This window comes from Ambystoma mexicanum, chromosome 3p, assembly GCF_040938575.1.
Source record: "Ambystoma mexicanum isolate Mex_15411 chromosome 3p, UKY_AmexF1_1, whole genome shotgun sequence".
NCBI lineage: Eukaryota > Metazoa > Chordata > Amphibia > Caudata > Ambystomatidae > Ambystoma > Ambystoma mexicanum.
In genome coordinates, this window is record NC_090925.1 from 230,628,809 (window position 1) to 230,700,897 (window position 72,089).

Below are 72,089 nucleotides of genomic sequence, written 5' to 3' on the forward strand. Positions count from 1 at the left end.
AGGGGAATTGTGTTCCTAGGCATGGGGTTGGCACGTTTTGTTCAGCAATGAGCCTTTCCAAGGGCTGATGTGGTGGGTTATTGTTTGCCTGTTACTGCCCCAGAGACTCAGTATACCACCCTGTGAATATTCAGAATGTCGAAATGAGCCACATGACTACATAGCCCAAGATACTTTGTATACAATACCAGCAATAAAAGAGACTGGGCCTCATCACAAGTTTGCTGGTCCAGAAACAAGTGTGCCGGTAAGCCTACCGGCACCGTTGTTTCAGACAGGCAAACTACGAGGTCTGACCCTGGTGGGCATAATGGCACCTGCTAGCAGACTTTGACGGAAGCACTGGCACTGTTTCGCCTATGGGACTCAAATGGGAATGGGAGTAACAATTGCTTCCCCTGACTTACCGGACTCCCAGACTGTAATGTAAGTCAGGTGGCAGTAATTCATCACATGTCTGGCGACAGCCTGCCAGTTTTACCGGCATGACTACCGCCGGACTCATAATGAGGCCCACTGACTTTTCTGGGCAAACAATGGTAAAAAAAACAATGTTTGTGAACCGCAGGGAACTGCAGACTTTGGGAACTTCAGCAGCAGTGATTACCAGAGAGAAGACCAACAGAATGAATTAGAGCTAATTGGAGCTATCAAGTTATTAGCTAAACTGAACTCCCTGTTAATATTTCTGCAGCAGGAGCATTAGGTGGGAATCGAGCAACAACCAATAAAAAGCGGAAGTTCAAACAGTAATGAGACATAACCTACCTGGAGCAAGTCCTAAAATCAATACCCCTCCCCTTTTGATTCAAGGGGATGTGATAAACCAGATGGAGAGCATGTCGCTAATTTAATTTTCACTACTGTGATCTAATTTCATGTAATCGGCCCACACAATGGGGTGCCTGGTGGTGGAGCGATGGTGGTGGAGCGATGGATTGTGAGTAAGCATCTATTTGACCAGTGATTGGTTGTCACATTTATAATAATCTGCGAAGTACCTCGCAAATATCTCATCTTTGACAATGGTCTGATTGTCCACTAAAATGGTGGCAATCTTATTGTTTTGTTTCCTGACTTTGAGTTATGAGGCGGGTTGTGCACCCGCCTTGTTGCCCCGCCAACAAATGTGCGCTGTATTTTAACAGAATGTGCAACACTCAGTATGTGCTCTGTTTATTATGTTCCATTTTAGCATTGACGAGTGTGTGTAATTTATCTATGCTAGGGAATTTCAAGTATTCTGTTTCCATTCCTTTTATGGTCCTAAGAGATTTCTCAACCACCTTCTTTACCACTCTATTCCTCCATGCTACAAAAATGATTATATGGCCACGCAGGGCTTCTTTATAAGCATTGCAAATCAGGCCCAGAAACATTTCTCCCCTGTCCAGAATCAAGCTCCTAAACTCTGCTGAGCTCAGCAGATCGGTGTTAAGCCACCATTTTGTTGAGTTGTTTGTTAAATAATTCCAATCCAAGGTCATTGTCAGCCGGACATGAACTGAGATCACGAGACGAGATATATCAGCTTTGCACACCTGTTCATAAGGCTCCTGCTCAAGACGAGATAATTTACCCAAGAGTGTGAGTAGTGTATGGGAGAGGCAAAATGTGTATTCCATGGCCTGAGGGTTGCATAACATCCACACATCAACTAGCTTATTACCCTTCACGAATTGCTCAAAGTTCTTGTGCATTTTGGATGGGTTGAAACTGGATTGGGACTTCCTCTCCATTATTAGGTCTATCACAAGGTTACGATCTTCCACCTATTATTAGCAAAGGAGAACCTATGGATTGGACCATTTTTGAAGCTCCTTCCAAAATACTAAATTGGCTCATAAATATTTAGGATTGTAGGGTGTTTATTTTTCACTCATGTATTTGGTCAAAACTCACCTTCCTAAGGTGTCAGGCGTGGATTCTAGGACTGGATGTTTAGTTTTTTTGTGAAATAAAATAGCTCCACCCCCTCATGACCATTTGCCTCAGAGAGCTTAATATGTTACACCCATTGCAATCTCACCCTGGCCATCTCCTGTGCTGAGAGGTGTGTATCTTGATTGAGAGAAATGTGGGCGTACAATTTCCTTAAATGTTTGAGGACCCCTTGTCTTTTAATAGATGATCACAGACCCTTGATGTTCCATGTGACTATATTAATCATTTATGATTTGGTTTAGGGGATTACCAAAGTGAATAGATAATGGCATGTGTTTCGCACAAACAGAGACCCCCAAACCTTAGAACACTCTAGTCGATTGTGAGGGAAAAATTGCTCTTGATGTATTGGGCTGGAAATGGAAACGATTATTTAGAGCAAATTACTTGTTCCTCATGAATCCCTGAGATAAAAGGGGCAGCAGTTAGGATAAGAACAGGTAAAATGGAGTAGCTTGCCAGATATACCTTATAGAAAACAATCGGAAATGCCATCACATTGGCTGCCTTGATGGTCCCAACGCTAGGGGGGTGGTTGGACTCATAAATCTAAGTATCCCAGAGGACCTGCACCAGACTCAGACCAAAACAAAGGAATCAAAACATTTAGGTGGAGACCCAATGGCCTACCCGGTGCCAGATCCAAAGTCCAAGTTGGTATTTTGAAGGATGAGGAACTACTAACGGCATAAACAGTAGTGTTGGCGATTACAGACCAGAGAGGTGCAAGAGGACTATCGATGCCAGTCAGGTCTTAATCATCTGGTTTCATATTTCAACAGAGAGGGGATCTTGGGTTTTAAAGAGAATCTAGATTAATCTCTCACCGAGCGTGGGCTGTTGGACGTGGTGGCAGTGTCTAAAGAGCCAGATAGGGGTCTGTGTTGAGAAGAATTCTGCTACTAGATTCAGGCAAGCCTGCTGTCTAGATTTGGCATGGGCCCATTGGAACTGTGTTAAAATTCCGAAAAGATTGAGGTCCAAAATTGAGAAGCCGACTTGCTCACATTTTGAACTTAGAGCTTTTCTGATTCTAACGTTTTGCCTCCTGCTTCCCATTAAGTCTATGTGGGGACCCACCACAACCTCTAAGCCCATAATGTTGAACTAACTGAGCAGTGGACACCCCCCAAAAGCTGCTCATCTAGTTTGGTATTTTCGTTCTCATTATTTTGTGTCATGCAGAATGTGCAATAAAAGTGGATTCAGCAATTTTTTTTTTTTTGTTTTTTTCATGCGATACCGTCCCCTTAGCCTCCCGTCCTGTATGTTGTGAATCAATGAGGCTTCCTGTCCCTCCTTATCAGGGGAGGTAGTTTACATGGTTTCTTTGGAGTGTGATTGTATGAATCAATATAGATCCTCCACCTCCTCGAAAAAAGTCAACACTCTGCTGCGACTGGTAATCTTCATTCTCAATGGCGCAAATAGGCCATATAGAAATCCCATTTAGTGTAATTTAGGGTAAAAGTCCAGGAACGGGTTCCTCTTCTCCATTGTGTGTTTATAAAAGTCAGCGACTATGTAGATTGGGTACCCTTCAAAGGATATTATGCCAAAGTGATTCTTTAGAGCCTCCAGTCCCAGTACTTTAGAACCTCCAGTACCATGATCAACTGTGAGTAGCGCAGAAACAAAGTAATAAGCAGTCTGTGTTTGGCTCACTGTAGTTTTGTTTGGTATCTGAGGAGAGAAAATAGATCTCTAGAAATGACGGAATCCATTTTGTCCAGCCATTTCACGGGATCTGACCCATCAGTTCACTCAGGTATTCTGAAATGTTTCAGAATATTGCACCTGTTTCTGCCTTCCAGTTATCTGATACCAGTCTTTAGTTCACATAGTCTACCCTGGAGGTGTTTCATACCTTCCATTATGTCCTCCAATGATGATATCCTTTCTTCTGCAGCAGTCAGCCATTAAATTGACTCACATCATAGCAGAGCGATATCACCTGATTTTGCATTTCCTCTGTACGTTTATCAACTGCTGATATTGTTTGGTGGATAATGGATAGAACGTCCAGAACTGCAGTTAAGTGCTGGTTATTGTCCGCATACAAAGATGCTGGCATTTCTTGACATCTTGGAGCAGTTGGGGGTACTTTGCTACCTCCCTAATAAAAAGATTTGTTTAGCCCATAATAGGATGAGATGCAGGGGAACCCTGTTCATTTGATAAATAGCATCTTTAGTTTCAGTGCAATAACTGGAATATGCAAAGATTCAGGTGATTTTCATTTGCATTGCAAGATGTGGGCACTATTCCAATTTGGCCAATGCTATTGGCACTAGTGTATTCTGGTGATTTAAAGATAGAAAAGGTACTGATCTTTATCTGTTAGTGTGGCCTGTGTCTTTACTGTGAAATTGACATCAAAGCAAGAAAGCAGCCTGTGAGGATGCCACACACTGCAGACTGCCATCTGGAGTCACTCCGAGATTTTGCATCCCCATAGAATTGTTTACCAGCATGCTCCCTCTCATTGACGGTCAAGCCCGTCCCTCGCAGATTGCGCCACCACCGGGCAGCAGCCTCGATGCTTGTCACCACATAGAGGGCTTTGGTGACTCCCCGTTTGTCCCATACATATGTCCTCGCTCCTCAATATTTCACCATCACCTCAGTAAGTGAAGAAACGTTTTGGTGCTTCCCAATGTATTAAATTTACAAAGTATGTGGATTTGGGGCTTAGAGGTCTGGCTTCAAGTGGAGATCTTGTGGGCGGTCCACCTCACCAAACCCCACCCCCGCCATGAAACGTGTATGTGTTCCTACCTCTCTCTCTCTGTTTTTCAAGCATTTGATGCTTTATTTGCCATGCTGCATGTAGGCGTCCCTCTCCCTTGCCTTTGGTTTGCTTGTGGAAGGACTTTGTAATCTTCAACAACCCCCAATATGTGAGAGTGACCTGTCCAGGTCCCTGGTCAACTTGTCCTTTCAAGATCTCCAGTCCAGTATTGCTGGTAGGAGTATGCTTCCCAAAATGTAGGTAGCCTTCTTCCAGGCACTCCATCGTTTCAGTCACCTCCCTCCAAAGTGTTTCCTCTGCCAGTCGGGGAGCATGATGCAACACATGCTGCTTCTCTGGGACATGCTCTCCATCTGGTTTATCACATCCCCTTGAATCAAAAGGGGAGGGGTATTGATTTTAGGACTTGCTCCAGGTAGGTTATGTCTCATTACTGTTTGAACTTCCGCTTTTGATTGGTTGTTGCTCGATTCCCACCTAATGCTCCTGCTGCAGTAATATTAACAGGGAGTTCAGTTTAGCTAATAACTTGATAGCTCCAATTAGCTCTAATTCATTCTGTTGGTCTTCTCTCTGGTAATCACTGCTGCTGAAGTTCCCAAAGTCTGCAGTTCCCTGCGGTTCACAAACATTGTTTTGTTTTACCATTGTTTGCCCAGAAAAGTCAGTGGGCCTCATTATGAATCCGGCGGTAGTCATGCCGATAAAACTGGCAGGCTGCCGCCAGACATGTGATGAATTACTGCCGCCTGACTTACATTACAGTCTGGGAGTCCGGTAAGTCAAGGGGCAGCAATTGTTACTCCCCATTCCCATTTGAGTCCCATAGGCGAAACAGTGCCAGTGCTTCCGTCAAAGTCTGCTAGCAGGTGCCATTATGCCCACCAGGGTCAGACCTCGTAGTTTGCCTGTCTGAAACAACGGTGCCGGTAGGCTTACCGGCACCCTTGTTTCTGGACCAGCAAACTTGTGATGAGGCCCAGTCTCTTTTATTGCTGGTATTGTATACAAAGTATCTTGGGCTATGTAGTCATGTGGCTCATTTCGACATTCTGAATATTCACAGGGTGGTATACTGAGTTTCTGGGGCAGTAACTGGCAAACAATAACCCACCACATCAGCCCTTGGAAAGGCTCATTGCTGAACAAAACATGCCAACCCCATGCCTAGGAACACAATTCCCCTACAGATCAACAGCAGTAAGTCAGGGAACACACCACCGCAAGCATTGGAGCCCTATGTCACAAAAGAGCAGGTGCAACATGTGCCATTTACTGTTTCATTCTTTCATTTTGTCATTCATATTTGGCAAGTGCAAACTGCTGAAGAAAGATGAATGGCTAGAATGTGCCTTATTCTATCTTCTGGCTTGTCTCCATACTATGTTGCATAGCTTTATCATGGTCAGAGGAAGTGTTAGAAATTGACTTTGCCTGTTGAATAAATCTGCCTTTTGTATTGTTTCCTTTTAGATGGTTACATGTATTTCCCTTTCTAATGGAATTCAGTGACCATAAAGCACGCATAGTGAGAACAACAACATCCAGGACCCAAGTAAGGCAGGAAACCTTGATTGCAATAATTGACCAATGAGCCACATACGTGAAAACTGCTGTGGCACATAAAAGTGCAAAGCACTGCACTTGTGGATTAAACGGATTTCTTAATGACTGCCCAGCAAGTTCATATCATACTTTTAACATAGTACTATCAAGGTTTGATGAGACACAATGTAGTGAAACGTGGAGATGTGAGCCTGAAAATGTGAAGGAGTTAATTTTCTTTGGTACATCCTTGTGAATATTATATTAGTGTCATGATTAAACAATGCAGGCATACAGAAGAAAGCACATTGTAACAATTGCTGTTTTATTAAAGAAATACTGTTGCTTTCAACTTACTTATGTTGTGAGAAGAAAGTAATACAGCTGCATAAACACACACAAGGAGGGATATGCACAAGACCTAAATGACATGGAATGTATCACCCGGGTGGTGCAGTGATCTCACTTGCTCCACAACCTCTGACAGCAGTGTCCCCAGACATTCCCACTGTTGCCTCTCTCCCCCCTCTGTACATCTCTGATCCTGCTCACTCTGCTCACCTCCCTCAGAGAACTCAATTGACCCCTCCCTGTTATTTATAATTTCTATAGGAAACATGAGAATACCATTTTAAGATGGATACCTGTAATATTATAATCCACCTTCTGTTTTCAGCTACTTCATTGTCTGGACTGAATGTGGATCCCCTATGTTCAGCTGCATGATGAGGCAAGTGTCCTGCCTGCATTTCAGGGCCAGTGCTGGATGGGCATGAAAGGCCCACCCACACATAGCCTTGGACTAGCCATTCCCGCCCTTGATACCTCCACCGTTTTCTCACCCTTTTTACAGCCCCTGCCATCGTGTTCCCTGCCTTCCTTCTGTTGTCAGAGAGTTAGGCAGACAGCCATCACCCCAAGGAATTGATAAGGATTTTTTTTTTGTTTCATTATTAGCATTTGGCTTATTACAAACCTTTTAGCAATCAATGGCATAGACAAGTTTCACTTCATAAAAACTCTGTAACAAAAAAATAATAATAATTATCGTTGCATATGACATCATCAAATCGATTAAAATCACAATTTAATTCCCAATATTTAATTCTAGCAGCAAGTATCACATCCTTAAACAATTCCAGCAAAAAAATGTATAAAAGTCACTAATACCAGGGGAGTAGTATCCCCACTTATTAAAATAACCCAACATTTCACCTGGGGATAAAGTGCCAAGAAAACTTCCACAATCCATGGTTCTCAAAGACATTAATTGTGCACAAAATAGCAGAATATGCTTTAATGATTCTATCTCATTCCTTTTGTTACAATATCTACAGGTTACTTCTTTCTCTCCAACTCCTGCACGCAAAGCTAAAACTTCTTTGCTGAATATAAGTTCAGGCGCAATCTCAAAAACTAGCTTCTATAATAGCTGTTAGGGAATTGACACAAATATTTAGACACCAAGATATACAGTTTTGTTTCATGATTGAAGTGGTATTAGAGTTTAAACTTGTGTTCCTCTTCCTGTGTTTGAATCCAGTCCATCTTCCACAGTTTTACCTTCACGCTTTTGGGATTCACGACCAAGTCGTCCTCTGTTTTAATTTAGCTAACAGACCTCTGCAAGCCATCCTCCATTCAACTAAAATACCTTCTCTGTCACTAGCTAGAGCACGTTTCCATATTTGGAGGATAGGAGGCACATTTCCCAATTTTCACTTCTGAAACAAGGACAGACTTTTCTAACACATCATGGCGCATAAAGACAACCGGCCTAGTTTGTATCTTGCAACCTGGATTGGTGTAGACCTGGATAAAACAAGGATCTTCTTCCCAAAAATTCTCTCCATAATCGATCTTAAATCATAAGATAGGACTAGTGAAACTTCCGCTCCATAGGTCAATACTGCAACTGCCTTTAATTAGTACTGGGAGTGTAGAAAAACTGCCATATATCCGTTGTCGCCAAGGTTTTTATTTTTTTTTTTTTATTTTTTAATCTCAAGGCCTATTCACTCGGTGCATCAACCATCCACAAATTGACACAAATGCCCAGGTATGTGAAAGTTTCCACTTGCTCCATGGGGTCCTTCTTTAAGTGTCATGTAAGGGACCCTTTTTCCTCAAGAAGCACAATTGGAATATGAGCACTTTAGATATTTCAGCGTTAATCTCCAGGCCATTTTTTAACATACTCGTGTGTAGACCAATGGCCATCTGATCCAAAAGGACCAGCTCATCGGCATACAGCATCCACTTTAATGCAATAACCTCACTGTGTGGTGGAAAACATCTTGCCTGACTCAGAGTGTCTTCCTGGTCTGAGATGAAACAAATTAAATAGCACTGTGCTAGTGGACAGCCCTGTTTAAGGGTTTTAAATGTACGTATCTCTCCCGAGGGACAACCTGCTGAGTTTAGTCTCACTGTCAGTGAAGTCGAGAAATATAAAGCTTTTATTGCCCCAAGCAGGTCTTTCGGACAGGACCAGCTAAATCCTATACCTCTGGGGTTAATGCAGGCAGCAGGTTTTTTGAAGCCATGATACATGTCATCCCCAAACTGGGATGAGACCCCCATTGGTCAAAAACTGTAGACCCATCTCTCTGATAAACACAGAGGCAAACGCTTAGCAAACACTATGGTAATTCACCTGGAATCTCTAATGCCCAAACTAATAGGTACAGACCAAAGAGGCTTCACAAAGGCCAGGCTTTCGTCTGTGAGTACACATCTGCTGTGGGATGTTATTGACATGGCTCTAGAAGTAAATACGCCTTGGACAGCAATTATTTTAGACACTGAGAAGGCATTCAACTGGGTGGACTGGTCATTCCTTTATCATCAGCATCCCAACCCTTCTATCTCGATTAACGGGAGGCTCTCACCATACTTTGACCTGCATTGTGGCACAAAACAGGGATCCCTATTATTCCCTCTCTTATTCATACAATCCTGGATGACCATGTTAACCAATAACTCATTGCCTTGGTTAATATGCATACATTCAAAGGTCTTAATGACTGAAGTGGTGTCTTGAGGAAAGGACTTTGTACATCGGCTGAGGTGTTTAAAAAATAAATCCACAAATGTACCAAATGGTTCAAGTACTGACCACAGCCTGCCACTATCGGTCTACCTGTTGGGTCATTTAGATGTTCATAGAACAGGTCTCTATATATCCTTAGTGGGATCTTTTTTAGGAGACTATAATGTTCCCTGTCATTAAGGAGATTCAAGACAATTTTTTCATATTGTGTAGATTTCATCACAACAATACCCCTACCTTAGTCTGCAGGTTTAATTACTAAATCACTGTTATTGCTCAAGGATTGTAGAGCAGATCTTTTCATGTTGCAAAGGTTGTGTGGTATTCCTGTTCTAGTATTTTGTAAAGCCATCAGCTCCATGATCAGGCATTTTTCAAATGTAATGATCTCTGTGGGTACCTGGTGTTCTTGAGGCATACAGTTAGAGTTTGGGAGAAAGCCTGTAATTGCCATCTCAGTGTTGGCTTTTGGTTCCTAGAAAAATGCTTCAAATCAAAATGTTCTAAGTAACTGTCTAACTTTAATCTCAGAACCAAAGCAATTGGTGGGATAAGAGGTTACATATGGGAGTCCATTATTAAGAATGGAAATGTGTTCATGGAAAAGTTCTACACATTAGATGTTAAAAATGTCAACCAAGATCTCATTTATCGTCAGTATGTTCTCATGGTTTACACATTTCCGGTGCTTCCTGGTTTGGGAATTCTTGAGAGAAAACGTCTCTGTGTCTGCCTTGTGATTCTCCTCTCTATAAAAAGGCATAGGGCAATGGGAAGGTGGGTCATCTCTCATGTCAGTTATATCTTCCTGTAGTGAGTCACTGCTAGAAGTATCCAAGAGTAAAACCCATCTACATTTTGAAAATGGTTCATTCCTTTAGGTGAGGTGTCCTCTTCTTTGTTCCAAATGAGGGCTTCCTGGTAGTTCTCTTCTAGGTATGGGTAGATTGCCTCAGCTTTGAAGTCACATAATTTATTTGTTAGCTTATTTGTTTTCTCTCTCGCTTCAATTTCATTTGGCCAAATTCGACATACACCAGGTATGTTTAAATGTATTGTGATTAACCCCCAAAATAATAAGGGATGACCCTCCCAGGGCTTTCAATTCTAACTGAGCACTCATTTAGGTTTAGTTCCTGAATTCAAGGGTCTACCACAGTTTATAAGTAACATGGCATACCCCAGCAGCCTGCCATTGCAATCACCCTGTCTGGGTAGCCATTTGAATCTAGTGTTGAGCTTTAGTAAAAGACATGCTTTGTTTAGGTTTCCCTTAAAATAGATATTACAAATTCAGCGAAAGCATGTTTTTAAAGGGGTAATATGGGTGCAATATGAAACAACAACAACACATGCGAGTGCCTGCTATCATACCTAAACCATAACTTCACCTCTACTATCGTAAAACATCCATAACCTGCCATTGCCACGCACTGCTCTTGACAACAGAAATTCCAAAAAAGCACCATGCTTATTGTGGGAATTATAACATGTCCTTGTTTAATGTTTACTGTCTCCTTTACATCAATGGCATATTAAGACACTGGCACTGTATAATGAGACCACAGCTTCTAGGGTTTCTGGAATGATCAATGCTGACTCTTCTCCAAGGCTCTGGCGCTGAAAACGCAGCGTGGTGCTATACACATGAGGATTGTGTATCGCATACTGACATGTGGATCCGTGCCATCTGCCGCAGTGGGAGAAAGGGGACTGGTATCACAAGGTTACCTCTGGGTTTGGACATTTCAGGAAGGTTCTCGTCAAGTGACTTAATGCAGCATGTGCAGAAATGAAAATGAGGGACTAAATGAAAAAGCAGTGAGGGACCAGGTGAAACTCACTCCCAAAGAAGGAGAAAGCATCTCCCAACACTGGGTGACCTCCAAGGATGAATTACCTCAAAGACATACGACGTACATGTATCTGCTTCAATTGTTTTGTGAACGAGCGTGAGTTGGGGGGGTGGGGGGGAGTGGATGGATCGTTGCTGCTGGAAATCTAGTTGATGACATGCTTCTGGTTTTCCATTGAATTGCAATGAAATACACTTGCTACTCTTCAAAATTGTGTGGAGGGTCTTATACAATGGAAACCCACGTCCAAGATAATTGAGCAACACAACGGATCTAAATGAAAAGTGCCTCAAACTGCTAATGGTTTGTTTAAATGTAAAGAATCCATCCCAGTAACTTTAAAAATAATGAACATTGGCAAAGACAATCGTGTTGGTGTTTGTAGTTGTCTATTCAATTTCATATTTACAAGCCTGAATATAGTGGTGGAAGAAGTGACCATGTGGAGTTGGAAGGCATGGCAGAATTGTCGAGGAAGCAATGAGACGGCAGGGATGAGACAAACTAACAGGGTGAGGGAAAGGAATACCTGGGTGAGGGGAGGGATGCTTGTGCTGGGGAAGTGAATGATAGGGCAAGGAGAAGGAACGACAGGGCACGGGGAAGGAATGACAGCACAGGGGATGAGAGCCCATGGGGGAAGACACAATGCAATATATTGATTCCAGGTCAGCAGCATTACTCGGGAGCATTGGACACAATGTGTATGATGCTTGCACCCACATTACATATATGCAGTCACTGCCACTATAAATATGTTCTATCTTGTGCCCAGAATATGCACCAGATCTGCCGTTGTGAATACAATGTTCATAATGCCAAAATCCAACTATATGTCAGTTTTTCCACTATAAAACGTATGCTTATGTCCATAATATATGTCAGCTTTTCCTATAAAGCACACTAATGGCGCAGGCACCTTCCTTCTCCTCTGCCAGGTTCACACACACACACACACACACACTCATACACATCCCATAAACACACACACACACCCTCACCCACAAACATTAATTCAAACACACATACACACTTGCTTTTGTGCCTATGCGGCCCCATGCTCCCACTAAACACATAAATGCCTTCGACAGACAGTCACACTGACGCACACACACATACATATGTCTGGCAATGAGACTAGGTCATATATGCACACACTCATTCAAACTCTCATGCAGGCAGATTCACAAAACCATGTATTTCTATTATTTGTAATTTGTAATAGAAAGCAAGGCTTAGTCCCTTCACCCATAATGCTTGTGCTGCCAGACACCTTTTTAAGATGATGCCTTTGAGTGCCTTCAGGTGTTTGTTTGAGCGCGGATTATCAGAAGCAGTCAGACCGCGACTCTGGTGCCGCTTGACGATCTTGCACAGCTTTTAATATTACTGGGTCCTGTCTTCTAAGCGGTTCGATGTCAACAAGTGAGTAGGCTACAGCAGCACAAAGAGAACTGCAGGTTGTGGAAGCAGTGGAAAATATCTGCCCGTTTGTGGCTGGTTCCTGGTGGTCCACTGGGAGGGGGCCAGCAGTGCCTGGCTGCCAGTGGTTTATTGTTTAGACCGGTACAAGCTGAGGTACAGACCGTGCCGTTAGCAGATATCGATCTGCTTGGTTGCCTGTGTGTTTTTTAATGGGTTTTTTTGTTCTTTTTTTTGCCTTGTGATAGTGCACAGCTTGTTCTACAGTTTGCACTGAACTTTGTGTGTGGGGCTGGAGGCTGAGGTTCTACACACTGAGCACACTGTATTTCTTCCTGGGATACAGTGCTACACAGTGACTGCGGGGTGCCTATAGTTAAGGTCCCTCTGAGCTGCGTGCACTCACTTCAGTCCCTTTCATGTTTTTTCTGCAGGTAAGCACGCTGTCTGAAGAAAAAGCACTGCGTTCTGAGCACAAGGCGAAGTGAGGGCAAGTGAGAGGCTGCCGTTGGCAGTCAGCTCTCAGGGTTTAACGAAGACGTCTCTTGGCAGTCTGTAGCTGGCGTGTGCCGGTGTGCCCTAGTTTGAAGGGTTACTCGAGTGCCATTAAAAGTAAACGGCAAACTGCAGTCTCTGCAGTCGGCCTGCAGGAGAGCGCAAGGGCGACAATGGAAGTCAGATACAGCTTGAGAAAAAGCAAGAGTTTGAAAAATGCACCTCTCAGGGGGTGGACACGAAGGAAGACCTCATAACTACACGCCGAGTCCTGTGGTGGGTGCAGAGAGTGATACTCTGGAGAATCCTACTGTTACTAATGATTTGTGCAGCCCACCGGTCCATCTATACGACGTTCAATTACACATAACAAGGAAACACTGATCCATTGGCAGCAAGCTGTAAGTGTTTCTGACAGTTTAAAAATTGCACAATCAACATTGGGTAATGCTCCTTGTGATTGTTCTAATGCTTGTGTCAGGATACAGAGGGTTAGGTTGCCTAGTCTAAAACTGAATCCCTCCTACGTATAGCCTCTACCCGACTACCCCTAATGGTTTAGGGCAATACAATTACAGCGCATTGAACAAGAACTATCCCAAAAGGGGAAAGAGGATTGGTTGGGGGGGGGCATGGGAGTCATCGCAGATGCAGAAATAATGGAGCTGACAAGGAGGCTTGGCGGAATTGGATATCACATTCCCTGCTTGCTCCCGCTCCTTGCTCTGGCTGTGATACTGCCCGCCCTTGTGCACTGGACATTAATTCTCATTCTCATTCATTCTCATAATGTGGCACTTCGTACCAGTCCCAGAAGTGGGGTATGAGAGAATTTTGGAAAAAAGATTGACCATGGACATTGAGCGGATTACACGGATGATAGAAATGGTTGATGAAGGTCAGTCAACTGCCCTGCCGTGTGAGAGACACTTCAACAAAGGTCAGAGTGGTGGGAGTTCAACATCCCCTGGCGGAGTTAGAGAGAACTCTATCTCGGTTAAGAATGGATCAGGTAGAGGCAAACCCAGATTTCCACCCTCTCGGACGTCCTTTAGGCTCATTGTCTGATTCTATGATCTCAGGAGAGTTTAGAAGAGCAAGGTCTCCCCTTAAAGGGGGAGGTCTCAACCCACTCAGCTCTGAAAACGTCAATATAATGTCTGCCTTGACGAATACCTTGGCACACATTTTGAAACTCTATGAGATTGTTAATGATAATGTGAAAGACCTGGCCACACTGTTGGCAATGCTACATTCTAAGATTATTTTTATAGATGGGTTTATCACAGATTTAATAAACGTGAATGCAACAGCAAGTGATCATGCATTGAAGAGAGTTATGGAGAGGTCTTACAGTTATGTAATATAGTCCGGGGACAGTCTATAATTAGAGCCTTGAATGAGGGTAATTGGGTCCCTGAAGTTCATTAAGGTCTTGGGAACGCAACACTGGTGCAAACAGAGACACAACCAAACAGGGAGAGTGAATCGGAGGAAATATTTCAAGAAATGACACACCCGGATGCGACCAAGAGATGCCTTAGTTTGGAGGATAGTGGACAAATGTACCTGGAACTGAGGGAGGAAAGAGGTGGACTTGAAGACAAAAGTTTTATGGCTATCAACTTCTAACAAATGATTACCTTTTTATGTTTTACCGCAAAGTAGACAGAAGAAACAGGGAAAAAGCTTTGGACTAAGAGAGCAAAAATATGAAATCGCAGCCAAATATGACATCTACTGATTCAAGGAAATTCCTGCAAAATGTATCTGTTCCACCTAAATTGCCTGAATATGTAGGGAAGGCAGTGGAACAGGGAATTCTGATTAAAAATGTGCAGGCTTCAGATGCCTTAAACCTTGAAACGTACTTGCAGGAGGGAAGAAGAGCAGGGGAAGACAAGGATACCTTTATGCATGATACTCTTATGAACTTATTGGTACATTTGGTAGAGGATGAAGAACCTCCTTGCGACCAGGAAATACATTTGATTGAAAATGGTTTTACAGAGACACATAATGAAGTTTATGTTGGTACCCTCCAGAGATACAGGGGAACGATATAAGATCTGGAGAAATTTCTGACTGTGGCCCAAAAAAGGCAAAGGGCGAAAGATAGGCATGCACTGTCAAGGAAAATCAATTCTATCAGGGCCTCTCCGGGTATAAAGGCAGGTGGGTCACAGTGTTTGAGTGATCCCAATATCAGAGATCTAGATAAGTGCATGCTTTTGGAGGGACGAGTAGATGTGCAAGGTGACTTAATTTGAAACTGAAAGAATGTGTTGCAGTTGTTACACTATCCAAAGCTAAGATCAATTTGTTCCAGAGACATAAATCTGGTTGAACTTTTTAACAAAAAGCATCTCGACTGAGTTTTATTGCATTTAGACTCTAACTTGGTGAAGCAGATGCTCCTTCAAGCAGCCCAGTGCCCCTTGCCGTGTGGGTTTGATTTAATGACTGTTAACCATGAATCTCTATTAGGGAGATATGGGAACATACACACAGATGTCAATTTGATGAAACATTTTTTGGGTGGCCCTTATGGAGGAAGGGGTGATTTTTTGGGGACTGAAAAAGAAGGAGACCGTTTTGAAGAGAGGAAAGTTGACCCGTCGGTAAGAAATGAATGCCTGCTGAGAGTGACATTTGGTGGAAATAGTGCTGCTGGGAGGAAAGTGTTAATGGCTCCAGTGTGGGGATCAGGATTAGCGTTTGAGGTGTCATGGTCTTGGTTGGCAGAAGCATTGGTAACAAGTAATAAGCACTAGCAGTGGTCTGATGAGGAATTCAGAGGCACAGACATGGTCTCCTGAAACACAGAGAGGTTACTCTAATTTATTTGAATGGTGAGACTTCAGATTTGAAAATGATGATGTTATATGTCTCCACGAGACCTGACTGTGATTTAATCCTTCACTGGCAGGGTTCACTATGATTCTGGGCTAGAGGGACCCAGGTGGCGACGTTGGATTATATGTTTATGTCTAGAAACATGCTCTCACTAGTAAATGAGTTCCAGTTGATCAACTCCCAGAACAGCAACCAATAGATCCTAAGAATGAGGTGGGGTGAAGAGAGTGAGATCTGGGGACATATATATGCCCCTATTTTAGCAACAACTCAGTGGAGAAATAGTCTTGGAATGACCAAGGATAAAATTGTAAGTTTTACAATGCAATATAGAAAGTGTACATGGGACGGGAAAACTTTCAAGAAGTGCTTGATTACACTCTTATTTTCAAAGTAGTTTTGAGGAGGATAATAGTGGGACAGAGACAATGGTTTTTCATCATCGACATGTTTTTGATAAACAGGTAGTTGATAATAGGAACAAACTTAGACGTGTTCTAAGACGAATAAGTAAGCTGCCAACATTAGACGCCCAAAAAGTTTTGACCAAGATGAATCAGCAATATAAGAACTGGCTGCATTTTCACAAAGCGGATATGATGCAACATAATGTGAAAATTATGTTAAAGATAAAAAACGGACTGGGGAGATATGGGAGTTGATAACCAAGATTATCAACCCGGAGGTAGGACTTTAGATGAACGTGGTGACGAAAAAACTTGGATTGACCATTTTAAAAGACTTTTTTCAGGCCAAAAACATATAACAAAAGAGGAACAAGGATGGATAGGTAGGAATGGTCAATTCCACACGAGAAAGAGGATATCATTAGGCGGATGAAGAAAGCGAGCACCGGGCACTGACGCATTACTAAATGCGATCCTAAAAGAGGATCCAGAGTTATGGGCAGAATTGTTATGGGTGCTAATTGAACGCGCGGTTACAACTAGGGAGCCCCCCCATTCCTGGAGGGCAACCATCATATTTCCAATATTCAAAAAGGGCAATAGGACTGATCCTAAAAGTTATCGTCGTATTGACCTTTTTGCATTGGCTGCAAAATTATTTGCGTTAACTGTATTGTGGTGTTTGCTAAATTGGATTGAAGGGGCCAAACAGAATGACATCTTTCAAACTGGTTTTGTAAAAGGAATGGGGACTAGTATGAATGCTTTTTTTCTCAACAAACTTAAAAGCAGAACACTTAAGTATAAATTTAGCCAAGCGTGTGACAGTTTGGATCAGCTGCTCTTATAGTCTAAGATATCTAGCTGGTCCTGTCCGAAAGACCTGCTTGGGGCAATAAAAGCTTTATATTTCTCGACTTCACTGACAGTGAGACTAAACTCAGCAGGTTGTCCCTCGGGAGAGATACGTACATTTAAAACCCTTAAACAGGGCTGTCCACTAGCACAGTGCTATTTAATTTGTTTCATCTCAGACCAGGGAGACACTCTGAGTCAGGCAAGATGTTTTCCACCACACAGAGAGGTTATGCCATTAAAGTGGATGCTGTATGCCGATGAGCTGGTCCTTTTGGATCAGATGGCCATTGGCCTACACACGAGTATGTTAAAAAATGGCCTGGAGATTAACGCTGAAATATCTAAAGTGCTCATATTCCAATTGTGCTTCTTGAGGGAAAAGGGTCCCTTACATGACACTTAAAGAAGGACCCCATGGAGCAAGTGGAAACTTTCACACACCTGGGCATTTGTGTCAATTTGTGGATGGTTGATGCACCGAGTGAATAGGCCTTGAGATTAAAAAATAAAAAAAATAAAAAAACCTTGGCGACAACGGATATATGGCAGTTTTTCTACACTCCCAGTACTAATTAAAGGCAGTTGCAGTATTGACCTATGGAGCGGAAGTTTCACTAGTCCTATCTTATGATTTAAGATCGATGATGGAGAGAATTTTTGGGAAGAAGATCCTTGTTTTATCCAGGTCTACACCAATCCAGGTTGCAAGATACAAACTAGGCCGGTTGTCTTTATGCGCCATGATGTGTTAGAAAAGTCTGTCCTTGTTTCAGAAGTGAAAATTGGGAAATGTGCCTCCTATCCTCCAAATATGGAAAAGTGCTCTAGCTAGTGACAGAGAAGGTATTTTAGTTGAATGGAGGATGGCTTGCAGAGGTCTGTTAGCTAAATTAAAACAGAGGACGACTTGGTCGTGAATCCCAAAAGCGTGAAGGTAAAACTGTGGAAGATCGACTGGATTCAAACACAGGAAGAGGAACACAAGTTTAAACTCTAATACCACTTCAATCATGAAACAAAACCGTATATCTTGGTGTCTAAATATTTGTGTCAATTCCCTAACAGCTACAACAGTTTTTGAGATTGCGCCTGAACTTATATTCAGCAAAGAAGTTTTAGCTTTGCGTGCAGGAGTTGGAGAGAAAGAAGTAACCTGTAGATATTGTAACAAAAGGAATGAGATAGAATCATTAAAGCATATTCTGCTATTTTGTACACAATTAATGTCTTTGAGAACCATGGAGTTTGGAAGTTTTCTTGGCACTTTATCCCCAGGTGAAATGTTGGGTTATTTTAATAAGTGGGGATACTACTCCCCTGGTATTAGTGACTTTTATACATTGTTTTGCTGGAATTGTTTAAGGATGTGATACTTGCTGCTAGAATTAAATATTGGGAATTAAATTGTGATTTTAATCGATTTGATGATGTCATATGCAACGATAATTATTATTATTTTTTTGTTACAGAGTTTTTATGAAGTGAAACTTGTCTATGCCGTTGATTGCTAAAAGGTTTGTAATAAGCCAAATGCTAATAATGAAACAAAAAAAAAAATCCTTATCAATTCCTTGGGGTGATGGCTGTCTGCCTAACTCTCTGACAACAGAAGGAAGGCAGGGAACACGATGGCAGGGGCTGTAAAAAGGGGGAGAAAAGGGTGGAGGTATCAAGGGGGGGAATGGCTAGTCCAAGGCTATGTGTGGGTGGGCCTTTCATGCCCATCCAGCACTGGCCCTGAAATGCAGGCAGGGCACTTGCCTCATCATGCAGCTGAACATAGGGGATCCAAATTCAGTCAAGACAATGAAGTAGCTGAAAACAGAAAGTGGATTATAATATTACAGGTAGCCATCTTAAAATTGTATTCTCATGTTTACTATAGAAATTATAAATAACAGGGAGGGGTCAATTGAGTTCTCTGAGGGAGGTGAGCAGGATCAGAGATGTACAGAGGGGGGAGAGAGGCAACAGTGGGAATGTCTGGGGACACTGCTGCCAGAGGTTGTGGAGCAAGTGACATCACTGCACCACCCGGGTGATACATTCCATGTCATTTAGGTCTTGTGCATATCCCTCCTTGTGTGAGTTTATGCAGCTGTATTACTTTCTTCTCACAACCTAAGTAAGTTGAAAGCAACAGTATTTTTTTAATAAAACAGCAATTGTTACAATGTGCTTTCTTCTGTGTGCCTGCATTGTTTAATCATGACACTAATATAATATTCACAAGGATGTACCAAAGAAAATTAACTCCTTCACATTTTCAGGCTCACATCTCCACGTTTCACTACATTGTGTCTCATCAAACCTTGATAGTACTATTTTAAAAGTATGATATGAACTTGCTGGGCAGTCATTAAGAAATCCGTTTAATCCACAAGTGCAGTGCTTTGCACTTTTATGTGCCACAGCAGTTTTCACGTATGTGGCTCATTGGTCAATTATTGCAATCAAGGTTTCCTGCCTTACTTGGGTCCTAGATGTTGTTGTTCTCACTATGCATGCTTTATGGTCACTGAATTCCATTAGAAAGGGAAATACATGTAACCCTCTAAAAGGAAACAATACAAAAGGCAGATTTATTCAACAGGCAAAGTCAATTTCTAACACTTCCTCTGACCATGATAAAGCTATGCAACATAGTATGGAGACAAGCCAGAAGATAGAATAAGGCACATTCTAGCCATTCATCTTTCTTCAGCAGTTTGCACTTGCCAAATATGAATGACAAAATGAAAGAATGAAACAGTAAATGGCACATGTTGCACCTGCTCTTTTGTGACATAGGACTCCAATGCTTGCTGTGGTGTGTTCCCTGACTTACTGCTGTTGATCTGTAGGGGAATTGTGTTCCTAGGCATGGGGTTGGCACGTTTTGTTCAGCAATGAGCCTTTCCAAGGGCTGATGTGGTGGGTTATTGTTTGCCTGTTACTGCCCCAGAGACTCAGTATACCACCCTGTGAATATTCAGAATGTCGAAATGAGCCACATGACTACATAGCCCAAGATACTTTGTATACAATACCAGCAATAAAAGAGACTGGGCCTCATCACAAGTTTGCTGGTCCAGAAACAAGTGTGCCGGTAAGCCTACCGGCACCGTTGTTTCAGACAGGCAAACTACGAGGTCTGACCCTGGTGGGCATAATGGCACCTGCTAGCAGACTTTGACGGAAGCACTGGCACTGTTTCGCCTATGGGACTCAAATGGGAATGGGAGTAACAATTGCTTCCCCTGACTTACCGGACTCCCAGACTGTAATGTAAGTCAGGTGGCAGTAATTCATCACATGTCTGGCGACAGCCTGCCAGTTTTACCGGCATGACTACCGCCGGACTCATAATGAGGCCCACTGACTTTTCTGGGCAAACAATGGTAAAAAAAACAATGTTTGTGAACCGCAGGGAACTGCAGACTTTGGGAACTTCAGCAGCAGTGATTACCAGAGAGAAGACCAACAGAATGAATTAGAGCTAATTGGAGCTATCAAGTTATTAGCTAAACTGAACTCCCTGTTAATATTTCTGCAGCAGGAGCATTAGGTGGGAATCGAGCAACAACCAATAAAAAGCGGAAGTTCAAACAGTAATGAGACATAACCTACCTGGAGCAAGTCCTAAAATCAATACCCCTCCCCTTTTGATTCAAGGGGATGTGATAAACCAGATGGAGAGCATGTCGCTAATTTAATTTTCACTACTGTGATCTAATTTCATGTAATCGGCCCACACAATGGGGTGCCTGGTGGTGGAGCGATGGTGGTGGAGCGATGGATTGTGAGTAAGCATCTATTTGACCAGTGATTGGTTGTCACATTTATAATAATCTGCGAAGTACCTCGCAAATATCTCATCTTTGACAATGGTCTGATTGTCCACTAAAATGGTGGCAATCTTATTGTTTTGTTTCCTGACTTTGAGTTATGAGGCGGGTTGTGCACCCGCCTTGTTGCCCCGCCAACAAATGTGCGCTGTATTTTAACAGAATGTGCAACACTCAGTATGTGCTCTGTTTATTATGTTCCATTTTAGCATTGACGAGTGTGTGTAATTTATCTATGCTAGGGAATTTCAAGTATTCTGTTTCCATTCCTTTTATGGTCCTAAGAGATTTCTCAACCACCTTCTTTACCACTCTATTCCTCCATGCTACAAAAATGATTATATGGCCACGCAGGGCTTCTTTATAAGCATTGCAAATCAGGCCCAGAAACATTTCTCCCCTGTCCAGAATCAAGCTCCTAAACTCTGCTGAGCTCAGCAGATCGGTGTTAAGCCACCATTTTGTTGAGTTGTTTGTTAAATAATTCCAATCCAAGGTCATTGTCAGCCGGACATGAACTGAGATCACGAGACGAGATATATCAGCTTTGCACACCTGTTCATAAGGCTCCTGCTCAAGACGAGATAATTTACCCAAGAGTGTGAGTAGTGTATGGGAGAGGCAAAATGTGTATTCCATGGCCTGAGGGTTGCATAACATCCACACATCAACTAGCTTATTACCCTTCACGAATTGCTCAAAGTTCTTGTGCATTTTGGATGGGTTGAAACTGGATTGGGACTTCCTCTCCATTATTAGGTCTATCACAAGGTTACGATCTTCCACCTATTATTAGCAAAGGAGAACCTATGGATTGGACCATTTTTGAAGCTCCTTCCAAAATACTAAATTGGCTCATAAATATTTAGGATTGTAGGGTGTTTATTTTTCACTCATGTATTTGGTCAAAACTCACCTTCCTAAGGTGTCAGGCGTGGATTCTAGGACTGGATGTTTAGTTTTTTTGTGAAATAAAATAGCTCCACCCCCTCATGACCATTTGCCTCAGAGAGCTTAATATGTTACACCCATTGCAATCTCACCCTGGCCATCTCCTGTGCTGAGAGGTGTGTATCTTGATTGAGAGAAATGTGGGCGTACAATTTCCTTAAATGTTTGAGGACCCCTTGTCTTTTAATAGATGATCACAGACCCTTGATGTTCCATGTGACTATATTAATCATTTATGATTTGGTTTAGGGGATTACCAAAGTGAATAGATAATGGCATGTGTTTCGCACAAACAGAGACCCCCAAACCTTAGAACACTCTAGTCGATTGTGAGGGAAAAATTGCTCTTGATGTATTGGGCTGGAAATGGAAACGATTATTTAGAGCAAATTACTTGTTCCTCATGAATCCCTGAGATAAAAGGGGCAGCAGTTAGGATAAGAACAGGTAAAATGGAGTAGCTTGCCAGATATACCTTATAGAAAACAATCGGAAATGCCATCACATTGGCTGCCTTGATGGTCCCAACGCTAGGGGGGTGGTTGGACTCATAAATCTAAGTATCCCAGAGGACCTGCACCAGACTCAGACCAAAACAAAGGAATCAAAACATTTAGGTGGAGACCCAATGGCCTACCCGGTGCCAGATCCAAAGTCCAAGTTGGTATTTTGAAGGATGAGGAACTACTAACGGCATAAACAGTAGTGTTGGCGATTACAGACCAGAGAGGTGCAAGAGGACTATCGATGCCAGTCAGGTCTTAATCATCTGGTTTCATATTTCAACAGAGAGGGGATCTTGGGTTTTAAAGAGAATCTAGATTAATCTCTCACCGAGCGTGGGCTGTTGGACGTGGTGGCAGTGTCTAAAGAGCCAGATAGGGGTCTGTGTTGAGAAGAATTCTGCTACTAGATTCAGGCAAGCCTGCTGTCTAGATTTGGCATGGGCCCATTGGAACTGTGTTAAAATTCCGAAAAGATTGAGGTCCAAAATTGAGAAGCCGACTTGCTCACATTTTGAACTTAGAGCTTTTCTGATTCTAACGTTTTGCCTCCTGCTTCCCATTAAGTCTATGTGGGGACCCACCACAACCTCTAAGCCCATAATGTTGAACTAACTGAGCAGTGGACACCCCCCAAAAGCTGCTCATCTAGTTTGGTATTTTCGTTCTCATTATTTTGTGTCATGCAGAATGTGCAATAAAAGTGCATTCAGCAATTTTTTTTTTTTTGTTTTTTTCATGCGATACCGTCCCCTTAGCCTCCCGTCCTGTATGTTGTGAATCAATGAGGCTTCCTGTCCCTCCTTATCAGGGGAGGTAGTTTACATGGTTTCTTTGGAGTGTGATTGTATGAATCAATATAGATCCTCCACCTCCTCGAAAAAAGTCAACACTCTGCTGCGACTGGTAATCTTCATTCTCAATGGCGCAAATAGGCCATATAGAAATCCCATTTAGTGTAATTTAGGGTAAAAGTCCAGGAACGGGTTCCTCTTCTCCATTGTGTGTTTATAAAAGTCAGCGACTATGTAGATTGGGTACCCTTCAAAGGATATTATGCCAAAGTGATTCTTTAGAGCCTCCAGTCCCAGTACTTTAGAACCTCCAGTACCATGATCAACTGTGAGTAGCGCAGAAAGAAAGTAATAAGCAGTCTGTGTTTGGCTCACTGTAGTTTTGTTTGGTATCTGAGGAGAGAAAATAGATCTCTAGAAATGACGGAATCCATTTTGTCCAGCCATTTCACGGGATCTGACCCATCAGTTCACTCAGGTATTCTGAAATGTTTCAGAATATTGCACCTGTTTCTGCCTTCCAGTTATCTGATACCAGTCTTTAGTTCACATAGTCTACCCTGGAGGTGTTTCATACCTTCCATTATGTCCTCCAATGATGATATCCTTTCTTCTGCAGCAGTCAGCCATTAAATTGACTCACATCATAGCAGAGCGATATCACCTGATTTTGCATTTCCTCTGTACGTTTATCAACTGCTGATATTGTTTGGTGGATAATGGATAGAACGTCCAGAACTGCAGTTAAGTGCTGGTTATTGTCCGCATACAAAGATGCTGGCATTTCTTGACATCTTGGAGCAGTTGGGGGTACTTTGCTACCTCCCTAATAAAAAGATTTGTTTAGCCCATAATAGGATGAGATGCAGGGGAACCCTGTTCATTTGATAAATAACATCTTTAGTTTCAGTGCAATAACTGGAATATGCAAAGATTCAGGTGATTTTCATTTGCATTGCAAGATGTGGGCACTATTCCAATTTGGCCAATGCTATTGGCACTAGTGTATTCTGGTGATTTAAAGATAGAAAAGGTACTGATCTTTATCTGTTAGTGTGGCCTGTGTCTTTACTGTGAAATTGACATCAAAGCAAGAAAGCAGCCTGTGAGGATGCCACACACTGCAGACTGCCATCTGGAGTCACTCCGAGATTTTGCATCCCCATAGAATTGTTTACCAGCATGCTCCCTCTCATTGACGGTCAAGCCCGTCCCTCGCAGATCGCGCCACCACCGGGCAGCAGCCTCGATGCTTGTCACCACATAGAGGGCTTTGGTGACTCCCCGTTTGTCCCATACATATGTCCTCGCTCCTCAATATTTCACCATCACCTCAGTAAGTGAAGAAACGTTTTGGTGCTTCCCAATGTATTAAATTTACAAAGTATGTGGATTTGGGGCTTAGAGGTCTGGCTTCAAGTGGAGATCTTGTGGGCGGTCCACCTCACCAAACCCCACCCCCGCCATGAAACGTGTATGTGTTCCTACCTCTCTCTCTCTGTTTTTCAAGCATTTGATGCTTTATTTGCCATGCTGCATGTAGGCGTCCCTCTCCCTTGCCTTTGGTTTGCTTGTGGAAGGACTTTGTAATCTTCAACAACCCCCAATATGTGAGAGTGACCTGTCCAGGTCCCTGGTCAACTTGTCCTTTCAAGATCTCCAGTCCAGTATTGCTGGTAGGAGTATGCTTCCCAAAATGTAGGTAGCCTTCTTCCAGGCACTCCATCGTTTCAGTCACCTCCCTCCAAAGTGTTTCCTCTGCCAGTCGGGGAGCATGATGCAACACATGCTGCTTCTCTGGGACATGCTCTCCATCTGGTTTATCACATCCCCTTGAATCAAAAGGGGAGGGGTATTGATTTTAGGACTTGCTCCAGGTAGGTTATGTCTCATTACTGTTTGAACTTCCGCTTTTGATTGGTTGTTGCTCGATTCCCACCTAATGCTCCTGCTGCAGTAATATTAACAGGGAGTTCAGTTTAGCTAATAACTTGATAGCTCCAATTAGCTCTAATTCATTCTGTTGGTCTTCTCTCTGGTAATCACTGCTGCTGAAGTTCCCAAAGTCTGCAGTTCCCTGCGGTTCACAAACATTGTTTTGTTTTACCATTGTTTGCCCAGAAAAGTCAGTGGGCCTCATTATGAGTCCGGCGGTAGTCATGCCGATAAAACTGGCAGGCTGCCGCCAGACATGTGATGAATTACTGCCGCCTGACTTACATTACAGTCTGGGAGTCCGGTAAGTCAAGGGGCAGCAATTGTTACTCCCCATTCCCATTTGAGTCCCATAGGCGAAACAGTGCCAGTGCTTCCGTCAAAGTCTGCTAGCAGGTGCCATTATGCCCACCAGGGTCAGACCTCGTAGTTTGCCTGTCTGAAACAACGGTGCCGGTAGGCTTACCGGCACCCTTGTTTCTGGACCAGCAAACTTGTGATGAGGCCCAGTCTCTTTTATTGCTGGTATTGTATACAAAGTATCTTGGGCTATGTAGTCATGTGGCTCATTTCGACATTCTGAATATTCACAGGGTGGTATACTGAGTTTCTGGGGCAGTAACTGGCAAACAATAACCCACCACATCAGCCCTTGGAAAGGCTCATTGCTGAACAAAACGTGCCAACCCCATGCCTAGGAACACAATTCCCCTACAGATCAACAGCAGTAAGTCAGGGAACACACCACCGCAAGCATTGGAGCCCTATGTCACAAAAGAGCAGGTGCAACATGTGCCATTTACTGTTTCATTCTTTCATTTTGTCATTCATATTTGGCAAGTGCAAACTGCTGAAGAAAAATGAATGGCTAGAATGTGCCTTATTCTATCTTCTGGCTTGTCTCCATACTATGTTGCATAGCTTTATCATGGTCAGAGGAAGTGTTAGAAATTGACTTTGCCTGTTGAATAAATCTGCCTTTTGTATTGTTTCCTTTTAGATGGTTACATGTATTTCCCTTTCTAATGGAATTCAGTGACCATAAAGCACGCATAGTGAGAACAACAACATCCAGGACCCAAGTAAGGCAGGAAACCTTGATTGCAATAATTGACCAATGAGCCACATACGTGAAAACTGCTGTGGCACATAAAAGTGCAAAGCACTGCACTTGTGGATTAAACGGATTTCTTAATGACTGCCCAGCAAGTTCATATCATACTTTTAACATAGTACTATCAAGGTTTGATGAGACACAATGTAGTGAAACGTGGAGATGTGAGCCTGAAAATGTGAAGGAGTTAATTTTCTTTGGTACATCCTTGTGAATATTATATTAGTGTCATGATTAAACAATGCAGGCATACAGAAGAAAGCACATTGTAACAATTGCTGTTTTATTAAAGAAATACTGTTGCTTTCAACTTACTTATGTTGTGAGAAGAAAGTAATACAGCTGCATAAACTCACAAAAGGAGGGATATGCACAAGACCTAAATGACATGGAATGTATCACCCGGGTGGTGCAGTGATCTCACTTGCTCCACAACCTCTGAGAGCAGTGTCCCCAGACATTCCCACTGTTGCCTCTCTCCCCCCTCTGTACATCTCTGATCCTGCTCACTCTGCTCACCTCCCTCAGAGAACTCAATTGACCCCTCCCTGTTATTTATAATTTCTATAGGAAACATGAGAATACAATTTTAAGATGGATACCTGTAATATTATAATCCACCTTCTGTTTTCAGCTACTTCATTGTCTGGACTGAATGTGGATCCCCTATGTTCAGCTGCATGATGAGGCAAGTGTCCTGCCTGCATTTCAGGGCCAGTGCTGGATGGGCATGAAAGGCCCACCCACACATAGCCTTGGACTAGCCATTCCCCCCCTTGATACCTCCACCGTTTTCTCACCCTTTTTACAGCCCCTGCCATCGTGTTCCCTGCCTTCCTTCTGTTGTCAGAGAGTTAGGCAGACAGCCATCACCCCAAGGAATTGATAAGGATTTTTTTTTTGTTTCATTATTAGCATTTGGCTTGTTACAAACCTTTTAGCAATCAATGGCATAGACAAGTTTCACTTCATAAAAACTCTGTAACAAAAAAATAATAATAATTATCGTTGCATATGACATCATCAAATCGATTAAAATCACAATTTAATTCCCAATATTTAATTCTAGCAGCAAGTATCACATCCTTAAACAATTCCAGCAAAAAAATGTATAAAAGTCACTAATACCAGGGGAGTAGTATCCCCACTTATTAAAATAACCCAACATTTCACCTGGGGATAAAGTGCCAAGAAAACTTCCACAATCCATGGTTCTCAAAGACATTAATTGTGCACAAAATAGCAGAATATGCTTTAATGATTCTATCTCATTCCTTTTGTTACAATATCTACAGGTTACTTCTTTCTCTCCAACTCCTGCACGCAAAGCTAAAACTTCTTTGCTGAATATAAGTTCAGGCGCAATCTCAAAAACTAGCTTCTATAATAGCTGTTAGGGAATTGACACAAATATTTAGACACCAAGATATACAGTTTTGTTTCATGATTGAAGTGGTATTAGAGTTTAAACTTGTGTTCCTCTTCCTGTGTTTGAATCCAGTCCATCTTCCACAGTTTTACCTTCACGCTTTTGGGATTCACGACCAAGTCGTCCTCTGTTTTAATTTAGCTAACAGACCTCTGCAAGCCATGCTCCATTCAACTAAAATACCTTCTCTGTCACTAGCTAGAGCACGTTTCCATATTTGGAGGATAGGAGGCACATTTCCCAATTTTCACTTCTGAAACAAGGACAGACTTTTCTAACACATCATGGCGCATAAAGACAACCGGCCTAGTTTGTATCTTGCAACCTGGATTGGTGTAGACCTGGATAAAACAAGGATCTTCTTCCCAAAAATTCTCTCCATAATCGATCTTAAATCATAAGATAGGACTAGTGAAACTTCCGCTCCAGAGGTCAATACTGCAACTGCCTTTAATTAGTACTGGGAGTGTAGAAAAACTGCCATATATCCGTTGTCGCCAAGGTTTTTATTTTTTTTTTTTTATTTTTTAATCTCAAGGCCTATTCACTCGGTGCATCAACCATCCACAAATTGACACAAATGCCCAGGTATGTGAAAGTTTCCACTTGCTCCATGGGGTCCTTCTTTAAGTGTCATGTAAGGGACCCTTTTTCCTCAAGAAGCACAATTGGAATATGAGCACTTTAGATATTTCAGCGTTAATCTCCAGGCCATTTTTTAACATACTCGTGTGTAGACCAATGGCCATCTGATCCAAAAGGACCAGCTCATCGGCATACAGCATCCACTTTAATGCAATAACCTCACTGTGTGGTGGAAAACATCTTGCCTGACTCAGAGTGTCTTCCTGGTCTGAGATGAAACAAATTAAATAGCACTGTGCTAGTGGACAGCCCTGTTTAAGGGTTTTAAATGTACGTATCTCTCCCGAGGGACAACCTGCTGAGTTTAGTCTCACTGTCAGTGAAGTCGAGAAATATAAAGCTTTTATTGCCCCAAGCAGGTCTTTCGGACAGGACCAGCTAAATCCTATACCTCTGGGGTTAATGCAGGCAGCAGGTTTTTTGAAGCCATGATACATGTCATCCCCAAACTGGGATGAGACCCCCTATTGGTCAAAAACTGTAGACCCATCTCTCTGATAAACACAGAGGCAAACGCTTAGCAAACACTATGGTAATTCACCTGGAATCTCTAATGCCCAAACTAATAGGTACAGACCAAAGAGGCTTCACAAAGGCCAGGCTTTCGTCTGTGAGTACACATCTGCTGTGGGATGTTATTGACATGGCTCTAGAAGTAAATACGCCTTGGACAGCAATTATTTTAGACACTGAGAAGGCATTCAACTGGGTGGACTGGTCATTCCTTTATCATCAGCATCCCAACCCTTCTATCTCGATTAACGGGAGGCTCTCACCATACTTTGACCTGCATTGTGGCACAAAACAGGGATCCCTGTTATTCCCTCTCTTATTCATACAATCCTGGATGACCATGTTAACCAATAACTCATTGCCTTGGTTAATATGCATACATTCAAAGGTCTTAATGACTGAAGTGGTGTCTTGAGGAAAGGACTTTGTACATCGGCTGAGGTGTTTAAAAAATAAATCCACAAATGTACCAAATGGTTCAAGTACTGACCACAGCCTGCCACTATCGGTCTACCTGTTGGGTCATTTAGATGTTCATAGAACAGGTCTCTATATATCCTTAGTGGGATCTTTTTTAGGAGACTATAATGTTCCCTGTCATTAAGGAGATTCAAGACAATTTTTTCATATTGTGTAGATTTCATCACAACAATACCCCTACCTTAGTCTGCAGGTTTAATTACTAAATCACTGTTATTGCTCAAGGATTGTAGAGCAGATCTTTTCATGTTGCAAAGGTTGTGTGGTATTCCTGTTCTAGTATTTTGTAAAGCCATCAGCTCCATGATCAGGCATTTTTCAAATGTAATGATCTCTGTGGGTACCTGGTGTTCTTGAGGCATACAGTTAGAGTTTGGGAGAAAGCCTGTAATTGCCATCTCCGTGTTGGCTTTTGGTTCCTAGAAAAATGCTTCAAATCAAAATGTTCTAAGTAACTGTCTAACTTTAATCTCAGAACCAAAGCAATTGGTGGGATAAGAGGTTACATATGGGAGTCCATTATTAAGAATGGAAATGTGTTCATGGAAAAGTTCTACACATTAGATGTTAAAAATGTCAACCAAGATCTCATTTATCGTCAGTATGTTCTCATGGTTTACACATTTCCGGTGCTTCCTGGTTTGGGAATTCTTGAGAGAAAACGTCTCTGTGTCTGCCTTGTGATTCTCCTCTCTATAAAAAGGCATAGGGCAATGGGAAGGTGGGTCATCTCTCATGTCAGTTATATCTTCCTGTAGTGAGTCACTGCTAGAAGTATCCAAGAGTAAAACCCATCTACATTTTGAAAATGGTTCATTCCTTTAGGTGAGGTGTCCTCTTCTTTGTTCCAAATGAGGGCTTCCTGGTAGTTCTCTTCTAGGTATGGGTAGATTGCCTCAGCTTTGAAGTCACATAATTTATTTGTTAGCTTATTTGTTTTCTCTCTCGCTTCAATTTCATTTGGCCAAATTCGACATACACCAGGTATGTTTAAATGTATTGTGATTAATCCCCAAAATAATAAGGGATGACCCTCCCAGGGCTTTCAATTCTAACTGAGCACTCATTTAGGTTTAGTTCCTGAATTCAAGGGTCTACCACAGTTTATAAGTAACATGGCATACCCCAGCAGCCTGCCATTGCAATCACCCTGTCTGGGTAGCCATTTGAATCTAGTGTTGAGCTTTGTTCCTGTTTCTGGCAATCAAGCTTTGCTTTTCTATCCTGATTTTTGATGCTTACTTAAACAAATAATTTCACTGCTACAGTGTCCTATAAACTGTATGATCCTCAGGAAAGCTATAATATCAGACCCTCATGCATTGCATCCTAGGATATACTACTGTGCCCCACCATGGGCTCGGCCCGAACAGACACACACATCTGTGATACACACTGTTTGACTACACCCTGCACCCTAAACATACATCTTTCTCAGACCAAATGGAACCTCCTATAGAATACAGCTGAGTTTGGTGGTCAGTCATAATATCGAGAAAAAAAATGTCAAAAGATAATAATTTCAGAAAAAAAATGTCGAAAAAAAATCGAATTCTTTCTTTTTTTTAATATATTTTTGGGGGGGTTTCGCGAGTAAAAAAAAGGTAAAAAAAAATGTAGTGAAAAAGAAATGCGATTTTTTTTTTCGACATTCTTTTTTCGAAAAAATGACTTTCGACATTTTTGTATTCGATATTATCACTATGAACCGCTGAGTTCACATAAAATTCAGTCCAGCCTTTCACATAGCCTGACTCTCTAACCCTCTGACACTGACAATTTGTCACAGCACCCTTCAACTCACCTAATAATCACGGCTGCTGACAGAGACCTAGCCACTCCATACTTACCTTCATTATGGTTTTAAATGCACACACGCATTTATAACTCCTTCAACACTTCTCCGCTAACAATGATCATCCAAAAGGTGTTTAAACACACAGCGCTTGGAGGCCATACCAATGGCAGTAGGGGCTATGCAAATGCCACATAACATAACATAAAGCAGGCAGAACCGATAGGGATCCATTGTACATGCAGCAGAAGCATGTACAATTACAATTAAATGCTGCCCGGCATTCTCGTATGTCGGGCAGCGTTTATTTGAGATTGTGATCACTGCTTACCATGTGTGCCGTGTTTGGCCCCGCACATTTGCACACCACTGTGCAAATGATTAAAATATGGCAGTGGGGAGAATCCTGTGAGTATGCCAACAGGTAACGACTCCCTGCCATGAAATTACAATATTGTGGAACATGATTTCCTGTGTGCTAGCCAATCCCATACAATGTTAATCTAAGAGGTTTCCTTTTTTATTTCTAGTGTATAATATACTATAGCCTGAAGGGGTTTCTCCAAACCCTACGTGAAACAAGTGTTAAATAAGGATCCGTTGCAGTGCCAAACTCAGTTATGTGTCCTGTGTATCATTAACCAGCCTACCACACTGCACATAATGAGTGTGGAGGTAGTGTTTACATGGCCTACGTACCCAGTGAATATGTATATAAAGCTTAGAATGCAATATTCACCTCTTCCCACTGAATTACATTAGATGTTGGCTGCACTAGGTATTGCTGTGTCACAATGGGGTTATATGTGAAAGGATCGACTCAAAAGGATCGAATGACAAAAGGGTTGAATAAAAAGGACCGAAAACAAAAGGGTTGGGGTTGAATTTTCTTTATTTTTTTTTACTTTTTTTTGGGGGGGGGGGTCCCCCCCAACCCCTGTTTTGTGGTAAAAAACACTTTTTGTACCTATATGGAAACCGAAAAAAATATCAATAATTTAACAAAAAAATCTACCCTTTTGTTTTTGGTCCTATTGCGTCGACCCTATTGCATTCAACCCTTTTGTAGTCGAAACTTTAACCGGACACCTCACAATGGTGTGCATACATCTAAAGAAAGGTCTTGCAGTAAGCACTGCTACGTGATTTCCAGCAGTCGAACGGCAAACATTTTTACACATCAAAAGTCACTTGTCCACTCCATTCTCCACATGATTACAGTGTAGAGGAGGAGATAAGTACCCCCACTTCAACCATTTTGCCCAGAATGCCTATATGTTGGAAACCAAAGTATGTGACCTATGCAGAGCAATTGAAACTACAGATGCCAAATGAAAATCCTGGAGGCAAGGTTCCTGTTGAGAAAACCATACTTGCATTCAAGACAGTATGATGGCTGACTAAATAAAATCCCAGAGGAAGCAGAACGCCTGATTGGTGTAGCAGATATGTGACATCATGCGAGAGTAGAGCTCATGTACATAGAAGAGATACAGAGATGAGAGAATGCGGATATTCTATAAGGCATCAAGAAAATATCAAAGGTAAGCAACATCTTGGGCTCAAGATGAAGAGGCTTATGCTGAAGAGATGATGAAATTATTGAAGTCAATTAACACGTGTATAGATGCAAAGTAATGCAAGCAGACAAAAGGTTTCTTGAGGCTAGATTTATAGTAAAATAGATTGCGGCAGGCGCCAATGTATGGATACATAGGAATGAGTAAAGAATGGATTGTCCCATTATGAACTATAAGCAGAGCTGAGCTAAATGAGAAAGGCCATCTTTTCCACATATGGTGCAGTTAGAAAACAAGTGAATTATAGGCGAATGTCAGAAAGGAGAGGTTGAACGAGCTAAGAAGCCAAGGTCGTATTCGGCTGAGAAGAACAGCAATTAGTTACAATCTTGTGAAGGAATTAACCTCCTGTTCAGAAGCTCGGAGAGAACAAAGAAGACATCAAAGGCTCATTGGAAAATAGTCCTTTTTAGTACACTGAAAGCTCAATTTCGTGGTCTGCAGTCACGTGGGGAGAAGGAGCTGGACGAGCATGATGGTCACACCTACGCCTGAGGGCAGGCCGTGCCTCTATTCCCCTGTATCTTCCAGAGCAATGAAACACTCCCAAGGACATGTTCAAAGGCTCTAATTGACAACCGGCCACTGGGGTGATGATGGATGATGTTCTAATTGGTGGGAAGCGGATGGTTAAGACTAACTCATCAGCACCTGGCAGTCTGGCCTGCATGTGGCTAGCATGGGTTAAAGGATGCTGACAGAGGTTAGAAGTTAACCAATGATAGAGGATTGCATGATTGATTAAGTAGTCAATGGGCCATCATGTATTTAGTGACGTTCAAAGTGACCTGTTTTGAAGGAAGGGCATAGTTGCCCCACCTGATGTTAAGAAACCTATCACCTTCCTCATACCCATTAGATGAGTATGGATTGTATACTTAGATGTTCCCTTGGACCCTATCACACTCTTCAGTAGGTTTTTATAATTTGCCACGTAGCATGACGTTAGTGATACGTTAGTGATACGCAGGTTGTACGTCACCTATGACAAGATTTTAGTACAAAGGAGTGCTTTTTATGAAGTTTTTGGAGAGACCTTAATATGATACGTACAATGGAGTGTATTGTTTTAGCTTAGCCAAGGGTAATGGGACAAGTTTGATCGAAAATAGATGAGTTGACACCCTAATTAGACTAACAGCAATTTATATGTAAGCTTTCATGATCTTCTGGTACAGATGGAATGCAGCTTTTGGAAAACCAACCCCTGGAGTTCCTTATGTTAACCTTATTTGTTTCTGATTTGTAGTTTCTTCAGATAGACATGCACCTCAGAGGTTAACCACAATGCATTGCAGTCTGAAAGATGTAAATGGGGTAAAAAGATGAGGGTGTCCTGCTTTAGTTGATATTCATTCCATATGCTTAAATTAAGTTAGCCGCAAGTCAAATCTCCCAGAAAATTATGCATGCTCTATCTTGCTTAGCGATGGAGGTAACTCACTCATCGTTTGGCGCTGGCTGTTCACCTGACCCCCCTCAAAGCAGCGCAAAGCTGAATCTCGCTTGATCACCAGCTCTTGGAAATTTGATGACATCAAAACAACCTTGTGCAAATGTGCCTTGCTCCCCATCCCGGCTAGGACCTTGGGCATTGCCTACAAGGCAAATACCACCAGAATAACAACCAAACTAAAAACATCAGATGGCACATAGTCATCTTGCATTAAGACCATTGCAAGCCTGGCAACTGGAGATGCCTGCAAGGAGGAAACTAGGAAACTGTCCTTCTCATGCTATGCTCCAGTCCTCTGGTTCTCCATCCAATGGCAATCCGGACTGCTTTAAGTTGAATTCCATTTAGAAAATAATTAAATGATGTACCTTTATATAATCTAGCTTCTGGTTATCTTGTGCACACTCCCGTCCATATTTTTACTGTGGTAATTATTACTAAGGTTTACTTGTTGACTTGTTAAATTCTCACACCCCGTTGCTCATGAGCTAGGTTTGCACTACAAAAACATATTATAATCATAAAACTATAATTATAAATTTTATTCAAGGCGGACTACTTCCATATCATGTCAAGCACACTTTGCAGCCGAAATGTCATTGCTAATATTTATGTACCACCAACATATGTGAGTATCGGTAGAGCAATATTTCCCTAGGTTGGAAGAGTTAGAGTGAAGCCCCCTGCTTCAATTTATTGCATTTATTTTTACATGTATAAAGCACACAAAGCAGCCCTTAGGCATTGCAGCGCTGTTACAAGGAAGCTTACTTAGTTACAGAGGAACATCAAAATAGCCAGTCCGAGCTTCATAAGGTTACAGACGAACCTAGTACCGACAAGTACCTGTACATGAGTTACTGGTTGCAGAGGAGATAGAAACAGAACAAAGCATTGTAGGTGGTTCAGGGTTAGAGGTGAACGGGTTACTACAAATAAAGTATCATATTGCAGCCTCATGTAGGAGCTGAAAAGTGGTGCTGGATGTGCATGTGTCATTAAGTGAACAGCCTCATTTTCAAGTCTTTGCAGAAGGCAGAATGAGAGGGTTCATTCCTAAGTTTGGGTGGCAGTACGTTCCATTGTCTAGAGGCGATGAAGGGGAAGCTGGCACTGCCAGCTTGGCGCGCTAAACCATGGGGGTGTAGAGTTGTTTGGTGTAGGGTGCGCTATTGGGCCTGGAGGAGCCTGATCTGACCAGTTTCTCTGATAGATATGATGGGGCTAAGTGAGTGACACACTTATGAGTGATGGCAAGTGTCTTGAAGAGGATGCGTTCTTTGACGGGAAGCCAGTGTGCGGTGTGCTACAGAATTCTGTTGGCTAGCATGTCTGCAATAAATGTTAACACCAGGGCATGTCCAGATGTGAACCAATGGACAAAAGGGGAACTCCAGGGGAGGAAAAAGCTAACTGGTTGTCTTGGGTTTACTGACTTACAAAACAGACTTTGGGACCGGTTACTGAACAAACAATCTGATCGACAGAGCTGGCACTTGTGTAGGGACAAGAAAGGGAAAGTGGCTAACAATTCAATAGTCACTCTGTGTATTTGTTATTTATTTCATCATCAATTTATTAAACAAATAAATGTACTTTAAGGAGTACATAAAAATAGTTCATATATCATAAATACGTAATTGTTTTTTTTTTTAAATACACAATAGAAAAAAGATTTACCTAAGTAAAGAGATACAAGCAACAACGTAAAGACTACCTAATCACTAAACAGTAGATCATACTCAAGAGACAAGTGGAGCATGAAAAAAAAACAACCTAACATTAATGCTACAGAAATACAATCACAAACTCAGACAGATGGGTGTGTATCAGTGGCAATGAGTCAACTAACTTACAGGATCCACTTAAATCAGCAAGAACATGATCAAGGATAATGAAGAAAGAAAACTCTAAATGAATGGGATTGTGAACTGACTAAGAAATTGACTAGCAAAATGGATTTTTGTATTCTTTTGTAAAAATTGCTTAGCAATTCAATCAAATAAATAATACATATAAAGTGCCAAGTGTATGGTGAGCAGTATTCCCATGCGCAATTCTAACCCAACATGTTTCTTTCCCATGATACAGAATAATTATAATTCATTAAAGGGAAATTCTTCAGGGGTATGAAGATTGGGTAGCTGTGTCTCAAGGGTTCAAGTTCCATGTGCAGTGAGGTCCAATACCATATGTAGTCCCTCTTGCATGAGGCTCTGTTGAAGGGATCAAAGCAACAGCTTAATTGTTGCTTACTGGCTCTTTTTCGTTAATAGCCTGCTGAAATAAATTGTGCAGAGCTTATATGTAGCTCACTCATGTTTTTCATACACTTACCGGTGATGTGTAATTCATTCCCGGCAATATAGCTGGTGGGGTATCATTTTGCCAATCCAGCTGTGCCTTGATGAGGTTTAAAGAGAAAAAGACAGACCAGATATGAGTGTCCAGTGGTCACTCTTGTGTACAAGTGAAAGACTCATTTCATAGAGTCTCATTTGAATATTAGCAATATAATTGGATACAGAGGATACCCAAGGGATAGGGTCCTCGTGGCTACTTACATGGCTTAGACAAACCGGTTCATTGTGCAGTACAGGTAGTCCAGCTATTTAGAGTACAGTTAATTAAGACTGGGTCCTCTTGATGCAGATTAATGCATTTGAACTCTTAGCAGATCTGTAAGGTGACATAATGTAGCTTGTTTTGACTTGATGCATGAGGATCAATATGATTGAAGCACTTAGGCATTCTTAAACTCAGACAGCCTAAAACTGTCTGTTGTAATATACATCGCTTTTTTTCATGTTATACGGGCTGCCTGCTATTGAGCATGCAGTACTTGGCCGGTCGTAGTGAAACTGCCATAATGATTACACGTTATTTACTATTATTACTGTGTGCATGAAGTGTTCTTGCACCTCTATGCATGCGTATCTAAAGTGAATCGTTGCGTGGCTCTTAATATGGGCATCATGCAGATTATATACCAGGTGGGGAGCGTTTCGAGTATCGCTCATACTTACTGATACGTATTTGGCTATCAATGGAATCCAAATAGTATCTCGTCATGGACGGAACAGTACATCATGTGTGCAACTGTTGTCTATAACTAAGTCATGTGAGCAATATAATCCTTCTGCAAAAGGGGAGGACAATAGTACTTTAGATAAGACAGTGTGCTTATCACATAATGTAGATTTTGAGCCATGTATCTTAGGAAGTTTGAAGTGTACTCAGTTGTATTAAGGCTAAAAAAGCGTGTTGCAGTATCAGCCGTCATCAGTGTTCTTCTCCGAAAATCGTCTGACCGCAGTTGCGGAAGCAGGGGACTGTTAGTCACTATGAGTGTGGGTCATGTGATCACTGATCATGTGAGCACTAGCATGTGACCATCTTGCATGAGATGGTGGGTAATGTATAGAAGTATACTGGCTGTTCACTAAATCAAAAACAAAAAATACTTGATTGTTTATTGGAAAATGGGCAGTCATCTTGGTCTGTGCGTTTATATTGAAACTCCCATAATGGGTGATTCTTAGTAGTTCAAAACGCATTTGCAATGTCTAATGCAATGTGATATTTCAGACATGTCTTAGCGAGGTCTGTAGTGTAGTACTGTGGGCCGAGGACTTTGCTTTTACATGTTGCTACTCAAAGGTCTACTTAAGACTGTTGCTATGCAATGGGGAACTAGAAATGGGCATGTCATATGGTATTGAACCTCCCTGCACATGGAACTTGAATCCTTGAGACACAGCCACCCAATCTTCATACCTCTGAAGAATTTCCCTTTAATGAATTATAATTATTATGTATCACAGGAAAGAAGCATATTGGGTTAGAATTGAGCACAGGAATACTGCTCACCATACACTTTGCACTTTATATGTATTATCTGTCTGAGTTTGTCAGTGTATATTTGTAGCATTTATGTTAGGTTGTGTTTTTCATGCTCCACTTCTCTCTTGAGTATGATCTACTGTTTAGTGATTAGGTAGTCTTTACTTTGTACAATAATTTAGTTGTTGCTTGTGTCTCTTTAGTTGTTTCAATACTTTTCTATTGTGTATAAACAATCTTTTAATTACGCGTTGTGATATATTAACTATTTTTGTAAACTCCTTCAAGAAAATGTATTTGTTTAATACATTGATGACAAAATAAGTAACAAATACACAGAGTGACTATTGAATTGTTAGCCACTTTCCCTTTGTTTTCCCTACACACCTGTCAGCTCTGTCGATTGGATTGGTTGTTCAGTAACTGGTCCCAAAGTGTGTTTTATGCCAAGCCGTGAGCCCACTTAACCCATCCGCCTTACCCGTCTGAACTGACCTTGAGATCCCAGAGTATGAAAATTTAACAATGGACAATAATACTTGGCTGATATATGTATTCCCTCCCAACCCCCAAGGTATCCGGATGACTCCTCGATCTGGAGTCATAGGGCCTCATTATGACTTTGGAGGTAGCCATGCCCTTAATAAGGGCATGGCTGTCTCCAAAATCAGGTCCGGGTTCCCTGAATGGGGAAATACTGTGCCATTCCGAGTATGGAGGGACTGGTATTTCCTCCTTCAGGGAACCCGGGCCCGGTCCTACCGCATTCCCATTCAAGACCACGTAGGGCGCAATGGGAATGAGGAGGGAGCTAACAACGGGCCCATTACGGACGGGCCCATTGTTAGCTCCCTGGTCCACTCGCGGGACCCGCTGGATGTCTGGAAAAACCAGACGTCCAGAGCGGGTCCCGCGAGGGGACCTCATAATAGTGCGGAGTGGGTTTAAAGGCGCCGGCACCATTACTGGCACCTTTAAACCCGTTCCGCACTTCTCGTAATGATGCCCATAGTATTGAATTATATTTCATAGTGCAAAACATTGACAGTGTTTAAAATTAAAGGCAACTAGTTAGGCACAAAACCCACTCGCCCCCCTAGCATGAATGTTTATTCTCTGCATCCACCAATGTCTTACTTGAAAAGAGTGTATTTCCACTGAATGGCTAGTAGCAAAGGCATGTTTTGTTGTCTGGTTTAAAAAGATCAATGAAATGTGAAGCTTTACCCTTAACGCTTGGAATGCATATTAGGCCAAACTATTGGAGTTGTATGTAGTAGGAAAGCCCTTATGAAATCCAGTTGTGTAAAGGGTATAATTATTTTTCACACCAATAGCCTCATTTGGCACAAAAGTAGTTGAGCGAAAATGGGTTCTACGGTTTTTTGAAAGACTATTTTTTTAAAAATTACAGTCTTTATTTTGATTGTGCACTTTTTTGGTCTACAAGAATTCAACCAGTTTCTGTTAGGGTGGCCTCCTCTAGCCCTTGACCCCCCATTCTCTAGAACTGTTCACAATAACACATAAACACACATACACACACATATATATAGATGTATACAACATTGGTTCATTCGATCATAAGAGGCTACACAGGTAACATTGTTGAAGGGAAACAGCCAACAAAACACAAGAGAAATATGCAAACAACCGAAAACTAATGAACCAAAACCTGGTACCCCAACAAAAAAAAGTATTTTAAAGACAAACCGCCATAGAAGAATGGTGCGATATCTTGCCCTCAAACAGCAAACAAAACACACACAAACCTCTATCACAGCAGAAAGCCACCACAAAATGCACACACTTAGCAACAACGAACTAAACACAACACGTCACAGAAAACGTAACCAATTACACCCAAATCATCCTGCACACACTCATACAACAAACACGACCTAACCCTAACCAACTAAAACCAAACCCAGAACACAATGACTGTTTTGTTTGAACTGAAGCTAACAACAACTCATCACAGCTCTTTTGTGTGTCCCTCACTATCTTGCTAACTAATACCCTCCCATCCCTACTTCCTTTTCAGATCTGCAGAGCACCTGGAAACCATGAGAATGGCAACCATGCACAGTATAAATCACAATAACATAACATAACCTATCATAACATAACAAACATATTCCTGCTCATTCTAGTGCTTCAAACTCAATTTATGCAAATATTGGTGGCGCTAAATCCCATCAGCCCAATAGAAATGTCACTGATGCCGGTTGTACCACTTCAGATGTAGTCACCAATTCAAATCAAGAACATGTATATATATATATATATATATTCAGTGAAAAAACTTTGTTAAAGGGACGTTATGGTTAAGTTGCGCTACTAAAAACCTATGGAATTCAGTGAAAAAACTTTGTTAAAGGGACGTTATGGTTCCAAGTAAAACCGAAAAACCCTTGAAATTCGCCAGTTATGGTAAGCTAAGCAACCATAACTCACACCACTACCGTGCACTGCTAAGCCTAAATCCCAGGACATCAAAGATGACATCACAAATGTCATTGATGACATCACTGATGACATCACATGTCTGACGCCCCCTTTCCTGACATATCTAGGCCACATGATTTTCTTCAGTAACAGTCAAGAACTAAAAAATATAAATGTACTATATTTGTAGACTTATCCTTCAAGTATGTTCTTACAATAATTCCCTTATTGTCCAGTCATATAATATGAAACATATACACAGGGAAATACACAACCTTGAAAGACAGCAATCCTTTTTGTGCATTAAAATTATCAGGAGAGTTATCAGCACTTTATGATAGTTTTGATGTTTTTTTATTACTGTACTTTCCCTGTATATGCTCATATTTTTATATGTTAGACTCACACTATTTTCCTTAGGGTCCAGACACATCATGTGATATATATAGATAGGGCAAGTAACAGCTTTGAAACAGAACAATCATTTCTCTGCATAAAGGTAATCAGTTAGGTTATGAACACTTTCTGCTAATATTGCTGTTTTTTTTCTTACTTCAATTCCCTTGTATATATTCATATTTGTATGTGGTGTTGTCTCTTTGTGATTTGACTATAATAATGCAATTATGTAGTAAGTGGGTTTTATTACCTACTTATCACAAGTTTCACTGTACGCAAAACTCTAATATGAAAACAGTTATCATTTCACTATTCAACATGGCAAGCTTATGAATATTGCACCTCCATCATGTATGCTGCACACAATGCCTATGTTTCTACATGAGTACCTTAGTATACTGGATTGATGTTAATAATAGAATGCTATTTATATCAATGCATAGCTTAATGCACTGATTAGCACTTGATATTTATTCCAATAATCTTTGACACTTTTTTTATTAACATTACACTAAGAATCACTTGTACAGACTTTTCATGAAAGGTAAATGCACATGTGATGTCATCAGTGATGTCATCAACGACATTTGTGATGTCATCTTTGATGTCCTGGGTGTTAGGCTTAGCAATGCACGGTGGTGGCGCAAGTTATGGTTGCTTAGCTTACCATAACTGGCGAAGTTCAAGGGTTTTTTCGGTTTTACTTGGAACCATAACGTCCCTTTAACAACGTTTTTTCACTGAATTTCATAGGTTTTTAGTAGCACAACTTAACCATAACGTCCCTTTAACAAAGTTTTTTCAATGAATTTCATAGGTTTTTAGTAGCACAACTTAACAATAATAACTTTGACTTTATGTAAATGTAATATGGAACATACTGAACCCCTTTCTACTGAATTGGATGTCCGCAAACTTTTTTGATGTCCGCGGCCATGTTCGGACAACAGTACCACTACCTAAAAACTCTGGGAGGGTATGTTTAATTGTTATATCATAACATAGTAACATTTGAAAAATTCACAAAGCAGCACACATACATATTATATGTAGTAATACATAAGAAATGTAACAAACTAACCATTCATTTAAATACAACATGTTCTAAAATGGAATTTACCAAAAGAAGATAAATTGGCTTCCAACAAAATTACCTCACAGACACTCCACAACTAAGAGCAAGACCAGACCTACAGAGTACTCAGAACATATCTTACCTGAAATTTCATTTTACTCATATATTTATAAACTTTCTGTATTAGATAATAAAATATATATTATCTTTTTTTTCTCACAGAAATGTCTAGTACTCTGGAATGGCTAGATGAGCATTTCCCACATGAGGAAATGTCATAAGATAGTGAAACTAATGGTACACACTTTACAATATAAACCATTTAATTGTTATTATTTTATATACATTTAACATATATATATATATTTTTGTACAGAGCATACCAAAATAGAAAATACCTCTGAAGAAACTGTTACGGATAACACTCTTGACAGCATAAAAGAAAAAATGGATACATTGTTGACCAATTTTAATAATTTGAAAACTTTTGTTGAGGAGCATTTTAAAACAAAAACCTCATACCATTGTCCCACATGCACTTGTCCCCTCTCACCATATCCCAGTCAATTATCCCCAAATCCTCTCCATAAACCAAAACGTTTTGATGAGACTTCCATCCCTTCTTCACCTGATACCAATCATGTTGAAACCCCTAATTCTCCTGTTTGTGTTTCCGTTTCTGCCTCACCTTCTCTGTCATGAATTGTTAATATATGTTAAATAAAGTAACATTTTTATATTGTGTTGTAATTAGTTTCCGCTTAAAAAAAAAAAAAAATTTAGGTGTCCGCGGACAGCGCGGTTGTTCTGAAATGTTCGTAAATAAATGAAAATGGAGGTGTCCTGAAGAACACTATACCTGTCCGTACTGTTCACTAGCAAGTTGAAACTGTTCTAGAACACAGGCAGTGTCCTGAAATGTTCGTAAATAAACGAAAATGGAGGTGTCCTGAAGAACAATATAGCTGTCCGTACTGTTCGCTAGTAAGTTGAAACTGTTCTAGAACACACGTGGTGTCCTGAAATGTTTGTAAATAAACGAAAATGGAGGTGTCCTGAAGAACACTATACCTGTCTGTACTGTTCGCTAGCAAGTTGAAACTGTTCTAGAACACACTCAGTGTCTTGAAATGTTCGTAAAGAAATGAAAATGGAGGTGTCCTGAAGAACACTATACCTGTCCGTACTGTTCGCTAGCAAGTTGAAACTGTTCTAGAACACACGCGGTGTCCTGAAATGTTCGTAAAGAAACGAAAATGGAAGTGTCCTGAAGAACACTATACCTGTCCGTAGTGTTTGCTAGCAAATTGAAACTGTTCTAAGCACACACGCGTTGTTCTGAAATGTTTGTAAATAAATGAAAATGGAGGTGTCCTGAAGAACACTATACCTGTCCGTACTGTTCGCTAGCAAGTTGAAACTGTTCTAGAACACATGCAATGCCCTGAAATGTTCGTAAATAAATAAAATAGGGGTGTCCTGAAGAACACTATACCTATCCGTATTGTTCGCTAGCAAGTTGAACCTGTTCTAAGAACACAAGTGGTGTCCTGAAATGTTCGTACATAAACGGAAATGGAGGTGTCCTGAAGAACACTATACTTGTCCATAATGTGTGCTACCAAGTTGAAACTGTTCTAAGAACACAAGCAGTGTCCTGAAATGTTCATAAATAAATGAAAATGGAGGTGTCCTGAGGACGCTATGTCTGTCCGTATTGTTCACAAGAAAGTTAAACTGTTCTAAGAACAAACGGTTGTCCGTAACTGTTCGTTTGACGTGTGACGCACTTTTAATTATTTCAGGACCCGAACAGTGTCCGTAAAACATCAACGCGCATGTGCAAACCAATTTCGTGCATTTGGTGTCCTGCAGACAGCCGCTTCCTTCGCGAACATGTTCACGAAGTGATCATGTGACCGCATCCATGCTGATTGCGTGTTCTGAATGTGGACACTGTTCGTGTCCCCAAACAATTTAAAAGTACATTTTGAAGTAATCCACAATATTTCTCAATAAAAACTCGCCATAGCACAAGTCCCACATACTAATCCTGAGTTTCTACATACTTTTTGAAAGTTTTTGAACCTTTTTTTGTGTTCGATCTGTCCGCGGACAGCGCGCATGTCCGCAAACCGCGTACAAGCACCCCTATAAAAGACCACACCCTAGAGCTTATTCTCATTGTGTTTCTGGCTATTCTTCAGAGCACAGTTATTTTTCCTGCAACTTGCAGATTACACCATCATCGAGATGGCATCCATGGCTGCACTACTGCCACTTGGTGCTGCACCTGCTTCAGCACTACCCCCACCCCCTCCACCACCACCACCTCCCGAAGGGCCTGAAGAGGGGAACAGGAGTGAGGATGCAGAGGAGGAAGAAGAGGATGATGAGAATGAGGTAGTGGAAATCCCTACTACCCGCACTCGGCATGAGTCTTGGGTGTGGCGGTTATTTGCCATTCATGTGGATGGTGCTAAGGCTCGTGCGAACCGAGTCACCTGCAATGAGTGCAAAATGGTACTAAGTCGTGGGAGGCATGGTTCGTACAGCTTTGGGACCACTACCATGAAGCGACACCTAAGGTCATTTTACTCTGGGGCCATTCGCAAAGTTGTACCTTGCGAGGAGCGTAGTAGGTTGATTTCCTCTACTTCATCCTCCGTTTCTGATCCTATCACCACAAGGAACACCTCTGTGGGACAGCGTCTTCCTCAAGCTGCCTCACAGGCCATACATAATGCTGATGGCCCTTACCTTTCGAGGGTCACAGTTGTGTGTATGTACTGCAACACAGTACTCTGCAGGGGGGAGCCACTTCGTAGTGCTTTTGAGACTATGGTCTCAGAGCACGAGAAGACCTGCTCACTACCCAAATAAAACCCACTCTACATCTTCCTCTCTCAGCTCACCCTTTCTTATCTCTGTGGTTGATGTCCCCCCCTTTACCCTCCTTTCACCTCCGGTCCTAGTGTGTTGTGTATAAAAAAAACTAAAAAATATAAAATGACAAAAATCTAAAAAAAATAAGGCTCTTTTCAGAGCCGCCTTTCACAGTTAAAAAATCGAAGTGAAAATAAATGAAGCAGGGCCCTTTGTATTTTTTAGAAGTCCGTGGACATCCTAAATGTTGGGGTGCTACCCTATCAAAACCACTGCAATTTTCGCTGGGAGGAAGTGGTGGCTCTGAAAAGAGCCTTTGGGAGGTGTTTGTGTTTCAAAAATTATAAATACTCAACACTGACTTCAAAATGGATGCTGTCATTCTAAAAAAGGTTGCAATGCATTTTGTATGTTTTTTAGAAAAATCTGATTGCCAGCATAAGCTACATGTACTCCATCTCTGCGAAAAATGCATGTACTACGAAACATAATATTTTCATTGTGAAAAGAGGACATGCCAAAATCTCTTAGAAAGGCACAAACAGCCTTATTGACATTGCGCCTTGCTTTCTCCATTTGTGGACAAAATGAAGAAGAACGAAGCCACATTTGTCTCTGCGCAATCCATGAAAGAATTACTTGAGAATTTGGAAACATGTCCATGACTTTCCCAAGTCCTTCTTTCATTGCAAATTGCAAAGAAATTCCAGACACATGTCCTAAACTGTTCCCTCCACAATTAATTATAATTATATCTGGATGTTGCTCTGTCTCCAGTAGCACAGAGAGGTAACAAGTCCAACCACTTCATTCCACGTACTCCATTTGAGTGTACTTCCACATGTGGGAATCCAAGATCTAAAGCTACTCCACAGGTTTCTGCATGCACCTTCAACCAATGTATCCACGAGTAACCCAAAATCCAAACAATCTGTTTTCTGGAACACACAGCCATAGCTATCTGTTCGTCTCTCAGCAAAAATAGTATCTGAGAAACTCTCTCCTGGCACAACACACCCACTAAACATTCCTGACCAATCCCTTTCAGTGCTCATTCTCATTTGCACAACTTCTGAACCCAAAAATCCCTGGATGTAAGACCCGATGTCCGCGAACTACCGCCATGTCCGCGGACATATCGTAACATGAACAGCCCTTCTACCATTTCCAGTTCACTCTCTGTGCCATTCCCTCATTGGATATAGCTAAGAAGTCACATGACCATCCACCAATCACATTCAAGACCTCTACATCTAACTGCATCATCATAGATCAGCACTGCAAATGTACTGTGAATCTCTCTGAGTACAAGTGTCATATCATTGGCAAGCACCATCTACAAGAAATACTGTACAAGTCTCCAAGATTTCTACTTGCAGCTCCATGCATTTCCATATGCATGAACAGAAACTACAGGTATGCATATTTTCTGTACAGTACATGAACACATTTTCTAACTGACTTTTAGCTTGTATAATCTGTAAAATGAATCTACTGTCTTTTTTCAATCTCTTAAAATCAACTGTCACTTACAAATCTTTATACTTTTGAATTTCTTTATACACACACACACACACACACACACTCAAATCATGTTAAACTAACATTTTTGAAATTAAATATATAGACTACATATAGTCAAACAAAATTGAATGCACACTCTATGTTCAAATCTCAAACAATAATACTTGTACAATTACATATTTTTTTTAATTTCTTTATTTATTTAATTACTCAATTTATATAGGACAAGCAGTCCATGATATTGAGGCACTATTACTTGGAAGAGTTTAGTTACAGGAATAATGGTATTCAGTGGTACATTATGAATTTCACAAGACATAGTAAAGATATTTTGTTTGCTACAGTTAGTCATTGCAATACAATTTGTTCTTTAAGAATATATCATATGCATTCACCTGGTGCGATGTATCTTATGTAAATAAGATAGTTTTAATGGTTTTGAGGAAGGCGTTGAGGATTTCAATTGAAAAAATCAATGTCAAAATTAAAAACAGTGCTATATACAAACAAAATTACTAATTTATTTCTTTTACAATTGCAGTGAACACCATTCTCCTGAAAAGAAGCAACCAAATTTGAAGTGCAAAGAACAACTAAGAAGTAACCTGTTCATTTTAGAAAAAAAAGTAAGTAGAATATCACAATAATATTTGTATTATTACTCAAACACACTGTAAGGTTAATTCATGCTATTTCTGTGCCTAAAAATAGAGCTTCTGCACCATTCTGCCCAAAAATCCCCATTTCTTAAACAGGCATTTACAGCCAAAATGGCCCACAAATTCCTATTTTTCGACACACAAATTACCCAACTCAACCGCTAGAATTTAGAGGTTATAGAACAAACAACTGTTTTAATTGTATAGCATTAGATATACTATTTATACTTCTCCACACCACTAGCTTACTTTTTTCTGTCATCTGAACCCCAGTTTAGTAACACATTAATTCAAGAAAACCCATCCCTACTAGTTGTAGTTCCCAATGCACAATCACACACCATTACATACATCTTTATCATCTTACTCACACAGCACACATACATTGCAGAACACCACAACCTATACCTTCTTTATTTTTTTCAACAGACCCTAAAGAATGCCTACCAAAAATCAAGTCCGTAGAAAGCAACGCAGAAGTAGAGCAAATGAAAATAAAAGTGTCCAACATAAGCATCGATCTCTAGCACAATTTGTAAAAAAAAGTTGAAACAAAACAGCTAATACAGTCATTTAGTGAAACAAAAGAAGTTTCAAGTACAAAAATGTTGCCTCCTCTATCAAAATGTAAACCAAACCAAAAAATAATTAGTAGAAAATCAGCTATCACTACAGATAAAACTCCTTCAAAATCTAATAAAAACAGGAGATAAACCAGGTTCAACACTTAAAACCTATCATAGGAAATTAATCTTAGAAGCGTTGATAGACAGTGCAATTCTTCTCAAAAGAAAGTTATTTATTTTAGTGTTAAACAAAATGAAACCACTAACAAAACAAATAACTAAATTACAAAAAAGACTTCTAAATAAACGAAATGTCAACAGAAATAACTTCTTAAGTATCTGCATAGGTGAATGGAGTCACACTACGAGCACAGAACCATACTTTAATGAAGAAGTGTACACACAAAAGCAAACAAATACAATTGCCATACATAGCAGTGGTCGAGGTTATGAAAAAGTTAATAATACCATAATGGAACAAGAAGTACTCCTTACAAAAATATGTCCTGAAAACTTAGAATTACCCCTCCATTCAACTGAATCAGAACGTCAATGTGTAACATTCCAAAACAACTTTTCAAGTCTTTACGCCAATTCCTCAATCAATATGTGAAAAGCAAAGACAAAATAAAAATTAAACTACTGAAAAATATGGATACCTGTCCAGTACGCAAGTACACAATCTACAAGGACATTCATTGGCCTGCATTACAGGACCTACTTGCAAAACCACTTTCCATGATATCAAAAGGATATCAACACATCATTCAACTATAAGAAATCTAGTTCATAAACTGTACTATGCTAAAAGTCCTGATTTAGCACTAGCCAATTTAAATAACATTCTTCTACATGGTACAGCAAAAGACCTACTAGAACAAATCGACTATATCCAGAAAAAATATTTTGGAAGTGAAACCCACTTACAGAATGAAATAGCTGTGAACCAAATTAGTAACAATTCTACACATGGCAACCTTTTACTACACACATACATAAAAGAAATACTAAAATGTAAAAGTACATCAGCTAAAGAACCAAACCATGTGTGTGTATGTTGCCGCAGAACTTTTTATAAAAGTAACACAAAAACTGTAGACCTATCATACAAAATAGAAGACAATGAAGATTCTAAATGGTTTGAATTAGCGCTCTACCTTATAGCAGAAAACAAATACGAAATAACTGACCCCGTAATACTTTGTAGCTACTGCACTACAAAACCTGACAACAACCAAACTCCTTCACGTGCTATCACAAATAATTTGGAATTATATCCACTACCAAAACCCCTTCAACAACTTAATTTATATGAGAGAATCATAATTCAAACAGTGCACCCATTTCAAGAAAAATGTTACGCCTTCAACCAACAACTGCAAAATTACCTCCCTCTGAATTAGTGAAAGGTATTCGTGAAAAATTAGTGTATTTACCATTAGGTCTAAAAGAAAATGTGCACATTCTGGGAGTGCAAAGTCCAATGCAACAATCTTTAATTATCTTGGTAAATGGAGTACCTACAAAAGACAAAAAAATGTGGCAACAGCTGGTAGATTTACATAAAGTTAGAGAAGCTTTGCAATATCTTAAAGAGAATAATGAATATTACAAAGAAATTAATATTGAAGAAAACTTGAAGGATACAACTGAAATAATTCAAGAGGCACAAGAAGCTGGTCAATTTGAGCTCCTAGATCCTGCTACAATATCAAACACTTTAGACCATTATATAATTCATCCATTGCACTCTAATGACACCATAGAAGATGCACTGGAAACGTACCAAATGTGTCAAACAAAAGGATCACCAATCAGCATATGGGAAAAAAGTATAGAAGCACGTGCTTTTCTTGATTCTTTCCTACTGGCAAAGGAGGAAGGTACGATGATAGACCTATTCAAATATCAGCATCAGAATACCGCTCATTACGGTTGTATTCTGAAGATCCCAGATTTAGACAAAATGTGGAATACATATTCCACCTACTCTTTGAAAGTAAACTAGCAACTTTATGTTACGGAGTTGCAAACATATTAAAATCAGGATCACACTTTCAAAATATGACAGCTACACAATTATTACAAAAAGTGCAACAAAAAGATGAGGTTTTACAATCAAATATTACAAATCTATTAGCAAATATGCGTGGTATTAAAGAGTACTGGTTTCAACGTCACAGAGATGTACATTGTATGATCAGAAACCTTGGCCCACCCACTTGGTTTGTTACATTAAGTTGTGCAGAATATGCATGGGAAGATTTACATGATTTCCTACGCATATCAAACAAAAACAATACAAACATAGATATACTAACACCTGGAGAACTTTGTTCTCTGGATCCTGTTAATGTTTCAAGATATTTTCACCATCGCGTCATTGCTATGCTACATTTTATTTGTAATAAAACTGCTCCTCCCCTTGGAGAATTGCAACACTTCTTTTGGAGAAAAGAATACCAAGCCAGAGGAGCACCACATATCCACATGCCTTTATGGATTAAAGATGCTCCTAAATTTGGTCAAGACAGTGATGCCACTGTTTTACAGTTTATTGAAAAATATGTCACTTGTGAAATTCCATCGGAATCCAAAAATAGTGATCTTCATGCACACATTTTACAATTTCAAAGACACAATGTGGCAAATATTGGCGTCGCAAATACAAAAACAAAGGGAAATACTGCACCAAATGCCGATTTGGTTTCCCTAGACCAGTTGCAAATACAGGTCAAGTGAACAACCTCATGTCTTCAGTTAGACACAGTGTTAAAGGTAAGTCACCTAAAAATACATATTACATAAAAAGAAAAATATATCAATGATTACAATGCAATCATTGCCCACTTATGGAATGCAAACATAGATGTGCAGTACATTGCAGACAATTCTACTGCAGTTGCACAACATGTCACAGCATACTTAACCAAAGCAGAAAGACAGAACTGCAAGACCTCTGGAATGACCTGTCATCAGATAAAACAGTGTCTCAAAAATTATACAGTGTGGGCATAAAAATGCTGTCCCACAGAGAATGTGGATCCTATGAAGCAGCTGATTGTTTAACTGGTACTGCACTGTATGGTAAATCTGAAAATATAGTATGGCTAAGTCTTGGTCCAGCTAAATCTAGAAAAAGAGTTCTAAAATCATACGAAGATATAGAAACAATAGCCAAACATGATACCAACAGCCAAGACATTTTAAAAAACAATTTATTGGACACATACTACCCAAACAGGAGTACCACTTTGGAAACCATGTGTCTATACCACATAGCCCAAAATTACACATACAAAAATAATATAAAACCTGATGAAAAAAAAGGGTAAATACAGAGTGACAAACTGTGAAGGCAGTTTAGTAAAACTCACCAAACCAAATTTAATTAATCATATCAAATTGTCATTAAAGACTCCTCAACATAAAGAAGTATATTACATGTCCCTGCTACAACTCTTTAAACCATGGAGAAAAGAAGAAGAAATACTAGATAACTATGACTCATATGAAGACGCTTTCAAAGCAAATGAAAGCACTATAACTGATGTAAACTTTACACAGTACAAAACAATGTTGCACATTGAACAGCAACACAAAGAAGAACTCCAGGCCCACCTAGATAAGGACACTCCTGACAGTAGTCAACCTTCTGTAACAGGAAGCCAAGAACCACTGGGAGAGCCACTAATAACAAATGAGACAGAATTAGCTATGATAGAAGTAGAAAACACCATCAGGGTAATTCATAGAATTCAGCGCACAGGTAGCGCACGCGGCTGGCGCACAGCGTGCGCGTGCGATAGTCTGCGCCAGCCGCGTGCGCCAAAACCGAATCCGGCGCACAGCGTATTCATGGATTTTAGCTTCCCCAGGCAGCCGTGGCGCACAGTGGCGCAGCGACTCGCTGCAGCGCCAGTTACGCCCCCAGGAACGCCCCTTGCGCTGGGAAATCTCATAAAAATCACAAACCAGCGCAAGGGGCTGCGCTAACCCTGGACCATCACGGCAAGCGGCCCATGCGATTTTCAAGGGTGCGCGGGAAGTCTCACACGTCAAATCCCAGGCTACGTCCATTTCAGGGGTGCGCGGGAAGTCTCACACGCGAAAAGCCAGGGTACGTCCATTACAGGGGTGCGCGGGAAGTTTCACACGCGAAAAGCTAGGCTACGGGAATTCCAGGGGTGCGCGGGAAGTCCCACACGCGAAAAGCCAGGGTACGTCCATTACAGGGGTGCGCGGGGAAGTTTCACATGCGAAATCCCAGGCTACTTCCATTTCAGGGGTGCGCGGGAACGTTTCACACGCAAAATCCCAGGCTACGTCCATTTCAGGGGTGCGCGGGAAGTTTCACACGCGAAAAGCTAGGCTACGGGAATTGCAGGGGTGCGCGGGAAGTCCCACACGCGAAAAGCCAGGGTACGTCCATTAAGGGGTTCGCGGGAAGTTTCACACGCGAAAAGCTAGGCTACGGGAATACCAGGGGTGCGCGGGAAGTCCCACACGCGAAAAGCCAGGGTACGTCCATTACAGGGGTGCGCGGGGAAGTTTCACACGCGAAATCCCAGGCTACTTCCATTTCAGGGGTGCGCGGGAACGTTTCACACGCGAAAAGCTAGGCTACGGGAATTGCAGGGGTGCGCGGGAAGTCCCACACGCGAAAAGCCAGGGTACGTCCATTACAGGGGTGCGCGGGAAGTTTCACGCGCGAAAAGCTAGGCTACGGGAATACCAGGGGTGCGCGGGAAGTCCCACACGCGAAAAGCCAGGGTACGTCCATTACAGGGGTTCGCGGGAAGTTTCACACGCGAAAAGCCAGGGTACGTCCATTACAGGGGTGCGCGGGAACGTTTCACACGCGAAATCCCAGGCTACGTCCATTTCAGGGGTGCGCGGGAAGTTTCACACGTGAAAAGCTAGGCTACGGGAATTCCAGGGGTGCGCGGGAACGTTTCACACGCGAAATCCCAGGCTACGTCCATTTCAGGGGGGCGTGGATAGTTGAACACCCTACTCCGATCGTTGGGTCTTCACAGGTCTTCCCTGTACAGCCTCCACGTCCCCTGCATGCAGTCCACACCACAGGGGATTACCCTGCACACCTGCTCATGACTCCCACCCCCCAGCAGTCATGGGGCACCCTCCACCAGGCCCCCACCCATGTCTCCCACCACCCCCACCCCCCAGCAGTCATGGGGCACCCTCCACCAGGCCCCCACCCATGTCCCACTCATGCCTCCCACCACCCCCTCCCCCCAGCACTGTGGGGCACCTGCCAGCAGGCCCCCACTTATGTTCCACTCATGCCTCCCACCACCCCCACCCCCCAGCACTGTGGGGCACCTGCCAGCAGGCCCCCACTTATGTCCCACTCATGTCTCCCACCAACCCCACCCCCCAGCAGTCATGGGGCACCCTCCACCAGGCCCCCACCCATGTCCCACTCATGCCTCCCACCACCCCCACCCCCCAGCACTGTGGGGCACCTGCCAGCAGGCCCCCACTTACGTCCCACTCATGCCTCCCACCACCCCCACCCCCCAGCACTGTGGGGCACCTGCCAGCAGGCCCCCACTTATGTCCCACTCATGTCTCCCACCAACCCCACCCCCCAGCAGTCATGGGGCACCCTCCACCAGGCCCACACAGATGTTCCCCTGCCAATAGGAAATCACAATACAGATCCCAGGATCCCATGGGCAACCACATCCCACCCCATGTCACCCCAGTCCATACACACATCCAAGGTACACATCCATTCAAAAATCAAATACCCATTACATGATACATAACCAATGAGCAGTATGCGCATGAGTCCAAGTCCGTCAGACTCACACAATGGCAACACATGACTGTGAAAACCCAGATTGTGACAGTCAACAAACCAATGAGAGAAGTCCACACAATAGAATCAAAAGAACAATGTATTAAAATGTAAGAAGGAAAAAAAAAGAAACACCTAAATGAATACACAAAGTAACAGGTAAAAAACAAAAAAAATCTAATGAAAGGTGAAATCCAAAAGAACGGGTGCAAAGTCAATCAAAATGGAAATCAAAAACAAACACATTGCCCCATGGTCCAAATAATAAAATCGAAAATATCCACAAACTACGTACAAAGATGATTGTCCGGGTCCAATATCCCTAAAAACCATAAAATGAAACCTACCCAAAACCTAACTAATGCTAACTATATACAAAAAACGTGGGCCATTGTCCAATCAACCCAAATAATAAATAAAAATAAAGGAAACCTACTATCTACATAACTATATACAAAGGCGGCGGGCCAGTCCTGCGGCTCACTGAGAGATGTTATGGGCCAGGGCATCATCGAACTCCCTTTCTATCTCCCCGAGGCGTTCATCCTCAATGGCCCCGAGGGCCCGCAGGGCTGACGCAGTGTCCACCTCTAAGCCCCTGCGGATCTCCTCGAGGCACTCGGCACGCCTCAGGGCCCTCTGCATGGAGTCCACCGCCCTGACCATAGCGAGCCGCCCCTCTTCTGCCCGCCGCCTCTCCGCATCTATTGCGTGGCCTAACCGCTGCCACACGGAAGACACATTCTGTCCAGGGTCCTCCTGCCCTCCAGCCGATGGCTGCCCCTCCGATGTTGATGGCCCCGAGCCATGACGCCTCCCACGTCGCTGCCGCTGCCTCTGCAGCCACTGCCTCTGCCAGCACGACGGCATCCAGGCTGATGGTATCCACCGACGCCGTCGTGCACGTGCCCTGCCTGATGATGCCGGCACATCCTCCACCTGCAGGGGTCCAGTTGCCATGGTGTCCACACCAGCTGGACCACCGACTCCCGACAGTGGCAGGGATGGGATCCCCACTGAGCCGGCTGCATTGGTCGGGGCAGGTCCACAGGTGGCCCTGGTGTCAAGGAGACGGCAAGGAGAACGACCGGCGCATACTTTCCACAGAGGAGGAGATGCCCGACACATTGGCCATCACCTGCAGAAAACCCGCGCCAATGGCAGATCCCAACTGGGCCACGTCGGCACGGTGCTCTTCGTGATGATGTGCGTGCTCCTCCCGGGAAGCACGCACGTCATCACGAATGACCCCCGTGCGCAACGTGACCCCAATCAGGACCTTTTCCATGCGCCCACGGGTCCCCTCGTCCGCAGGTGGAGGGGAGTCAGATGACATAGACACCCCCTCCACCTGCGGACGGGCCTGGGACAGGGCATCCATGCTGGTGCATGGTGGTGCACTCACAGGGTCAGGGACAGCGACATGCACAGGCACATCCACGGCGACCTGTGCTGCCTCCTGCCCCTGGCCCTGGACTGCACCACTTGCACCAGCAGGGATGCCCCCACCAGGCCTCAGGTGTGCCTCAGTCTCGGCCGCCTCCTCCTCTGTAGAAACCACCAACCTGGATGGCTCCTTGCCCTCTTCCGCTGTAGCTGGCCCCTGTGGGGGCTCACCCACCCCTTCCGCCGCAGCCGTGGGGGCATCCCCGCCGTCTACCTCCACAGCGCCGTCTCCGCCCTCTCCATCACTAGCCGCTGCATAGAGGGAGACATAGAACACAAGCATCAGGGCACTGTACAATGGTCCCCTACACAGGAAGCAATATCAGATGATTGGCAATGGTAAAGTACACTTCTATCATGTCCCTCCACAACACATGGGTCAGGCAATACACACACGCAACACCCATGGTCCATGGCATGCACATCAACATACATGTCCACTGCACTCTTCTAAAGTACGATGTCATGGAACTCACATGCATCATTGGTCATGCAAATCACACGCACACACTTCACCTCTGTCACATCCATGTGGCCTCGTACATCACAAACACAGTGGATACAAGGATGATTAGGCAGCATCAGTGAATCTGTACAGTGTCACAGACATGTGTCATGCATCCATGCCATTCAAAAGTCACAGACATGCAGGTCAAGCACACCGACCTCGACACCATACATGTACCTGGCATCAGCATCCATCCCTCACCCACACCCATGTCCACGAACATACACTTGCATGCTCACATGTGTCCAATCTGCATAGGCCTCCTCAGGTTGCATAGCAACACATACAACAACCATGTGATCCACAAATTACTGGTCGCACATGCATCGCCATGACAACACTGCACACATACATGCCTACAAGGCCCATTCCACACATACAGCATCACACAACCAGCACACTGCAACATGCACTGTCTCACACAGCAATGCCTGCACACTTACCGCTCAACTCCAGACGGGTCTCCCTCTCAAGGACCTGGGAGTGGAGCGCTGGGTGTATGCGTGCCAGGACCCTCATTTGGATCGAACTCATGTGGCCCCGGCCCCCCTCCACGAGGCGCCGGGCCTTTGAGAGGGTCCTGGACCTGCAGTCCTCCCAACGCTTCCTGACATGTGGGTTGTCGCGGACTGCCACCCCCTCCGCGTTGATGGCAGTCACGATGTCGTCCCAGATCCGAGTCCGTCCTTCATAGTTGGCGCGGCTACTTCCGAAGAGGGCATCATACTGCCCCAGGACTCGCTCCACCAGGACCCCAACCTCGGTGACACTGAAGCTGGGGCCCCTCTGCCTCTCTGGCTGGGGGTTGCCAGTGGTGCCAGATGTTTCAGTGCCCGACATGGCAACCCCAGAGGCAGGAGTGGGTGGGCAACTTGGTCCTGGGGCTGGGCTGTGGAGTGGTGTTCTTCCAGTCGGGAGTCTTCAGTTCCAGCAGGGGTGGACACAGCAACTGTACGTCTGCAGATGGCTGATGTGCAGGCACCAAATGGCAGGGCACGGTGGCAGCAGGCAGGCAGGCAGGCAGCAGCAGATGGCACGTGGGAGGCTGCTCGGGGCACTGGGGGGCAGTAACTCGGCCTTCTGGGCAGGAGCGTGGTCTTCCGTGTGTGAACGCGTGGCCAGCTTGATACGGAGTGAATTGGCACGTGAAAATCATGCACGTCTGCGTGGAATCCGAGGAAAGGCCCTCAGAGCGTATGCACGTCATCACGCGTACGCGATTTCATTGGTCCAAAGGGCCAGGCGCGTAAGCGCGCCTATGACGCACGGGTGTTTCCCAACCCACGTGAAAAAAATACACGCGCTCGCGCGGCACGTGTATTTTTTTCACGTGGGTTGGGAAACACCCGTGCGTCATAGGCGCGCTTACGCGCCTGGCCCTTTGGACCAATCACGCGGGTTGGGAAACGGCCGTGCGTTATAGACGCGCTTACGCGCCTGGCCCTTTGGACCAATCACGCGGGTTGGGAAACGGCCGTGCGTTATAGACGCGCTTACGCGCCTGGCCCTTTGGACCAATGAAATCGCGTACGCGTGCTGACGTGCTTACGCAGCCTTTCCTCGGATTCCACACAGACGTGCATGATTTTCACGTGCCAATTCACTCCGTATCAAGCTGGCCACGCGTTCACACACGGAAGACCACGCTCCTGCCCCGAAGGCCGGAATCCTGCCCCCCAGAGCCCCGAGCACGCTCCCACCTGCCATCTGCTGCTGCCTGACTGCCTGCTGCCCACGTGCCCTGCTGTTTGCTGCCTGCACATCAGCCAGGGGTGCAGTTGCTGTGACCACCCCTGCTGGAACCAAAGACTCCCGACAGCCGTACCATCGCTCCACAGCCCAGCCCCAGGACCCAGTTTCCCACCCACTCCTGCCTCTGGGGTTGCCATGTCAGGGAGCACAACATCTGGCACGACTGGCAACCCCCGGCCAGGGAGGCAGAGGGGCACCAGCTTCAGTGCCACCGAAGTTGGTGTCCTGGTGGAGCGAGTCCTGGGGCAGTATGATGCCCTCTACGGACGGATGCGCCTCGACAAGGAAGGACGGACCAGGATCTGGACGGACATTGTGACTGCCATCAACGCAGAGGGGGTGGCAGTCCGAGAATTCCATCAAGTCAAGAAGCGCTGGGAGGACTACAGGTCCAGGACCCTGAACAAGGCCCGGCGCCTCGTGAAGGCAGTGGATGCCAAGGGGCGGCGGGGCCACTTGTCGCAAGATGAACTTCAGGTCCTGGAACGCATATCCCCAGCGCTCCATGTCCAGGTCCTTGGGAGGCAGACCCGTCTGGAGTCGAGCGGTGAGTGTACATGCATACTGATTGTAAGCTGTGTGTGTGGTGGTGTGCCAGGAGTGTGCATGTTGCACATGTCTTTGTGTGGCCATGTATAAATGTGTGTGTGCAGGGCTGTGAGACAAGCACATGTGTGCCTGTGATGTGTGAGACAAGGATGGAGCATGTGTGTGTGTGTGTGCTTGCAGTGCAAATGCTTGTGTGTGGGCACATGTGTTTGACTGTGCATGTGAGTTGGCATGCTTGTGGTGTGACACATGGATGTTGATTCCAGGTGCATTAGTCTGCAGCGTGTGCGTGTGTGTAGTTGTGAAGGGTGCAACAGTGTTGCTACATGGATGCAGGTGACACTGTCATGTTGGAGAGTGAATTGCAAATGTGACATGGATGTTCATCTCATGACTGACAGTTTGCGGAGTGGTACACATGCTTGGATGTGTGCTTTGCATGTGTGCATGTGTATTTGAGTCCGTGTGTATCATGTAATGTGTGGCTCACCTTTGTCTGCTCATGCTGCTGTATGTGAATGTATGTAGCGGGCTGTAGCAATATGGCTGTTGAATGACTCATGTGTGTGCGTTGAGGAGACAAGTGTGTTGGGGATTGTGATGCCAGGTCTGGAGTATGACAATGCCACTCTTGTACAGCTGTTATGTGTGTGAGTCAATTGTACAGTGTCCTGATGCCTGTCTCCTGTCTCTCCCTGCCTGCAGCGTCATCTGATGTGGAGGGCGGAGAAGGTGCTGTGGAGCACAGCGGCAGGGATGCCACCGCCAGCCGGAGACGCAAGGCCCGGCTCCCCTCCCCTGTTGTCATCTCGTCGGGGAGTGAGGAGTCCGGTGCTGTGTCCCAGGTCGCAGCTGCCGAGGGGAGGTCCAGGAGGCGCAGGAGGAAGTTGGACTCCTCGGCAGCAGAAGGGACAGCTGAGACCCCACAGGGTTCCGCGGCGGAAGATGGCAGGGAGTCATCCAGGTTGGTGGTGGGTTTGGTGGAGGAGGAGGCCGTGCAAGGGACTGAGATGGGGTCTGGAGGTGGGCATTCCACTGGTGCTAGTGGTGCAGCACAGGGGCAGGGACAGGAGGCAGCACAGGCCACCGCGGAGGTGCCTGTGTGTAATCCTGTCCCCGGTCCTGTGTCTGCATCATCTTGCACCAGCAGGGTTGCCCACGTCCGGACCCATTCTCAGGGAGACCAGGCTGTGTTCCTCCATACACTGGGCCTTGTTCCGACCCCCTCCTCACCTGAACCCCCTATGCGCCAGTCGTCCTCCGTGCCATCTTCCTACCCACCTGTCACCTGGGTGCCCTGTGGAGCTGCCTCTGACGATGGGGCCAGGCTGGTGGAGGACACATCCCTGCCCCAGTCGGGAGTCGTGAGTCCAGCAGGGGTGGCCACCGCAACAACAGCACCCCAAACAATGGAGGATGTGCAGGCAGCAGGTGTCAGGGCACCGGCACCAGCACGTCAGCAGCAGGAGGAAGAAGGTGGGAGCCTTGATGGCTCGGGGCCATCACCATCAGAGGGGCAGGCATCAGCCGGAGGGCAGGAGGACCCTGGACATCAAGTGGCTTCCGTGTGGCAGCGGTTGGGCCATGCCATAGATGCGGAGCGGCGGCGGGCGGAAGAGGCGCGGCTCGCTATGGTCAGGGCGGAGAACTCCATGCGGAGGGCCCTGAGGCGGGCTGAGTGCCTCGAGGCCATCCGCAGGGAGTTGGAGGTGGGTACATCGGCGTCCCTGCGGACCCTCGGGGCTGTGGAACGGGGCCGCCTCCGGGACATCGAGCGGGAGTTCGATGATGCCCTGGCCCGGAACAACAATCAGTGAGCCGCAGGACTTGCCCGCCGCCTTTGTATATAGTTCTGTAGTTTAGTTGTAGTTAGGTTTCCTTTGTTTTAATGTTATTATTTGGTTGCCAAAGGACAATGCACCACATTTTTGTATATAGACATTTTCTTACTTAGTGTAAATAGTTAGGTTTCATTTATTAGGGCTCATGGACCCGGATCATCATGTTGATAGTTTGAGGGATGTTAATATTTATTTTAATTTTTCACATGAGGCAATGTGTTTCTTCTTTCATTTGTACTTGGATTTAATTTTGGACTTTGACTTTGGACCCCTATTTTACTTTATTTTTGTTAATTAGTGTTCCTGATTTTTTTGGTTGTACTTTTTTATTATTTAGTTTGCATTGCTTGTTTATTGTTATTTTTTATTTTTACCATCCTTGTTTATTTTTAATACATTTTCATTTGATCCTTCAATGTGTTGTATCATCTCATTGCTTTCATGCATGACATGTGGGGTGTTTGGACATTCACTTGCAACATCTGTGTGTGACAGACATGTGTTCATTCATATGATTTACATTGGGTGTGTCACATGTCATTGTGTTTGATATGTGGGTGGATGGGATAGTTGTTTGGGAATTCTTGCAGGGCAGACTGTCCATTACGGTCATGATTGTGTGGGGTTGTGACCCAGGTGAAGGTGGACATGGATGGTACATGGGTGGGGGCCTTCTGGTAGGTGCCCCTGACTGCGGGGGGGTGGTGGTGGTAGACATGGGTGGGGGCCTTCTGGCAGGTGCCCCTGACTGCGGGGGGGGTGGGGGTGGTGGTAGACATGGGTGGGGGCCTTCTGGCAGGTGCCCCTGACTGCTGGGGGGGTGGGGGTGGTGGTAGACATGGGTGGGGGCCTGCTGGAAGGTGCCCCTGACTGCTGGGGGGGTGGGGGTGGTGGGAGACATGGGTGGGGGCCTGGTGGAGGCTGCCCCTGGTGGCGGGAGGGTGGGGGTGGTGGGAGACATGAGTGGGGGCCTGCTGGAAGGTGCCCCTGACTGCTGGGGGGGTGGAGGTGGTGGTAGACATGGGTGGGGGCCTGCTGGAAGGTGCCCCTGACTGCTGGGGTGGTGGGGGTGGTGGTAGACATGGGTGGGGGCCTGCTGGAAGGTGCCCCTGACTGCGGGGGGGTGGGGGTGGTGGTAGACATGGGTGGGGGCCTTCTGGCAGGTGCCCCTGACTGCGGGGGGGGTGGGGGTGGTGGGAGGCATGAGCAGGTGTGCAGGGTAGTCCCCTGTGGTGTGGGTTGCATGCAGGGGACGTGGAGGGTGTGAATGGAACACCTGTGAGGACCCACCCAGCAGAGCCGCGTGTGAAACTTGCCGCGCACCCCTGTAAATGACGTACCCTAGTTTTTCGCGTGTAGGATTTCACGCGCACCCCTGGAATTCCCGTAGCCTAGCTTTTCGCGTGTGAAACTTCCCGCGCACCCCTGTAATTGACGTACCCTGGCTTTTCGCGTGTGGAACTTCACACGCACCCCTGATATCGACGTGGCCAGGGCAATCGCGTGTGGGACTTCCCCGCACTCCGGGATACACGTACCCAGGGCAATCGCGCGAGTGACTTCTCGCGCAACCCGTTGTACACACACGCGCGAATTTTTGAACAGTGGGTGTCCGTGTTAATGGCGTACACCTTTGCACCTCATTTGTCCTTTGGGGTCACGGTATGGCCCATTGCTGTATGTGGGTGGTATTTGTTGGCGCAGGTTTTGGCGCACTTTCGTTAAGTGCGTCGGGACGCTACCGCCTGCTTACTTGTGGCGTACGTTTTTGGGCCTGTGCGCTGGTTTGATCGAGCGCTGTTTTGCCCTGTTCGAATCCATGAATACGTGTTGCCGGAGAGCGTGTGGGCGTTCCGCGCACTTGCCTCCTGTACTTCCCCGTGCCGCCCACATTCTTCCCCATTCCGAGTGTTGTGCCCCATTTTATTCCCCATTCCGAGTGTCCCGCCCTGTGTTCCGCCTACTTTAGAGCTGTGCGCTGCGCTCGGAGTGATAGCGCAGTGGCCGTGGCGCACGCCGTTGGTTGACCTGTGCGCCGGCGTGCGCCGCGCACTTTTTCAGCGCACGTCCTATGCTTTTCTTACGCACGGACTTCCATGAATCGACGTGCGCTGGTTTCCCTGCGCTTTTCGCTATTTTTCGGCGCAGCGCACGTATAGGCCCCTCTGCGCCGGAATTTTCGGCGCACATTTATTCCATGAATCGGCCTACATGTGTCAGTATGAAGATAAAGAAGACTTAACTATACTACAATTAAAACTAAACAATGAGCAACGTAGCATTTTTCAAGAAGCAACAAAAGAAATTGCACATGGTGTACAACATGAAAACAAAGAATGCACCTGCCAAAATCACAAACCTATACTCTTGTGCGTCAGTGGTGAAGCTGGTTCTGGCAAAACATTCCTAATCAAAATCATCAGTAAGTTCCTTCAACAAGTGACAAACAACAAACTGTCAGCTGTTGTCACTGCCCCCACATGTTTAGCTGCCTACAACATAAGTGGTGTCTCTTTACACCGATTACTGCTCCTGCCAGTAGAACACCAAAACAAATTAGACTATTACAGACTTTCTACAGAAGCTGCAATGGAACTACGCAGAGTATTGAAACAAATGAAAATGCTTCTAATAGATGAAGTGAGCATGGTGTCCAACCTAATGTTGGCTTTGATTCACCTACACAAGAAGTACTTTTTTTTATTTATTTTTTTTATTTATTGAATATAGTTGAAATTACATCAACCTTTTCAATTTATACAGAATAGAAAAGTTCATAAACATAAAATCCACATAAGAAAAAACCATGTAAATTCATAGAATACTGTAAAACCATCATTCCAAGTTCAAGGCCTGTAAAAAATGAATTGTTGCAATTCTTATACTCATACATTCAGTGGCTGCCAAGGCGACCCATCTATTTCTCGGATCAAGTTTTGCAAAATATGCAAAGTGATTAACAAAGTGCAATCTTCTTAAAGTGCTAAGTGCTGGACAGTCCAATATTAGGTGTTGAAGAGTTTCTACAATCAGTACATTTTTACAAAACCTACACCAGTTGAGGTCAGAAGAGATTTGTTTTCTTCTTATTTTAACCTCACGGGTGGGCCATATGTTAAGCCTCAAGCAAAGAATAGCAGTTCTTAAGGCAGCAGATGGTGCCAAGCGTAGATAAGAGGCAATGTTTTTAAAACGCTTGGGACCAAAGATTGTAGAATTAAAGTCTTTATAAGTTAGACACTGAGTTCTGGTATCAATCCAGTCCATCATATACACCTTCTTCTTTGCTTGCTCCGGGTGAACCGTAAGAAGATCAAGTGATATGTCCGCATGCACCATGATTCTTAATATTTTCGTAGATCAATATTTCGGAAATACTTCTGTAGAGTTAAGCAAGTAACTTGAGATGGCTGATAATGTAGAATTATCATGTGTGGATAATAAGTATTTGTGAAATAAGGCACATAGGCGCCAGTTATATAATGCAGTTAAAGAAATTAGTCCCAATTCATATCGTATTAACACACCAGGAATACATTGTGGTAGATTTAAGATTGCACGCCAAAACTTGGCTTCTAGTAAATTGAGAAACCCTGGGGGGACAATTAGTGTTTCCAAACCATAAAGAATGATTGCTACAACATTCAGGTCCCAATAAGTGATGGCAGCTTTGATGGAGAATTTGCCATATTTAGAAACAATTACTCATGTCTGACAGATTGCCGTGGTTAATTTCTGCTTAATTTTATTTAGATGTGAGCCTAACGTTGGGCAACCCTCAAAGATAAGGCCCAAATAGACGTAATTTGGTACCATCTTTAGGGGTGTCCCCTCAATCTGCCAATTTAACAAGTGTTTGCGTAAACCTTTTGGAACATACGAGACAATTTGTGTTTTACCCGTGTTTACTACCAATTCATTTTCTTTGAAGTAAGAACATAATGCTGACAAGCGATTGCGTAAACCACTGGGAGTTTTTGATACTAAAACAAGATCGTCCGCATACCATAAGGCACACATTTTTACATCATTCAATTTAGGAGCATCAGCGATTACTTTGCTAAAAATACAACGTACATCATTAATGAAAAAGTTAACAAGGCAGATGCTAAAATGCACCCCTGTTTCAGCCCTCTAAAGTTGGAATTGGGGTTGATAGAAGACCCTCAGAGTTTAGTCTTACATAGACCTTGCTTTGTGAATGGAGGGCAAAAATGATGTCAATAAGAGTGGATGGGCAGTCCGCTTTGATTAACTTATCTATAAGTTTTGGCCTTGAGACCGAATCAAAGGCGGAGTGAAGATCCACAAACGCAAAGTATCTGGCTTGTTTCTTATGAATTGCTTGTTGTTTTATGGCATTTAAAGCAATTAGACTGACGCCAGTACCTAAACCTGCCACAAATCCAGTTTGTGCTGGGTCTCGTTGATTTACTTTATTTGACCAAGCATTAAAATAACTTAGCACCAGCCTGGAGACAATTTTGCCTGGCATGTCTAGTAACGTTATTGGACGTCAATTTTTGGAATTCATTCGATCACCTTTTTTATAGATCGGAATGATCACAGAAGAAAGCCATGATTGCGGAATATTTTTAGTTTGTAATATGTGGTGAAAAGTGTTGTTCAAGATTAGTGCCCATTCTATTATGTTTTGTTTGAGCATTACATTGGTAAGCCCATCCAAGCATGCCGCTCACCTACGCTCACCTACACAAGAAGTAATCAAAACAAACTATGAAGAGCTCTTTGCAGGAAAACACATTATTGTTTTTGGAGATCTTCTTCAATTGACACCAGTAAAAGGTGAGCCTATTTTTAAAACATTAGGACAGAAACTCTGCCGTAAAACTGTTGGCAGCATTGGAAATGTCAACCTTTGGCAACATTTCCAATACAGAGAATTAACAGAAAACATGCGGCAATCTGCAGATCTCACTTATGCCAACAGTGTGTTCTTCACATCCAATGACATGGGACACTTTATTTACAAGCTGTTGGTCACATGTATAAATGAGTGATCCATATCCCATGCCATTTGTAATTTTGCCATAGTGAATTTTCAACTATGTGTTTGTTTTCATCAATGGAAATCATGTATTGTTATGCAAAGAAATAACTTAAATATGCTGCACAAAGAAAAAAGCATTAGCGCACTAATAATAAAAAGCTAAATTAAAAAAATCTTTTTATATAATTTTGAGTCATGTGTTTGGCATCAGCAAGCCTGTTGCTTTCTATAATGGTTGCCCATAATCTATGTGCTCCCATTAGGGTCTAAAATCAGTGTACACTGAATTCCCCTCGTACACCTCTTAGATTCATAGAGGGTAGGACAACCCCTTTGTTATAACATCTTAAAAAGTATCAGAGTTGGTATACTTTCTAAAGAAGCAGAAGCAATATTGAAAACCGGGCACATTCATGCACTTCATGGTGATAATGCATGTGCTACAGATGTTAAGGAACAATTAGCCCACAAACATGTCAATTGTATGGCCTTAATGCCAACTCTTGCAAGCTGTTTCAAATTCAATGAAATAATATTAAGTAAAGAAATGCAACCAATAATTTAAATTAGCGCCACAGACAAACTAGATGTACTTGGTATGACACTACCCATGTGTGACCGAGCCACAAGAAGACTAAATAGTTTAGAAAAATCAATCTCAAACACAACAGGATTGGAAAAAATATTAAAATGATCCTTAAATTGCAGAGTAATACTTAAACGTAACCTTGACGTGGACCAAGGACTAGTTAATGGAGCACTGGGTACACTTGTTGGCTTTCAAACATTCCCACGTGACAACACAATTCAATTTGTCAATATTCTCTTTGACAAACTTTCAGAAGTAAAAAGGATTGGACTCTCAACAGCTCCATTCCTTCTCTTCAAAGACATGTATATACGCAGAGAACAATTTTCTCTAACTCTTGCATACGCAGTCACCATTCATAAATCACAAGGTCTAACCCTAGACAAAGCAATGATAGACATTGGTAACACAGTCTTTAAAGAAGGCATGAGCTACGTTGCACTATCACGCATACTTACACTTGACGGTCTATTTCTAATCAACTTTGATGCAAGTAAAATAAACACTGATATTCCTTGCATTTTAGAATACAATAGACTTCGCTCACTATACACCCCCATCTAAACACATATTCTGTACCACAGAAAGTAAAACGTTGTAAAAGAAAACTAAATCAAACAGAAATGCAACAGGATGTCACTGCAAATCCTCCAAAGAGAGTAAAAGAAACTAAAACTTCATCAAGTACCACAAACATAAAAGAACCCATTAGGGAAAGTAAACTAGGTACTTCATCAAAGAAGGAAGACAAACTAAAAAAAAAATTATCAGATACAGAACTACCTGGTCCATTTAAACTCTCAAATATAGTTGGAGTAAGTTGCTACGCAAATGTCGCAATGAATATTCTATTTCAATTGCCACCAATTGTTGACAACATTTACTTACACAGTACAGACCAATTGTGTGCAAATGTTAGTACTTCACAGAAATGCAACAAACAATCCTGATAACATGTATAGTGTTTATGGAATAATACAAAAATTGGACTACTGTGCTGGAATTGTTAAATTCACTATAAACTCACAGGAAGAACCACAAGAATTTCTAATGTACTTACTACAAGTACTGAAAAATAAAAACATACCTATAAATGAAATCTTCCAGATTTCATACATGTGGAAACATACATGCACTCTCTGCAACAATGTGACACAAGAAGAAATACCCATTGAACGCTTCATATATATATATCAATACCTAATTGTGAATCCATTCCATTTCAGCAACTTGTACAAAATGCAAACCATGGTAGATTATGTAGTACCTGCAATTCGGATAATCGCACCACGTTAGTAATACAAACACATAGTAAATACGTAATACTAATGCTTCTACATTACAATGCAGATGGTACCAAAAACAACTGCAAGCTGACTGGATTCACAGAAGGTCAAATATCACTTGGTAAGAAAATCTCCACAACAATAGGTATAATCTACCACGCAGGAGCCACAACCAATTCAGGGCACTACACTGCATATATAAAAAAGAAATGTGGATGGTTTGAATGTAATGATAATACCATTACTCTAAAGCAGAGATTACCAGCAAATCTTACAAACACTTATTTAATGTTCTTAAAACCAAAATGTGATAACTAAACTGTACTTTAAGTAAATTTATAGTAAAAAAAAAAAACTGTTAGAATATTCCAAAAGCTATCTAACTGCCCAAAGATTCTACAACTAATCAGATAAATGAACACCACTAAATTAGAGCAAAAAATAGACAGTTAGAATACGCCAATTGGTATCTAACTGTCCCAAAATTTAACAATAGCCAAACAGATAAATCAATACCACTAAAATATATCAAAAAATAGACAGTTAGACTACGCCTACTGGTATCTTACTGCTCCAAAATTTTACAATATCGAAACAAATAAATAATATGTTACTGCTCCAAAAAACTGCAACAAGCCAATGTATAAAGCATTAGCCAGAAACAACAAGTGAACACTGAAAACAAACAAACAAATAAACTGTAGCATAACAGAAAAAGTTTTTTTTTTTATCCAACATGGATTCTTTTTTTCTCCCACAGACCCAATGATTTTAGCAACAAACACAGAAACTGAGCAAATTGCACAGTACTCTGGTTTGTAATCTACTAAATATGAGGGTCCAAAAAAATGTTGATTATACAATGTAATAAGTCATTACAAAATACTAATACTAACATGTTATTTTCTTTTATCACAGAAATGAACAATAAATACATGTACTCCAGTTACTAAACCAAATAGTAAGTATATTATAATAAGTACAACCATCGCAGCAAATCACACCCATAGTGGCTTATTACTTTGTTCCTTGTAAATTTGTTTTTGACTCAAAGTTATAAGCAACTATGAGTGTGATATGCTGCTGTGGTTGTGGCCAGGGCATAGAGACTTGGGTGCATGGCCATTTGGCCATGCACCCAAGACTCTATGCCCTGGCCACAACCACCGCATCATATTACACACATAGAGTCAAACATCTCAACTATGGACTATGGAAACTTTTAATGTCCGCGGACATTATGAGTGTTCTTGGAACACTTTCAACTTGCCAGCGAACAATACGGACAGCGTCCTCAGAACACCCCCATTTTTTATTTGCGAACATTTCAGGAGACTGCAAGTGTTCTTAGAACACATTCAACACATTCAACTTGCCAGTGAACAATACGGACAGCGTCTTCAGGACACCCCTACGAACATTTTAGGACACCGCGACAGTTCTTAGAACACTTTCAACTTGACAACGAACAATACGGACAGCGTCCTCAGAACACCCGCATTTCATTTATTTGCAAACATTTCAGGACACCGCAAGTGTTCTTAGAACAAATTCAACTTGCAAGAGAACGATACGGACAGCGTCCTCAGAACACCCCCATTTTTTTATTTGCGAACATTTCAGGACACCGCGAGTGTTCCTAGAACACATTCAACTTGCCAGCGAAAAATACGGACAACGTTTTCAGGACAACCCCTATGAACATCTCAGGACACAGCAAGGGTTCTTAGAACACTTTCAACTTCATAACGAACAATACAGACAGCGTCCTCAGGACACCCCCATTTTGTTTATTTGCGAACATTTCAGGACGCCGCAAGTGTTATTAGAACACTTTCAACTTGACAACGAACAATACGGACAGCGTCCTCAGGACACCCCTGTTGTGTTTATTTACGAACATTTCTGGACACCGCAAGTGTTCTTAGAACACATTCAACTTGCCAGTGAAAGATACGGACAGCGTCTTCAGGACACCCCCTACGAACATTTCAGGACACCGCAACAGTTCTTAGAACACTTTCAACTTGACAACGAACAATACGGACAGCGTCCTCAGAACACCCGCATTTCGTTTATTTGCAAACATTTCAGGACACCGCGAGTGTTCTTCGAACACATTCAACTTTCAAGAGAACAATACGGACAGCGTCCTCAGAACACCCCCATTTTTTTATTTGCGAACATTTCAGGACACCGCGAGTGTTCTTAGAACCCATTCAACTTGCCAGCGAACAATACGGACAGCGTTTTCAGGACAACCCCTACGAACATTTCAGGACACCGCAAGGGTTCTTAGAACACTTTCAACTTGACAACGAACAATACGGACAGCGTCCTCAGGACACCCCCATTTTGTTTATTTGCAAACATTTCAGGACACTGCGAGTTTTCTTACAACACATTCAACTTGCCATCGAACAATATGGACAGCGTCCTCAGGACACACCCATTGTGTTTATTTACGAACATTTCAGGACACCGCAAGTGTTCTTAGAACACATTCAACTTCCCATCGAGCAATACGGACAGCGTCCTTAGGACACCCCCATTTTGTTTATTTACAAACATTTCAGGACACCACGAGTGTTTGTAGAACACATTCAACTTGCCAGAGAACAATACGGACAGCGTCTTCAGGACACCCCCTACGAACATTTCAGGACACCGCGAGTGTTCTTAGAACACTTTCAACTTGACAACGAACAATACGGACAGCGTCCTCAGGACACCCCCATTGTGTTTATTTGCGAACATATCAGGACACCGCAAGTGTTCTTAGAACACATTCAACTTGCCATCAAACAATAAGGACATCGTCCTCAGAACACCCTCATTTTTTTATTTGTGAACATTTCAGAACACCGCGAGTGTTCTTAGATCACATTCAACTTCCCATCGAACAATACGGATAGCGTCGTCAGGGCACCCTCATTTTGTTTATTTACAAACATTTCAGGACACCATGAGTGTTCTTAGAATACATTCAACTTGCCAGAGAACAATACGGACAGTGTCTTCTGGACAACCCCTACGAACATTTCAGGACACCGCAAGTGTTCTTAGAACACTTTAAACTTGACAATGAACAAAACGGACAGCGTCCTCAGAACACCCCCATTTTGTTTATTTATGAACATTTCAGGACACCACAAGTGTTCTTAGAACACATTCAACTTGCAAGAGAACAATACGGACAGCGTCCTCAGAACACCCACATTTTGTTTATTTACGAACATTTCAGGACACCACGCGTGTTCTTAGAACACATTCAACTTGCCAGAGAACAATACGGACAGCGTCCTCAGGACACCCCCATTTTGTTTATTTACGAACATTTCAGAACACCGCGAGTGTTCTTAGAACACATTCAACTTCCCATCGAACAATACGGATAGCATCCTCAGGACACCCCCATTTTGTTTATTTACAAACATTTCAGGACACCACGAGTGTTCTTAGAACACATTCAACTTGCCAGAGAACAATACGGACAGGGTCTTCAGGACAATCCCTACGAACATTTCAGGACAGCACAAGTGTGCTTATAACACATTCAACTTGCAAGAGACCAATACGGACAGCGTCCTCAGAACACCCTCATTTTTTTATTTGTGAACATTTCAGAACACCGCGAGTGTTCTTAGATCACATTCAACTTCCCATCGAACAATACGGATAGCGTCGTCAGGGCACCCCCATTTTGTTTATTTACAAACATTTCAGGACACCACGAGTGTTCTTAGAATACATTCAACTTGCCAGAGAACAATACGGACAGTGTCTTCTGGACAACCCCTACGAACATTTCAGGAAACCGCAAGTGTTCTTAGAACACTTTAAACTTGACAATGAACAAAACGGACAGCGTCCTCAGAACACCCCCATTTTGTTTATTTACGAACATTTCTGGACACCACAAGTGTTCTTAGAACACATTCAACTTGCAAGAGAACAATACGGACAGCGTCCTCAGAACACCCACATTTTGTTTATTTACGAACATTTCAGGACACCACGCGTGTTCTTAGAACACATTCAACTTGCCAGAGAACAATACGAACAGCGTCCTCAGGACACCCCCATTTTGTTTATTTACGAACATTTCAGAACACCGCGAGTGTTCTTAGAACACATTCAACTTCCCATCGAACAATACGGATAGCGTCTTCAGGACACCCCCATTTTGTTTATTTACAAACATTTCAGGACACCACGAGTGTTCTTAGAACACATTCAACTTGCCACAGATCAATACGGACAGTGTCTTCAGGACAATCCCTACGAACATTTCAGGACAGCACAAGTGTGCTTATAACACATTCAACTTGCAAGAGACCAATACGGACAGCGTCCTCAGAACACCCACGTTTTGTTTATTTACGAACATTTCAAGACACCACGAGTGTTCTTAGAACACATTCAACTTGCCAGAGAACAATATGGACAGCGTCCTCAGGACACCCCCATTTTGTTTATTTACAAACATTTCAGGACACCACGAGTGTTCTTAGAACACATTCAACTTGCCAGAGAACAATACGGACAGCGTCCTCAGGACACCCCCATTTTGTTTATTTATGAACATTTCAGAACACCGCAAGTGTTCTTAGAACACATTCAACTTCCCATCGAACAATACGGATAGCGTCCTCAGGACACCCCCATTTTGTTTATTTACAAACGTTTCAGGACACCACGAGTGTTCTTAGAACACATTCAACTTGCCAGAGAACAATACGGACAGTGTCTTCAGGACAACCCCTACGAACATTTCAGGACACCGCGAATGTTCTTAGAACACTTTAAACTTGACAATGAACAAAACCGACAGCGTCCTCAGAACACCCCCATTTTGTTTATTTACGAACATTTCAGGACACCACAAGTGTTCTTAGAACACATTCAACTTGCAAGAGAACAATACGGACAGCGTCCTCAGAACACCCACATTTTGTTTATTTACGAACATTTCAGGACACCATGAGTGTTCTTAGAACACATTCAACTTGCCAGAGAACAATAAGGACAGCGGCCTCAGGACACCCCCATTTTGTAAATTTACAAACATTTCAGAACACCGCAAGTGTTCTTAGAACACATTCAACTTCCCATCGAACAATACGGATAGCGCCCTCAGGACACCCCCATTTTGTTTATTTACAAACATTTCAGGACACCACGAGTGTTCTTAGAACACATTCAACTTGCCAGAGAACAATACGGACAGCGGCCTCAGGACACCCCCATTTTGTTTATTTACGAACATTTCATGACACCGCAAGTGTTCTTAGAACACATTCAACTTGTCAGCGAACAATACGAACAGCGTCTTCAGGACAACCCCTACAAACATTTCAGGACACCGCGAGTGTTCTTAGAACACTTTCAACTTGACAACGAACAATACGGACAACGTCCTCAGGACACCCCCATTTTGTTTATTTGTGAACATGTCAGGACACCGCGAGTGTTCTTAGAACACATTCAACTTGCCATCGAACAATACGGAAATCTTCCTCAGGACACCCCCATTTTGTTTATTTACGAACATTTCAGAACACTGCGAGTGTTCTTAGAACACATTCAACTTCCCATCGAACAATACGGACAGTGCCCTCAGGACACCCCCTACGAACATTTCAGGACACTGCAAGTGTTCTTAGAACAC